This window comes from Olea europaea, unplaced genomic scaffold (assembly GCF_002742605.1).
Source record: "Olea europaea var. sylvestris unplaced genomic scaffold, O_europaea_v1 scaffold842, whole genome shotgun sequence".
In the NCBI taxonomy this organism is placed as follows: domain Eukaryota; kingdom Viridiplantae; phylum Streptophyta; class Magnoliopsida; order Lamiales; family Oleaceae; genus Olea; species Olea europaea.
Window position 1 is genome coordinate 158008 of NW_019266865.1, and position 56334 is coordinate 214341.

Genomic DNA, 56334 nt, shown 5'->3' on the forward strand with positions numbered 1-56334 from the left:
GATGTTGCCACAACGGGCGGACTCATAGTAGTATCTGTAAAGTTCAAGAGCAACAAATCAGAAACCAATAGCACGAGCAAAGGTAAGACATCAAAAACTGAATTACCTTCTGCTTCGATGATTGGGGGGTCGACACCTTGGGAAGAAGGTGGCTCATCCACGGTTTGTGATGAAGACTCTGGGACTGAAGATGTATCTTTAAGCATGGTCCCATCACCAACCAATTTGGATGAAGTAGCCTCAGCAGAGGATGATGGAGCAGGAGTTGTCGATGCCAAAGCCTTTGAAGGGGAGGCTGAACTTTTCTGAAAAGTCCAAAAGATCATCAGTACACAGAACAGTATCAAATGTGGAAAAGCATACTTGTAAATAGACCGATTTAATTACCTTCCTCCTGACGATAAGAGGGGCATCATCATCATCATCATCAACATCATCCTCCAGAATGGGAGATGCTGAGGCTGGCCGTTTGCGGCTTGAAGCACTCTTGGCCGTAGTAGGCCTGGCGGGGAGAGAAGAAGATGGACGAGCAGGTTGTTTGGTACGACGAGAAGGAGAGGGGCTTCGAATAGACAAAGGAGTGACCAAAACAGGAGGAGGAGAAGAAATACTCGGTTGGTCTAATGAATGAAAGGCACGATTGGCCTCAGTCGCAAATAATCTGGGCTTCATTGATGGCCAAAGTTGTTCAAAAAGAGGGTGAGTAGTATGACAAGAATTAAAAGGGGCTAATGAAAAGTGGCTTGATAAATGGAGGTTGCGAACGTTTATAACCTCTGCTTCCGCCTTATTAATGGTATGAAAACTGTCAATTAAGCTCTTCGAATAGCAAAGAGGAACAGGCCAAGTTTGGCCAAAACCAAGCTGACGGGCAAAAAATTGGGGAGCATAAATTTCTACCCCCGCTTTGGCATTGGTCCCAGTTAAGATATCATGGAAAAGCTCCCTCCCAGTTAAAAACTGGATCCAAATGAGCAGAGAGGTGCTCGCGCTATCTATAGTGGAAGGGGGATGTACATAGTTTGGAGTCAAAAAAGGAGGAAAAGGAAAGAAGGAAGAAATTGAATCTAAAGAATAAAAGAATGAAAAAATGTCCCTTCTGGACATATTTACAGAAGTTAAAGGCTCCATAGCTAGCCCGTAACAGCTAGCAGAAGGACGAGAAATGGATAGAGCACCAAGCGATGGAAAATAGGATCTCAATCACAGTTGAGTGAACCAAAGAGGTCCACTGCCAGTGGGAGATGCACCATTATTCAATTGAGCCTGAAGAAAAGCCATACCTCTATAAAGGGCAGCCAAAAACAAAGAACATAAATTCAGAGGCCTGCCACGCGCCAATTCGTGCGCTATAGGTAAATAACTCAGAGAAGGCTTTATACTTGGCACACACAAAACATATTTACAAAGCCAAACTAAAAGAAAGGCCACTCGCTCAGCATGGGTAGGCTCAGCGCTCGAATGATTATGGAGGGTCTGCAGGCTTGAATAAGAATCGGTGTAGTTTTTACCAAACTGTGGGGCGCCACCAGAAACTAAGATACCTGGAAAATGGTATCGCCTAAAGGTGGTAAATTCACCAGGGCCCCAACATCCCTTAACGTAATAGACATGGGGCCAAGAGGAAAAATAAAGGCGTTGTACTCAGAGGATCAAAAACTCAAAGCAATCGGAAAGAGCGCAGAATCAAAAGTAGGGGGCGAATAGAGACTTCTAACAAATTAGAAATCCTAGCGCTATCAAAAAGTGCCTTAGTAGGACCATGATCCACAAGGCGAGCATGCCACCTACGAAAAGCTACATCAGATTTAGGCCAAGTGCGAATACCTCTTTCGCGAAGTGGCCCCAGCGACAGAGAGTTTAGAAAAGGAGGGCCATGAGTGCAAGGAAACAGCTGACCCACCGCCGCCTGTTCAACTGCCTCCGCATTGTTGAAGAAAGGACCCAAGTAAAACTCATTACGTCCAACGTCGACGGGCGCGAGAAAACTTGGAATTATGTATGGGCGACTCAGAAGTTTCTAAAAGTCATCAAAACTAAAGGAATCGCTAGCTTGAGATTGTGAAGCAGCCATTGGAGAATGAACGAAGCTTTTCAGGGTTACGTAACAAGGAAGTAAAAGATGAACAGTGAATCGTGAAAGAGATGCAGAAAATATGAGGCGTGGTTTGGTAGCAGTAAAATGGCGTGTTTGGGGTTTATAAAGGTTTGCAAAACGACGCACTTCTTCAAGTTATAGAAGGAAACAATGATTGAAATTCTTGGGAACTTCGAACGTCGCTGGAAACATGAAGTGAATATGGCAAAATTCAATAATTATTATTAATTCTGCCATATTGGGGGGTAATTGTTGACACATAAAAATTCAGCCCAAATCGAACAGCCCAAGGAGTAAAGCCCAATTGAAGGATCCCCAAATCGGATAGCCTAAAGAACGAAGTCCAATCGAACGAATCAAGGTGAAGGCCCAAATAAGGGGCCCAAGAATGCGGTAACGTCATCGCCCAAGTTTGCGAGTCGCCCAGAATCTGAACGAATGGAGTGTCATACGGTCGCCCAGAGCTGTTATTCCACTCTCGCCCAAACCTTCAAGTCGCCCAAGGTATCAACAAATATAACGCATCGTGGTTATCAAGGAATGCAGTTATCAAGGCAGTTGTTAAAGTAGCCTTATCACGTTCCACGACTCAAGGAATTCAATCGAAAGCGGTTGAACGATGAAAGATAATGGCAGCAGTTAAGAGGCAGTTTCATGACAAAATGGCCACTCCAAAGAAAGTGGGTAGTTATAGGACGATCAAGCAGTTTTCAGGGTAGTTAATCACAAAGAGATCGTCTATGAGGTATAAAAGGGAGAAAGGACGCAGAAGCAAAGGACCGAATCTAAAACTCTCGAACAGAGAATATGTAATTTTCATTTCCTTAGCTTTTAGACTTAAACATTTTTCTTTCTGTAATTCGTGTGCTTGCGCCCCTTGGAGGCACGTTGTTTTTCGTTTCCAATTGTAAAGTTCATCGCCAATAAAAGAACACCCCTTTTTGGGATTTTGTCTCAAGAGGTTTCGTCCCTTACACAATCGTCTGATCCTTTTTAATTGTTAGCGACTTAATCCACGCGAAACACTATCCAAACAACAAATACTAAGAAAGCTGCTTATTTTCGTAGTAGCCTGACGGGGAAAAAATCCTTGTAAATATAGACAAACTATTTGCTATTGCCTACGTGTGCTGTTTTGTTCCTCAATTGTTGTGGCCCAACTATTTGGGCCCAATAATACCCTTCTGTATTCTACCCTCTGACGGGCCTTTGCAAAGTTTCACTACAGATCTTCAGAAAACTTACATAAGCAGTTTTTAGTGAAAATTATACTTACCCATACCTTTTTACCCTTTCAATTCAAAAACTAAGTTTTAACAGTTTTTAACTTTTTTTTTTTATTAAAAATCAGGTGACGAGCACTGGTAAGCATAGAGGTTCACCGCATGCAACCGTCTCACTTAATAGTGAAGACGGTGAATCTCTTGACGGTAAGACAATTGTCGCTAGAGATGATAAAAAGATTCATTCAACTCAATATTCGTGGGATCTTGTCTCAAATAGGACGGGAATTACCCACCTGATCGAGTAAAAGGGGATCGTTGACCCGAAGCGGGTATAGGACAAGCACAAGATGGTTCTCGCCTCGCTATTAGTTCTGTCAGAGTTAATTTCAAATTTATATATATATATATATATATATATATATATATATTTGTTTATTTATTTATTATCATTTTTAAAGAGAACATGAGTTGTTCTTAACAAAATGAAAAAATGTAATAATATTCATTAACTAAAAATAAAAACAAAATAAATAGATAAACCAAAGAAAAGGGCAAGGACCTGCCCCGTCCCATCTTGCTTTAATTGGATACAAGAGCTAGACATAGCAACAAAAATATCCGATGGAGAATGGGAGACGGGAATGGTCGACCAACCCCATATCCATCCATTGCTATCATCTTTGACTGTCGCGAAAACGTCGCACTCAATGACTTCGTTGTGTGAGTGGAGCCTTACTGTACTAGCAGGGGTCGGTCGGACAATCTGTGTGCACATCGTCGGGGGCGATGTTAAGCAAATGTAGTTTTGTGATTGGTGTTGATTGCAAGAGTGAAACGTGGCGGAAATGATTTTAAGTTTTTGTGCTTGTTTCTTTCTCCTCAGATCTGCTTAGTTGAAGTTTTAGAGTGGTTGTTGATGGTTTGCAAATGATGATGGCGTGGCAATGATGGTGGTGGAGGTGCTGGCGATAGTATGGAGGTGGTGATGATTTTGGTGGTGGTCACAAGTAGTGGTAGTAACAATAAGGTGGCTTGACATTCAATTGGTGTTGATGGTGGAGTAGGGTAAGGCTGGGCTGGGATATAAAGTGCGTTTGTGACCAATTATTTGGGTAATTGAAACCAATAAATAATATGTAACATATAAAATAGAAAATTTGTGATCAATAAATTATACGTAACCTAAAAAATGTGAGATATTGACAAAATTTATAATTGTAATTCACAATTTGTTAATTTGAAACTATATTAGTTTGATAATTTATGATCGCGAAATAACTTGTGACCGATAAATAAATTTTGACATATTTGTGATTTATGACCAAAAAATGGTGTGTAACGAATTAATTTAATAATTTGTTATTGATAAATAAGGAATTTCTGAAATTTGTAATTTGTGACAGTGACATATTTTTAATTTTTTATTTGTTAAGCATGGACAAAGATAAGCTGGGTAGCTCGATTTAGTTGTTGTCGTTGTGAAATTTGCGAACAATTTTGAATAAGGAGGGGACAGAAGAGTTTGAAACGAACAATGGAAGGAACAAAAAAATGAGAGGCGAGTGAATTTGACGGAATTTTGGACAATTTTCTTCCATTCGTCCGGATATACAGCAATTATGATAGTTTGGGAATCCATCTACCAAAAATGAAAGAATGGGGACTCAAGTGCAAGAAAATAGAAGTAGAAGAGTCCAGATGGCTGAGTCTTCGCATTTCTATAGGTGTATATTCCCACCAATAGAACATCCCAGAACGCTTACCATACATCATATAAAATTCCCCCTTATCTTTTCCCCTTCTCTTTACTTCAAAATCGCCCTGTATTCCACAAAATGTTTAGCTCTTTTTTCCAATAAAATTCTCTATCTAAATTCATCGTTACAATAGTATTGCAATGGCGGATGTTCAAATGTCAAATGCGGAGACCTTCGGTTTCCACGCGGAGATCAACCAGCTTCTGAGTTTGATCATCAATACTGTTGACACATAAAAATTCAGCTCAAATCGAACGACCCAAGGAATGAAGCCCAATTGGAGGATCCCCAAATCAGATAGGCCAAAGAACGAAGCCCAATCAAACAATTCAAGATGAAGGCCCAAGAACGCGGTAACACCATCGCCCAAGTTTGCAAGTCGCCCAGAATCTGAGCGAATGGAGTGCCATGCACTCGTCCAGAGCTGTTACTCTATTCTCGCCCAAACCTTCGAGTCGCCCAAGGTCTTAGCAAACATAAAGTGTTGTGGTTATCAAGAAGTGCAGTTATCAAAGCAGTTATTAAAGCAGCCCTATCACGTTCCACGATTCAAGGAACTTAATTGAAGACAGTTGAAGGACAAAGAGTAATGGCAGCAGTTAGAAAAGGTAGTTCCATAACAAGTTGGCCATTACGAGGAAAATGGGCAGTTATGAACGATCCAGCAGTTTTTAGGCGGTTGATCACAAAGAGATCATCCAGGGAGTATAAAAGGAAGGAAGGACATAGAGCAAAGGACCGAATCAAAAAATCTCGAACAGAGAACATGTAACTTTAAATTTCTTAGCTTAGATTTAAACACTTCTTTTAGTAACTCGTGTGCTTGCGCCCCTTGGAGGCATTCTGTTTTTAATTTCCGATTGTAAAGTCACCGCCAATAAAGAACACCCCTTTTTGGGACTTTGTCTCAAGAGATTTGTCCCTTACACAATCATTTGATCCCTTTTTAATTGTTAGCGACGAACCCGCGCGAAATAATTTGGCACGCCCAGTGGGACAGTGGTGTTTGGTGTTGAAAATACAAAAGGTGAAACAATATGCTACAGAGATTCGATAAGGAAGCAGTAAGTCAGGGAGGAATCCAGTCTGTGATCGAGCGATATGAGGAGCAGCATGCCTCTCCACGAACATATGGACAGAATCAGAGTAGTAACAGTCGTTACGAACCAATGACAGAGTTGAGTCCTCGAACCATGCGTGCACTACTTGGAGAACTCACACAAGATGTCGTTGAACAAGTAAATCTTCGAAGTATTCATAATATGGAAAGATTTACCCAAAATGGGAATGCACATTATGACAATATGGCCAAACAACTAAACACTTTGAACGAAACAATGAATAAGTTAGTAGGCCAAATATGTCAACCGGTTATACCTCTTGCAAATCACTTTCAAATTAGGACAATTGTGGGAAATAATCCCTCAGTCCTAAATCCGAATCAAGGGGTAGAGCCACTTTCTGGTCCCTCTACCTCAAACCAAGGGGGTGGTGCAGTGCCAAATCAGAACAATGGTAGTGGTACGCCTAACTTGGGGGGTAATCCAAATGTAAGAGATAATGTCCTAAACAATGGACAGAATACCCCACGTGTTAATGAGGGAGTAGATGTTCAGGCTAATGGTAATGGCCCTAATCATGGTAACTTTGTTGCTAATCAAGGACCAAACATCAGGCCTCATACAAATCAACCGGTTAACCAACCTGTAGGAATTCCATATGACCCCAACGTCATGTTGATGAATCAGATTATGAAAATTGTACAGGATCAGATGGCTTTTGGGGTGCGTCCTGTCATTAGGCCGACTTACACAAAGCCATATTCTGATTGGGTAGACCAAGCATATCCATGGCCTAGAGGGTATAAAGTGCCAGAATTCTCACTGTTTACCGGTTTAGGAGAGGTGTCTACTCTAGAACACATAGGGCGATTCACATTGCAAAGTGGTGATGTACCTGATTACCATAAAATGAGGATTTTCCCTAGTTCATTAACAGGAGTAGCTTTCTCTTGGTTCATCAACTTGCCAGCGAACTCTATTCAAACATGGCAACAATTGGAACAGCTATTTCACGCTCAGTTTTATAAAACTGAGTCTGAAGTCACTTTGGCTGATTTGGCGAATCTACGTCAAATGCCAAACGAATGGGCAGAAAGTTTTCTACAAAGGTTCAAGCCAGCAAGAAGCAAGTGTTTTGTACCTCTGCCCGAAAAAGAATTTGTCAAAATCGCTCAGGGCTGTTTGAGCTTTGATTTAAAAAAGAAATTCCAAAACAAGGAATTTTCTGACCTTTTCCAGTTGAGTGCGAATGTGATTAGGTATGAGCGACTGATAAGAGAAGAAGAGCAGATGAAAAATTCTAGTAAAGGGACTTATTACAAAGACCCAAATTTTGACGTTCATACCATTAGCGACAAGTCATACGACCAAGCCGAAATGTGTTTGGCTGAATTGGTCAAAGGAGACACGTATACTTGTCCTATAATGGCTAAGCCTAGACCGTCAGGCAAAGATGAGCCCATGAAAGATGGAAACATAAAGGTTAGAACGTTCTCGTTCGATGTAACCAAAGCTGACCTTATATTAGATAAATTATATAGGGATAAGCAGATAAAGCTGAGCGATAAGCATAAATTGCCAAACCTTGAACAATTTAAGGGTAAAAAATATTGTAAGTGGCATAATACATGGTCACATTTGACTAACAATTGCTTGATTTTTCGCCATGTATTGCAGGATGCCATTGAATCAGGACGAATTACGTTCGACGATAAGAAGAAGATGGCAGTGGATGAAAATCCTTTTCCACAGCCATTTGGAGTGAACATGGTGACGTCTGGTTTCAAAAACAAGTTGTAAAAATTCAAGTTGGTCGTAGATGATGGAGAAGAGGATCTTAGACCACATCCCAGTGTTTTTGAACGAATCAAGGGGAAAGAACCAAAAAAGGACGAAGACATCCTGTGTGCAAGATGTAAAAGAGAAGTGAATGGAAATACGGAGAAACCAGGGATAGGGCAACATCTCCATCACCCTACTTTCTTCCCAAACACTCAGCCTGGTAGAGGGCGAGGTACATCATTCTATAGAGGACCGCTTTTTGAGAGGCAGTTCAGGCCAGCAGATAATGGGAGAACATTCAGGCCGCAACCTCGCCGGCCAAATGTATGACATTCGTTCCAGTATAATGCAGGAAGAGCAGTACCCTTCGATGAGATGACTAGAACCCAACAAAGGCGTTTCCAACAAAACTATGGACGAATGATGAGGCAACAACAGGGAGTGCCACATCCTAAAGCGCCTAAACTGCTCAAAATAGCCAATCAAAATGTTCTCAAGTATAGTGAAGAAACTGGTACAGATGAATCAATGAAAGAGCTGCTAGAAACTTCTTTTGGGATATCAAAGTTTGAGCGGGACAAAAGGGATGGAGAGGATCCAGATCAACCCCTTACTATTCAGTTCGGTACGTTACCTCCTGTCGTGACCAATAATTACTTACTGGCCAATGAATTCAAGAATAAAGAAAAAGAAGAAGAAGAAAGGGAGGACGACGAAGGAGAGGCTTGCGTGCTGGAATGTGAAGAAGGCCAGACTTCTAGAGAGGCTTACATCGATGAAGAAGATGACAGGATGACAGATATTGAAGAAGAAATCGACCTAGAAGCAAAAGGAAGAAGGAGAGGAGTATCGCGCAATACTCTATTGAAGCAACTACATCGGGAGGGAGTTCGCGAAGTAGACTTGTTGGGAGAACCATCTGGGCGTCCTTTCGATTTCTAAGTACTGTACGGGACACCCAAAAGGAAGAAAATAGTGCCTCGCTCTGAAAAGTATGGATCACCCCCAAGAATAATGCCCCCTCCCACAGGTTGGATAACTGATGAGGAAGCATTAGAAAACAGTAAGAAGGAAATTCAGGAGACAGAGGTTCAACGCAATATGCTGTACGTCGACTTATCACAGGGGGATAATTCGACAGAAAACAAGCAGGAAGTAGAAATAGAGGCTGTCGAAAAGGTTATTTTTAAACGGCCAGCCATGAAATTAACTAAACACTTGAGGCCATTGTACGTTAAAGCTCTAGTTAACGGCATCCCTGTGGCAAAAGTGCTTGTCGACACTGGAGCAGCTATAAACACCATTCCATCTAGAATGATGAGGAAGTTCGCAAAGACAGAGGGTGACATGATTCCTACAGAAGTCATTCTTACGAGTTTCAATGGAGGAGCAACTTCAGCTAAGGGAGTTATGCCATTGGACATAACTATATGGACGACTACTAGGACAACAGTCTTCTTTGTAATAGACGGTCCTACTAGTTACAATGTGTTACTAGGAAGAGATTGAATACACGAAAGTCGTTGTATACCCTCATCGCTCCATCAATGCCTGATCTTTTGGAATAACAAAGGCGCAGTAGAGGTGGTATAGGCCGATCATAGGCCTTTTGTCACAGAAGCAAACTCGGTGGAAAAGTTCATGTACGAAGGAAACTATGGACCTGTCAGGGTAGTACAAGATGGGGAAGAAACTCAAGTTGTCGCGCAAAGCGAAGAACCATTTTCAGTGGACGCACTCATTGAAATGTTCAGACAGATGAGGCCAAATATAGTGGCCCTAGAAGAGTCAGTAATTGGCAAAAGAATAATCAAGGAGTCTTGAATGGATTCTAAGTTATAAAAGCAAATGGTCGATATTCAGGCCTTCAAAGCCAGACTAATGGCTTTCAATAAGGAATGCAATGACAAGGCGAAAGAATAGACAGCCCTGAAAGCACTGAAGGACAAATTAGCAGTATTCGAGTTAGAATAAAGCATTGGCCGAGAAGTCAACAAGGTGGACTGTTTAGAAGAAGAAGTACTTACAAGGGAATTGGACGACGAAGTGATGCGGATCATCAAACTTGGATACGCTCAAGCACAAAACCCTCTGATCAAAGTAAATATTGGCAATGAAGGAGAAGACCGTCCAACATTCATCAGCCAGATGCTCGATCAAGAGGTTAGTGATAAATTAATCGCTTTGTTAAAGGAGTATAAAGATTGTTTTGCTTGGGAATATGAACAAATGCCTGGTTTAGATAGAGACTTGGTGGAACATAGGTTACCAACTAAGCCTAATTTTAAACCTCATAGGCAGACTCCTAGATGTTTTACTCCAAATGTACTCCCTGAGATTAAGAAAGAGATAAAGCGATTATTGAAAGCAGGTTTTATTAGAACAGCCAGATATGTCGAATGGTTGTCCAATATCGTGCCAGTACTAAAAAAGAATGGTAAACTAAGGGTGTGTATAGACTTTAGGAATTTAAACATAGCTACACCCAAAGATAAGTATCCAATGCCCACGATGGATTCTTTAGTAGACTCGACTGCCGGACATGTCATGTATTCTTTCATGGATGGGTATTCAGGATACAATCAAATTTATATAGCTAAAGAAGCCATACACAAAACTGCCTTTAGATGCCCTGGGTCTCTAGGATGTTTTGAATGGGTGGTTATGCCTTTCGACCTAAAAAATGTAGGGGCAGCTTATCAAAGGACAATGAATTTAATCTTTCATGATATGATAGGCAAGTTTGTTAAAGTGTATGTAGATGACACAGTAGTCAAGTCCATTAAAGAAGAGGACCATTTCGAACAGTTAAGATGTTCGTTTGAGCGGAAGCAATATAAGCTAAAGTTGAATCCCTTGAAATGTGCATTTGGTGTTAATACAGGAAATTTTCTCAGTTTCTTAGTACACAAGAGAGGGCTTGAACTTGATAAAAATAAAGCGGAGGCCATTTTAGAAGTCAAACCACCTAGCAACAAAAAAGAATTGCAAAGGTTTCTAGGCCAAGTAAACTTTTTAAGACGCTTTATTTCTAACTATGCAGGGTGAACTAAAGTCTTTTCGCTGCTCTTAAAGCTGAAAAATCAAGACAAATTCGTCTGGAAAGAAGAACATCAAAAGGCTTTTGAAAGCCTGAAGACATATTTATCAAACCCACCAGTGTTGGTGTCACCAATCCAAGGACGGCCAATGAAAGTGTACGTATCGGCTGAAAAAGAATCAATAGCTGGAATGGTCGCACAGGAAAACCAATTTGGTGAAGAAAGGGCAATTTACTACTTAAGTAGACGGTTAACGAAATGTGAATGTAATTACTCTGCTATCGAAAAATTATATCTTGCATTGTATTTCACATGTACAAAATTAAGGGCTTATTTACGGCCCGTAACCGTTTATTTAATTTCTAAAATAAACTTAGTTAAGTATATGTTCTCGCGCCCTATTTTACACCAAAGGGTAGGCCTTTGGACGTTACCTTTATCAGAATTCGAGATACAATATATACCTCAAAAGGCAGTCAAAAATCAAGCTTTGGCTAACTTTCTAGCCGATCATCCATGCCTTGACATGCCTGAAGAAATTGAATTAGAGATCAATTCATTCGAGCTAAAACCTTGGGTGTTGTATTTCGATGGGTCAAAAACCTCTAAAGGTGCAGGAGTAGAGTAGTATTGATTAATCCTTTAGGGATTTGCTACAAGTTCGCATTCACTTTAGACAGAATGTGCACCAACAATCAGGCCGAATATGAAGCCTTAATCGTAGGCCTAGAACTAATGGTAGATATGGGAGTAAAAAATGTGATCGTTAGGGGCGATTCTCAATTGGTAATTCACCAATTGATTGGTGATTTTAAATGCCAAAGTGATTCCATTATAAGTCAATTTGAGATCGCCCAAGAATTGTTAGAAGAATTCGACCAAGTAGAACTTCAATGTGTTAATAGGATATATAACGACGTGGCAAATGAGTTGGCACAAATGGCCTCAGGGTACTCAAAGGTAATTTGAAGTCTACTTGTAAGTATGGAACCATATTGCCCGTGACTCAAAGAAGGGCAAGAAGGATTGAACTTCACTGTATACAAGATGGAGATGCAATGGATTGGAGAACAGAGATTAAAAGGTTCTTTAAATAACCTAATGAAAGGATTAGTAGGAAAATGAATCTATGTTTGCTGAACTATACACTAATAAATGGAGAGTTGTTTAAGAAACGCTCTGATGGTGTATTGCTAAAGTGTGTAAGTTTGCAAGAAGCCAGGACGATCATGGCTGAGGTGTACGAAGGAATATGTGGATCTCATCAAGCTGGCCAAAGGATGAGATGGTTAATTAGTAGGAGTGGATATTTTTGGCCAAAGATGGGAGAATTATGCGTTCAGTATGCAAAGAGTTATTTAGCATGCCAAAAGCATGGTCTAATACAAAGGGCGCCAGCACGAGAGATGACACCTATTATTAAACATTGGCCGTTCAAGGGTTGGGCGATAGACCTGATAGGAAAGATTTATCCCCCATCGTCCAAGCAACATACTTCTGTTATAGTTGCAACCGACTATTTCACCAAGTGGGTAGAGGCGGTACCTTTGAAAGAGATCACCCAAAAGAATGTCATAGAGTTTATCCGTGATCACATCATTTATAGGTTTGGAATTCCACAAACGTTGATGGTAGATCACGGAACATCTTTGAATAGGGATCAAGTGAACAAATTTTTGAGCGAGTTTGGGGTTAAATTAGTAAACTCCACACCATATTACGCTCAATCCAACGGACAAGCAGAATCTTCTAATAAGATTCTAAAAAATATCATCAGAAAGATGATAGATGAAAATGCCAGAAATTGGCACGAATGTCTGAACAAGGCCTTATGGGCTTATAGAACATCACCTCGGTCAAGTACTAAAGTTACTCCTTTCCAACTTACTTATGGACAGGAGGCCATTTTGCCTATGGAAATCAACGTGCAATTGATTAGAGTGTGCTTGCAACATAAGTTAAATGATGATGAGTATACCGAATCACTAGTTCAAAATTTATTGGGGTTGGACGAAATAAAGTTGGACGTCTTAGATAGATTACAAGTTAAAAAACAAAGAATGTCTAAGTTTTATAATAAAAAAGTCATAGCCAAGTCGTTTAGCCTGGGTGAACTAGTTTGGGAGACGATACTCCCTTTGGATGGCAAGGATTCAAAGTACGGGAAGTGGTCGCCTAATTGGGAAGGACCATACAAAATAAACAGTGTGTTGCCCAATGGAGCGTATCATTTGGAAGATTTAGATATCACCAAGCACGTAAGATTCATTAACGGCAAATATTTGAAAAAATATGTTCCTTCTTTATGGGAATGTGAACAGATAAAAGCATAATCACAATATGTTGAACGATTAAGGATAACAAGGTCAGAGCGAAATACGTTCAAATAAAGTCCTTTATTATCAAACGTTCATTACAAAGTTGCAAAAATACAAATAATGGATGCTCTACAAACTACAATTAAAAGTAAGCTAATCTCCCGGTCGATCGCCGAGTAAGAGGGTGGACTGGCCTCGCACCGCCTTCCTAAATGCATCGCCGCAATGGCGGGATCGCCGAGTAATGGGGTGGATTGGCCTCGCACCGTCTTCCTAAATGCATCGCTGCAATGGCGGGTAAAGAGGCTGAGAAGCACCCTCAGCAAGCAAGGTGGCCCGCAAGCATTCCAAAAATTACCTTCTATCATCGAACTCCTTGTAAAGAACAAAGAGACGATGGGAAGAACTTTGATGGGAAAAACTTTGCTGCTGGCCAAAAAATATTTCCTATACCTCCCATACCAAAGGTAACATCAAGGTAAATAGTAAAATGGGCGGACCAAATAATCCATTTTTATAGAAGACGAAGGTTTTGGATTGATTGTCAGAATGCCAAACAATGGCAGCAAATTGGTTTCGAAGAAGAAAATGAAGATAAAGATGAAGATGGAAGATGCGAAGCATACGTACATTTATAGGGGGTGGAGATGAAGAGACAGAATATGAGCAGCCACATTCTGCCTAATAAATGGAATTAAGTAGCGCAAAGTCTTGGGAAAAGAGGTGGAAATATCAAGAGAAAATGTGCAAGATTTTTAGCACAAAGCAGTTAAATGCTTGAAGAATTGGCGATTAAAAGACAAACGTCAAATAAATGCACAAGGAGTTAACATATATGTTCATTAATGATGAACAAGGTTACAAAGGGAAAGTCGAATGCGAAATTACAAAAAGAAAAGTTAAGGCGTCATATGTCTTAATTACAATCCACCCCATACTGAACGAATTCCTTCCCTAAGTTTTTCCGAATCCTCGTTCTGCCGAGAGGAAGTGATGTTCAATTCGGCCACGACATCATCATCAACTTCCAACTTCTTGTACTGCTCGACCAAAGACTTAGTTCGCTCAATTCCCTGGGAGGCGTTGCGCTTTTTAGTAGCCATTCTCGCCTTGCAGTCATCCATTTTGGCTTGAAGTTCCTTCATCTGAACAGCCAAACTAACCATCAAAGAGTCTTTAATCATGACTTCGGAAGATATTTCTTTCAAATCGTCCTCAGCTTTGTTGATCTCCAGACGCAAAGACTCTTTTTCAGATACGGCGCGAAGATATTGAGTACTTTTGACCTTTAGTTCAGCATTCTTGACCAGCAAGGAGAGGACCTCGGAATGGATAACTTTCAACGTCGCTTTAAAATCGGCAGAAAGATTGAGCGACGGAAGTGTCAGTGCTTGCTCCAACTTTGCATTCAAATGCTCAAACTTATCCTTGTGTCTGGTAGCACTAGCCTTACCAACGTCCATATCCATGAAGAACACGTACTCAAATATCGACTGCTTGAAGAACTTCAAATCTTCCTCTGAAGAAGTAGCAGGACGACCAGATGGAACAGGGCGAGATGTCTTGACTTGCCCCCAGGAAGCGAACAAGTCTTGGATGGAACGCACAATCTTGTCAGCATCCTGCAAAGAAAATTGCCAATATTAAAGATTCTCACTACAACGAACAAGATGAAAATAGAAGCGAAGCAAAGATTACCTCATCAATAATCGTGGAAGATGGTATATCCTCGGCCAAGTCTGCCACCTGTGACTCCACCATTCGTGAGGACTTCCCCTTGTCTGAGTGAGAAGATGTTGCCACAACGGGTAGACTCATAGGAGCATCTGCAAAACTCAAAAGCAACAAATCAGAAACCAATAGCACAAGTAAAGGTAAAGCATCAAAAAACTGAATTACCTTCTGTTTCGATGTTTGGGGGGTTAATGCCCTGGGAAGAAGGTGGCTCATCCATTGGTTGTGATGAGGATTTTGGGACTGAAGATGTCTCTTTAAGCGTAGTCCCTTCATCAACTGGTTTGGATGAAGCAGCCTTAGCGGAAGATGATGGAGCAGGAGCTGTCGATACCAAAGCCTTTAAAGGAGAGGCTGAACTTTTCTGAGAAGTCTAAATAGATCATCAGCACACAGAAAAGTTTCAAGTATGGAAAAGCATGCTTGTGAGTAAACCAATTTAATTACCTTCCTCCTGATGATAAGAGGGGTATCATCATCATCATCAACATCATCCTCCAGAATGGGAGATACTGAGGCTGACCGTTTGTGGCTTGGGGCACTTTTGGCTGTAGTAGGCTTGGCAGGGAGAGAAGAAGATGGACGAGCAGATTGTTTAGCACGACGAGGAGGAGAAGGACTCCGGATGGACAAAGGAGTGGCTAAAATAGGAGGAGGGGAAGAAATGCTCGGCTGGTCCAGTGAATGAAAAGCACGATTGGCATCAGTCGCAAACAATCTGTGCTTCACTGACGGCCAGAGTTGTTCAAAAAGGGGATGGATGACATGGCTAGAATTGAAAGGGGCTAATGAAAAATGGCTCGTCAAAAGAAGATTGTGAGCATTTATAACCTCTGCCTCCGCCTTATTGATAATATGGAAGCGGTCAATCAAATTCCTTGAATAGTAAGGAGGAACAGGCCAGGTTTGGCCGAAACCAAGTTGGCGAGCAAAAAATTGGGGAGCATATATTTCTACCCCTGCCTTGGCATTGGTCCCAGTCAAAATATCATGAAATAACTCCCTCCCGGTCAAAAACTGGATCCAAATGAGCAGAGAGATGCTCGCGCTATCTATAGTAGAGGGAGGATGCACATAGTCTAGAGTCAAAAAGGGAGGAAAAGGAAAGAATGAAGGGATTGAATCCAAAGAATAAAAGAATGAAAAAATGTCCATTCTAGACATATTTACAGGAGCCAGGGGCTCAATGGCTAGCCCATAGCAGCTAGCAGAGGAGCGAGAAATTGATGGAGCACCAAGCAATGGAAAATAGGATCTCAACCACATTTGAGTGAACCAAAGAGGTCCACTGCCAGTGGGAGATGCACCATTCTTCAATTGAGTTTGAAGAGAAGCCATGCCTCTATAGAGGGCAGCCAAAAAGAAAGAACATAAATTCAGAGGCCTGCCATGCGCTAATTCGTGCGCTATGGGTAAATAGCTCAGGGAAGGCTTTATGCTTGGCACACACAAAACATATTTACAAAGCCAAACTAGAAGAAAGGCCACTCGCTCAGTATGGAAAGGCTCAGCGCTCGAATGGTTATGAAGGGTTTGCAGACTTGAATAAGACTCGGTGTAGTTTCTACCAAACTTTGCGGCGCCACCAGAAACCAAGATACCAGGAAAGATGGTATCACTCAAAGGTGGCAGATTCACTAGGGCCCCAACATTCCTTAACGTAATAGACATAGGGCTAAGAGGGAAAATAAAGGTATTATACTCAGAAGACCAAAAACTCAAAGCGACCGAAAAAGTGTTGAATCAAAAGTAGGGGGTTGAATAGAGATTTCTAACAAATCAGAAATCCTAACATTATCAAAAAGTGCCTTAGTAGGACCATGGTCCACAAGGCGAGCATGCCACCTACGAAAAACTACATCAGATTTAGGCCAAGTGCGAATACCTCTTTCGCGAAGTGGCCCCAGCGGTAGAGAGTTTAGAAATGGAGGGCCTTGAGTACAAGGAAACAGCTGGCCCACAGCCGCTTGTTCGACTGCCTCTGCATTGTTGAAGAAAGGACTTAGGTAGAACTCATTGAGTTCGACATTGGCAGGCGCGAGAAAGTTCAGAGTTATGTATGGACGACTCAGAAGTTTCTGAAAGTCATCAAAACTAAAGGAGTTGCCAGATTGAGATTGTGAAGTAGCCATTAGGGATGAAACGGAGTTTTTTTCAGAGTTACGTAGCAGGGAAGCAAAAAGATGACCAGTAAATCGTGGGAGAGAAACGCGAAAAAGTGAGGCGTGATTTAATGGTGCAGTGAAATGGCGTGTTTGGGGGTTATAAGGGTTTGCAAAACGTCGCACCTTTTCAAGCTATGGAAGAAAATAATGATTGAAATTCTTGAAAATTTCGAATGCTGCTGGAAACACAAAGTGAATATGACAAAATTTAATAATTGGTATTAATTTTGCCATATTGAGGGGTAATTGTTGACACATAAAAATTCAGCCCAAATTGAACGGCTCAAGGAATGAAGCCCAATTGGAGGATCCCCAAATCAGATAGCCCAAAGAACGAAGCCCAATCAAACAATTCAAGATGAAGGCCCAAATAGGGAGGCCCAAGAATGCGGTAACACCATCGTCCAAGTTTACAAGTCGCCCAGAATCTGAGCGAATGGAGTGCCATGCAGTCGCCCAGAGCTGTTACTCTATTCTCGCCCAAACCTTCGAGTCGCCCAAGGTCTTAGCAAACATAAAGTGTTGTGGTTATCAAGAAGTGCAGTTATCAAAGCAATTATTAAAACAGCCCTATCACGTTCCACGATTCAAGGAACTTAATTGAAGACGGTTGAACGACAAAGAGTAATGACAGCAGTTAGAAAAGGTTGTTCCATAACAAGTTGGCCATTACGAGAAAAATGGGCAGTTATAGAACGATCCAGCAGTTTTTAGGCGGTTGATCACAAAGAGATCATCCAGGGAGTATAAAAGGAAGGAAGGACATAGAGCAAATGACCGAATCAAAAAATCTCGAACAGAGAACATGTAACTTTAAATTTCTTAGCTTAGATTTAAACACTTCTTTCAGTAACTCGTGTGCTTGCGCCCCTTGGAGGCATTCTGTTTTTAATTTCCGATTGTAAAGCCACCGCCAATAAAAACACCCCTTTTTGGGACTTTGTCTCAAGAGGTTTGTTCCTTACACAATCGTCTGATCCCTTTTTAATTGTTAGCGACGAACCCGCGCGAAACAAATACATTTTACAGTAACAAAGAGATCTTCCTTCGAGAGCTAATTAGCAATGCCTCTGATGCTTTGGATAAGATCCGGTTTGAGAGCTAGACGGAAAAAAGTAAGCTTGATGTGCAGCCGGAGTTGTTTATTCGACTTGTGCCAGATAAGGCGAATAAGACTCTGTCAATCATTGACAGCGGGATTGGCATGACCATTGAGAATGATAGAATTTAGATTCTGATAAATTCTTTATCCGGAGAATTTTTTGTGTTTGAGTTTTATAAATGCACATTCAACCATTCAAGTATGTTATTGCATGCTTATAACACATGCATTTTTAAAATTTCGACATTTTCCCTTTGTTATTAATTTCTGTATAAATTAGTCAGTCAATATTCTAATTTTAGTCGTTTGTGTTGATTATGTGTATGTCAATAACATATACTCTCGGAATCTGACAAGTAACAATTGAAGATTGCAAAACTAGGAAAATAAAAGGCTTGATTAAATTGATCGATACGATCAGATTCAATAGATCTTAGTTACAAGTGCATTGTTAATATATTTAAATTTATGATGGATATTCATATTCACTCTTAAGTTTTGAAGATAATTTAAAGTTTGTGAGGCTGAAGTGGCTTTAATTGTTGGAATTGTGTAGATTTGGTGAACAATTTTGGCACAATTGCGAGGTCTGGCACAAAGGAATTTATGGAGGTATTGTAGGCTGGTGCTGATGTAAGTATGACTGGACAGTTTGGTGTCGGTTTCTACTCTGCTTATCTTGTTGCAGAGAAGGTGATTGTTACCACCAAGCACAACGATGATGAGCAATAATCTGGGAATTGCAAGCTGGAGGCTGGTTCACTGTTACAAGGGATGTCAACGGAGAGCAACTTGGCAGGGGAGCCAAGATCACCCTTTTCTTGAAGGAAGATCGGGTAAATAATTGTGGGTATAAAAAAAATTGAGATTGTATATTTGGCTAATGTTGATTTCATTGTGCATTCTAAATTGTGTGAAGTTGGAATACCTGGAGGAGAGGAGAATCAAGGATCTTGTGAAAAAAACACTCCGAGTTCATTAGCTTTCCCAATTATATCTGGACTGAGAAGACAACCGAGAAAGAAATTAGTGATGATGAGGATGATGAGCCAAAAAAAGAAGAGGGTGATATTGAGGAGGTTGATGAGGACAAAGAGAAGGAGAAGGGAAAAAAGAAGAAGATCAAGGAAGTTTCTCACGAGTGGCATCAAATCAACAAGCAAAAACTCGTCTGGTTGCGTAAGCCAGAGGAGATCACCAATCTGTCAAGCACTTTTTGTTGAGGGTCAGCTTGAATTCAAGGCTGTCCTCTTCGTTCCAAAGAGGGCTCCATTCGATCTTTTTGACACCCACAAGAAGATGAACAACATCAAGCTCTATGTTAGGAGGGTCTTCATCACGGATAACTACGAGGAGCTCATCCCTGAATACCTTGGATTTGTCAAGGGTGCAGTTGACTCTGATGATTTGCCCCTAAACATTTCCCGTGAGATGTTGCAGCAAAACAAGATTCTTAAGGTGATTAGGAAGAACATTGTGAAGAAGTGCATTGAGATGTTGAATGAGATTGCAGAGAATAAGGAAGACTATAACAAATTCTATGAAGTTTTCTCCAAGAATTTGAAGCTGGGTATCCATGAGGACAGCCAAAATGGGGCTAAATTGGCTGACTTGCTCTGGTACCATTCAACCAAGAGTGGCGATGAATTGACTAGCCTAAAGGATTATGTGACCAGGATGAAGGAGGGGCAAAAGGACATCTACTACATTACTGGCGAGAGCAAGAAAGTTGTAGAGAACTCACCCTTCTAGGAGTGACTCAAGAAGAAGGGGTATGAAGTACTCTGCATGGTCGATGCCATTGATGAATATGCTGTTGGCCAGCTTAAAGAATATGATGGCAAGAAGCTGGTTTCTGCCACCAAGGAAGGATTTAAACTTGATGATGAAACCAAGGAAGAGAAGAAGGAAAAAGAGGGAAAAAAAGAAAAAAGAAAAAAAAAGAAGCCGTTTGAGAGCCTTTGCAAGGTTAACAAGGACATTCTTGGAGACAAAGTTGAGAAGGTAGTTATTTCCGATAGGATTGTAAACTCACCATGCTGTTTGGTTACTGGAGAGTATGGTTGGACTGCAAACATGGAGAGAGGATCATGAAGGCGCAAGCACTGAGGGACGGTAGCATGGGCTCTTACATGTCTAGCAAGAAGACAATGGAGATTAACCCTGAGAATGGAATCATGGAGGATTTGAGGAAGAGAGCGGAGGCTGATAAGAATGACAAGTCAGTGAAGGATCTTGTGTTGCTACTCTTTGAGAGTGCCCTCTTGACTTCTGGGTTCAGTCTGGACGATCCTAACACGTTCGCATCAAGAATTCACAAAATGTTGAAGCTGGGATTGGGCATTGACGAGGATGCTGACATGCCCGCACTTGAGGAAGATGGCAATGGAGAGAGCAAGATAGAAGAAGTGGATTAAAAGGTGAAATTATATTGCTATCCCCCATGTTTTAGCCATATTATTGATCTGCAAGGAGTCGATAAGGGAACAATCCCTTTTTAAGTGTCTGGTATACCTTTAATTTTTGTGCTAGTGTTTGTCTGAAAGGTTGCTAGGCTGTTGTGTTTGAATCTCGTATAAAATTGATAATGTAAGTTCGTGGTTTTTATGAGTAATTTCCGTCTTGGTTATGATGTATATCCTCCTTTGATTGTCTTTTAGGATTTGCAATTCTACTAATTATATCAAATTGCACACTTTCGGCTTGTGATGGACTTTCATTATTTTGACATTCCTTAATTCAAGTAACCAATGTAGTACCGAATAAAAGTAACAATTAAGCTAAAAAGGGTATGGAATTAAAATAAAAATTCTTGTTCTAAATAACTCAAAAACAATCCTGCCATCAGGACTCATCCATTGAAATCTTAAACAGCATAAACAAAACTATATATATTGGCACAATATGAAAATTTTGAGCAATTCTAAGAATCCAATCGGCCATGTCAATTCCTATGCACATGTAAATTTGCAATACGATAGAACTTGAAGAATTGACATCCAAGGGTAGCATGCACAAAAGCCACCAGCTCCACGTCCAAAGCAAGGTCTACCACCAGCACCCTACAAATTCAGAATTCAAACCGGTAAGCCAGGTTATGCGCGAGAATAGCTTCTCCAATTATTTTTGTATTACCCAGTATAACTTGAACTGGCTTGTTTTACACATATCTGTGCTTTAGGAAAAATAAAAACACAAGGAGCAGAGCCAGTCAACCAATTAAGAGAAGTAGAAATAGAAATTCTGCTTTGTCTTCTATTCTTCCTACTCTTCTCTTGACCTTTCCCCTTCTCCACTTATTTCCCAAAGAAAAAAAAAAATTATTAATATTCCAGCTAATGTGCAATAACTAACACGTCAATGGCCGAATATTTGAAGATCTTAATTTAACAAGGAAAATTCATCTCTTGTAAGTCATGCACAAGAGATGAAAAATAAGAAAACCAACCTGACGAGTAACTGACCATAGAAAATAATAATCCGTCAGCGCAGTATTCAACACATGGTAATTCGGTCAAATATTCAAGATTAGATTTGAAATGAAGGACCCTTCGTGCACCGGCAACGTAATGCAAAATCACTTTTCGAACTAGGCACCTAGAGAACCATTTGGAAATCAGAACGAGAAAGAGAACTGAAGTGAAAACCGACAATAGATACAATTTCCGTATCTGAAATATGTTGCTTGCATATTAATGAGGATTTGTCCCGTCCGAAGGCAAATATGTGAATGATTAATTCCAGAATCATGGATGGTGATGATACCAACATTGTATACCCGAGGACGTTTTCCTCGAGGACTCCATACATGCTCCTCCTCGCCTTTTTTGCCAAATATCCTCGAGGTACTTTGGTCCTCGGTGTGTTTTGGTCCTCGAGGAAGCTTCTCGAGGACTTGCTCATACGAATATGAACTCACCCTCTATGGTCCTCGAGGATATGTCATCGGGGTCATCATTCATTAACAGGTCTTCGAGATGTATGGACACCTAAACACCCAAGAACTCTATATCAACTCTTATACCACTAGTCAAACAGTTCTATTACGAATAGGACATTTCTTACAAACAGGACTCCATTGGATAAATACATCCAGCTGGCACAATCCTACTAGGAGTACACTACCTACCTCTATAAATACAGAACCTTGGGCCATTAATCGGGTTCGTTATTCTCAGTTTATAGCCTCACGCACATAATTTCCTTTCTGACTTAAGCATCGGAGGGACAACAAGAACATACCTCGTTGCCTTTGTTTCAGGTACCGAAAGATTATGATCGTGCTTTATCAAAATTATCAAGCTCAGGAAATCAACAGGTACTATTTTTGGTAGCATCATTGGTGCCATTTGTGGAAAACGCTACCAAAAGCCATGGTTAACACACGATTAGGTCTTTCTCCAGCAAGCTCATCTGTTTCCAATCCTAATCATCCTAAAGACCAACCGGCTCCTCAAGAAGAGTCGTTAGAAATATCTGCGCCCCATCCAGCAGTTGTCACGGCTAGAGCTGTTGAAGAGCTTCATCAACATGTGGCCACGTTAACTCAGCTACTAAATCAAAGAAATTCGCATCCGTCACCAGTACCAGCAGGACATGATGGGTTTATGAATGATGCTCGAGCTAGAGCACCCAATCCCGCAACTGGCGATGAAGTAGGAACCTCGGGTGTACGTAACGTGGCCTCGGGCTCGAGGTCGGTGACTATGGATTCTGGTGAGATTACCCGGATCATTTAAGAAGGAATTACAGCTGGCCTACTTTAGAATGCTCGGGGGCCAACGGGATTTACCCTGAACACTCCATTTACACCGGAGATATTGTCATATCCCCTGCCTGATAGATTCAAGTATCCTCGTATTAAAGAATATGATGGGACGACTGACCCGATCAATCATCTCAATGTGTATACCAATGTGATGAATTTACAGGTTGCACGGGATTAGGTGATGTGCTAGGCCTTTCCACAAATACTGACTAATGCCGCTAGGGATTGATTCTCAACATTAGAGCCCAATTCTATAGCCACATTCTCAAACTTGGCCGATAAGTTCTCTGCCTATTTTGCAAGTAGCAAGCGCATTAGGAAGACCGCGGCCTCTCTCATGCAACTGCGCCAAGGATCGAATGAAACCCTACGAGGTTTTATGACAAGATTTAACAAGGAAAGACTTCAAATACTCGACCTTCACATTACAGCAGCAGTTTCTACCCTCACCTATGCCATAAGTGTGAGGCCTTCAAAATGTATTTATCAAAGACCCCACCACAGACAGTGATCGAGCTCCTTAACTGAGCTGAAAAGTACATCAATATGGAGGAAACATTGAATCAAATGAGAGCTAGTCATCCTTATGAAAAGGTTGAAAATAAGAGGCAACATGATCCGGTCCCCCAGCATGAGCTTCCTCGGGATAAGCGTAGGAATGAGGCGTCGCCAGCACCTCTCACTCGGTTGAACACCTCTAAGACAAACATCTTGATGGAGATTAAGGATACGAAAGAGTTGAAGTGGCCTTCAAGGATAAAGTCGTCCCCTGACACAAGAGATAGGAGCAAGTATTGCGAATTTCACCGGGATCATGAGCATACCACAGAGGACTGTCATGCTTTATAGCGAGAAATTGAAGCCCTTATCAAAAGAGAATTTTTAAAGAATTACGTCGGTCAAGCTAAACGCCCAAGGACTGATCGTGACAGGCGGTATGACCCAGGGATGGAAAGCAGTGTTCAACCCATCGCTGGGACAATTAATATAATCATTGGAGGCATAGCATCTGGGGGAGACACTAATAATGGGCGGAAGCAATATGCTCGACAGCATGCTCATACTCCGAATGGATTCCACGATAAACACGAGGACATAACTTTTGGAGCAAAGGATATGGAAGGGGTATCATGTCCTCATGACGACGCCTTGGTCATCTCGGCTGTCGTGGCCAACTTTAAGGTAATGATAATTTTGATAGACAACGGAAGTGCAGCAAACATACTCTCTCAAGGAGCTTTCGCAAAGATGGGGATATCCCCCAGTCAACTCAAGGCAGTAACAACTCCACTTCAAGGTTATGGAGGTGGTATCATTGTCCCAAAAGGCATTGTTGACCTTCCACTTACTCTGGGTTCTAACAAAGCACAGGTGATGGAGATAACGCCCTTCCAAGTGGTTAGCACTCCCATGGCTTACTACATTATCCTGGGAAGGCCCCTACTAAACAAGATTCAAGTCATTGTATCCACTTTTCACCTCGCCATGAAGTTTCCAACGAGTCATAGCATTGGAGTAGTTCGAGGAGATCAGACAGCTGCAAGACAGTGCTATGTTACTAGCATCCGAGGAATAAGTACCGACGTTATGCAACTATCAGACTTCTTGAAGAATTGGAGATGGTCGAGCTCGAGCACGAGAAAATAGTGACTATTGGTTAGGATCTCAGCGCCAGTCTCAGGGAAGAAATCATCAGTTGTCTGTCCCGCAACATTGATGTTTTTGCGTGGAAGGTTGAGGATATGCCAGGGATAGACCTTGAGGTCGTAGTCCATAGACTCAACGAAAGTCCAGGGGCCAGACCAGTTAAGCAAAAGAAGAGGTAGTTTACGCCAGAAAGGTGAGAGGTTATTTACGAAGAGGTTGGCAAACTTGTAAGAGCAGGATTCATAAGGGAGGTCCAATACCCTGATTGGCTCGCTAATATTGTTCTTTTGAAGAAAGCTAATGGTAAATGGAGAGTCTGCATTGATTTCACAGATCTCAACAAGGCATGTCCTAAGGACAGTTACCTGCTCCCCAAGATAGATAATTTTGTGGATAGCACATTCGGGAATAAGTTGTATAGCTTCCTAGACGCATTCTCAGGGTATCACCAGATTCTTATAGCTAAAGAGGACCAGGAGAAGACTTTTTTCATGGCTGATTCTGCCATATATTGTTATAGGGTCATGCCGTTTGAGTTGAAGAATGCTGGGGCAACATATCAGAGATTGATCAACAAAATCTTTGCTAATTTGATAGGGAAGAATATTGAGGCTTACGTTGACGACATGGTGGTAAAGAGCAAGAAGATAGAAAGACATGTATCTGATCTCGAGGAAGTGTTCGCCACCCTACGAAAATATAAGATGAAGCTCAACCCAGAGAAGTGTGTATTCGGCGTAGCTTTGGGAAAGTTTCTGGGTTTCATGATCACTCATCGGGGGATTGAGGCCAACCCCGATAAGATTCAGGCTTTGGCAGCAATGGAATCACCAAGGATCAAGAAAGAAGTTCAAAAGTTGACAGGCAGGGTAGCCACCTTAAACAGGTTCATGTCCCGAGCAGCAGACAGGTGCTTTCCCTTCTTCAAAGACCTCAGGGGTAATCATTGCTTTGAATGAAATGAAGAGTGCGAGAAGGCTTTTCAGGAGCTGAAGCAGACATTTCTCTTCCTATCCTCACCAAACCTGAGCCCGGGGATACTTTGTATTTGTACTTAGCCATATCTCAGAATGCAGTGAGTGGTGTCTTAGTGAAAGAGGTTAACAGGGCCCAACAACCATTTATTACGTAAGCAAAGTCCTACTTGACGCAGAAATAAGATACATGTTGGCAGAACAGCTTGCCCTTGCATTGATATTGGCAGTACGAAAGCTTCGACAATATTTTCAGTCACATCCTATTTTAGTGCTCACCAATCAGCCTCTAAAACATGTTCTTTAGAAACTAGATATCTCAGGAAGATTACTGAAGTGGGCAATTGAACTAGGAGAATTTGACATAGAGTTCAAGCCCTGTCCATCTATCAAAGCTCAGGCCTTAGCTGACTTCATTGCAAAACTCACCCAAGGCCTCGGGGGCTAGATTGTAGTTCGAACTCTTCCACAGGCGTGTGGCAAATTTTTGTAGATGGTGCATCAAACTCCTCGGGCTTGGGTGCAGGGGTCATAATCATAAGACCGGACACGCTCATAGACATTCAGTGTGCACTCAGGTTCGAATTTGAGGCGACTAATAATGAAGCAGAGTATGAGGCCGTCATCATAGCCATGGAACTTGCCATCAATTTGGAGCTTGAAAACATCAAAATTTACAGTGATTCCCAATTGGTGGTTGGACAAATTTAAGGGACGTTCGATAGGAAGGACGAGAAGATGAGCTTATACTGCTTGAAAGTGCATGATCTCCAGAGAAAGTTCAAGAGTTGTGAAATTGTGAAAATTACTCGGGCTGAGAATTGTAAAGCCGATGCTTTGTTAGGATTGGTGTTCATGGGGATAGATGGGCTTGATAGGACAGTCCACGTTAGAATTGTAACTGAGCCAAGCATCAATCAGACTGTAGGCATCATGGATATTGATAATGAGCCATCGTGGATGGATCTAATAGTGGACTTCATAAAACATGGCAATCTTCCAAAAGATCCTCGAGCAGCAAGAAGCATCCGGTCCAAAGCTCCAAGGTATTGAATGATTGAAAGGATTTTATTTCGCCGAAGCCTTACACTTCCATACCTCAGATGCCTTAAGCCTTCTGAATCATTCCAGGCCCTAGAAGAAGTTCATGAAGGAATATGTGGGAACCATCAAGGAGCTCGGGCATTAGCCTTCAAGCTCATAAGGTATGGATATTATTGGCCTACCATGAAGAAAGACGCCCAGGAATATGCCAAGAAGTGTGACAAGTGCCAGAGATTCGGCAATATCATCCACTCTCCCACAGAGGACCTCACTAGCATTAGTTGCACGACTCCGTTTGAGTAGTGGGAAATTGACATCTTTGGTCCCTTTCCAATAACTAGGGGGCAATTGAAGTTTGTGGCTGTGGCTGTAGAGTATTTCACTAAGTGGGTAGAGGCTGAGCCTTTAGCAACAATTTCAGAGCCTAAGTTGAGAACTTTCATTTGGAGGTCCATCATATGCAGGTTCGGGATACCCAAAGTCCTCATAACTGATAATGGTAGGCAGTTTGACAATGCACAATTTAAAAACTTTTGTTCCAACCTAGGGATTGATAACCGTTTGACATTGGTTTCCCATCCTCAAAGTAATAGCCTTGCTGAAGTGACCAATCGGATTATATTGTAGGACCTCCGCACAAGGATCGGAGATGCAAGAGGCTCATGGTCTGGTGAGTTACCTTTCATACTTTGGACATATAGAACGTTCCATAAAACTGCTACGGGGGAAACCCCCTTCATGTTGGCTTTCGGTATTGAGGCCACCATCCTTGTTGAAGTCAGGTTGCCCAGCCAAAGAAGACTTGAGCCTGAAGATGCAGGACGCACCACTGAACACCTTGACCTCTTGGAAGAGGTTCGTGATTAGGCAGCTTTAAGAATGGCCTCTTACCAAGATAAAATAGCAAAGTATTTCAATAAAAAAGTGAGGGCACGGAGATTCAGAGCCGGAGACCTTGTGTTAAGAAGGGCCGAAGCAGTAGGTCATGCCCCGGGCAAGCTAGGACTAGTTTGGGAAGGGCCCTTCGAAGTCATACGACAGCTTCAAGGAGGTGCATACAGTTTAAGGGATACATTAGGAAGACCACTTCCATGACCATGGAATGCCGAGAATTTAAAAATATATTACAAGTAACTTGCTCTTCCAGTTTTCAGTAGTCAGGCCTACGTGCCAAGTCTTATTTTTTGGTAGTTAGGCCTGCGTGCCAAGGTTCACATTTTTAGTTGTCAGGCCTGCGTGCCAAGTCTATTTTTAAAGTATAATGAGAATTAAACTACTTATCAAAATGTGATCTCGCTACTAAAAGTCTTGCCCCAAGAAAGCACCTCAAAAGCCTTGCCCCGCGCAAGCAACTCAAAAGCCTTGCCCCGCACGAGCACTCAAAGACTTACCCCACACGAGCACTCAAAGCCTTGCCCCGAGCAAGCACTCAAAGCATTGTCTCGAGCAAGCACTCAAAGCCTTGTCTAGAGCAAGCACCACAAAACCTTGCCCTACGCAACCACTCATGGTAAAAACTCGACCATACCCCATACTCAATTTTAGCTCGAGGATTACTGTAGAGTTAAAGATTTCTGCCTCAAAACTTGATGCTTGAGGCAGAACTCCAGTCCTCAAGTATATCAAAACTCATCGAGGACATCGCATGTGTAATTACTTCTTTTTTACAGATAGTGTGCTCGAGATGTATGAAGTCCTTGAGTATAACCCCCGAGGACGTCGCATGCATAATTACTTCTTCTTACAGATTGTGTGCTTGAGATGTGTGAAGTCCTCGAGTATATCCCCCAAGGACGTAGCATGCGTAACTATTTCTTTTTACAGATAGTGTGCTCGAGATGTGTGAAGTCCTCGAGTATATCCCCCGAGGACATCACGTGTAATTACTTCTTTTTACAGATAGTGTGCTCGAGATGTGTGAAGTCCTCGAGTATATCCCCTGAGGATGTCGCATGCGTAATTACTTCTTTTTACAGATAGCATGCTCAAGATGTGTGAAGTCCTCAAGTATATCCCTCGAGGACGTCGCATGCGTAATTACTTCTGTTTAGTGTGCTCGAGATGTGTAAAAGTCCTCGAGTATATAAAATCCCCGAGGTGCGCAATTACATCTTTTTAGTCCTCCAGTATATCAAAATCCCCGAGGACGTCGCATTCTCAATTACATCATATGCGCAATTATCTTTTAGTGCACGAGATTGGGATGACTAACTGACAGTTCATAACTAAAAGGCAATGTTCATTCAATAACAGTAAAACATTGTACAATCGTCGGACATAATACTTGTTCAAAAATTACAAAACAAGAGATTGGGGGTGGGGCACTATCCAATATGACCAAGGGGAGGGTCGAGGTTGTGGATGTCAATCTACACGTCGTCCTCAAGACCTTCCTCGTCGTCATCCCCGCCTGCTCCTCTGTCCTCCGAACTTGAGAGCTCCATAGTATCAGTGATAGAAGGCACGATCTTCAGATCATCCGGGGTAACGTCGGGTAATTTCAGACGGAGGAAGGCCCGGGCCTCCTTGAGAGCATGGAAGTATGCCCTCGACGGGTATTTGCCCTTAATTTTGTCACAGTTCTCGGAGGTTTTAAACTCCTCCCAGGCCTTCTCCCTAACTTACACAAGTTTGCTCTCAAAATTCTTTGTCTTTTGGGTAAGTTCGAGCCTCGTGTCCTCGACCTCGTCCTTCGCAGCACCGAGGTCATCCCAGGCCTTAGCAGCTTCCTTCTTTGCGTCATCGCGTTCTTTCAGCAAAGCCTCGACCTCTACCTCAAGGTTAAGGATCCTCCTATCCTTTGAAGCCATTGAGGTCTCCACCTTAGCCGCCCTCTTGGCCTCCTCGATTCCTTGGAGGGAGAGTCCTTGAGCTACAGTCAACTTCTGAAAAAGAAAAATTTTAGGTTATTAATCTCGAAGAGGGAACTAAAAGTTGAAGTCAAATGTTCGAGGATTACCTTCATAGTAAGAAGCTCAAGGACCTTCATCCCGTCCTCGAGCTTTACCTCCTCCTTGTATTTGTTAACAAGACTGGGAACAAGGTGGCAATGTTCGAATTCCTCGGTAAGGGAATTCACCAAAGGAACAATGTCCTACTCGAGATCGACTACCTCAGAAGGAGGTCGAGGAGTGACGACTCAAGGAGTAAGAGATCTTTGATTCAGTTGCATCCGGCTTGAGCCTTAAGGTTGTGCTCGAGATGTTTCGCCAGGCCTCCTTACACTTTGCTTAATTGGGGTTCCTCGAGGTCTTTTCTTGCTCTTCTTCTTCGCCGGAAGGTGCCCCTGTGGATGGGCATCAGCTCTTGTGTTGACAAAATTACGGAGGGCTCGAGGATCAAACGACATACCTGCAAGATTACAACACTTTAGAACAAACACAAGATCAAGCCATTTTGCAAAAAATAAGGGAACATCCCTGCCCTCGACGCCTCTAATATCTGCCAGGTCTATAACCTCTTCCCTAATCTCCTTCATCGTCGAGAAAAGGGGGTTGAACGCCACCAGCATCCTCCTATGCTCTTCCAACGCATCTGGATACACCTGGCCCTCACAAAACTTCTCGGGGTCAGGGATCTCCCAATCGGGCCAGAAAGGAAGATCGTTTCGTGTGCTATTACATAAAACCACCCCTCCCTCCACCTTTTTAGAGAACTCGCCATCCTCGGGACCTTAAAACCTCCTATCGTCGAGAGATAACCAAAACAAGTCTACCGAGGATGCTTCTTAAGCTCAAACACCAATTTAAAAAGGTCAACGTTGGGCTCGATAGCTAAGTACCTACAAGCTATAAAAAAAATACAAGAGCATTCTCAGGCATTGGGCACTAACTGCCCCGGGCACATGGAGTGCTCGACTAATAAAGCAATAAAAAAGGGGTGAAGGGGCCACCTATAGCCAGCCTTAAGGTCTCCCTAAATATGACAAACTCTCCTCGTTGAGCTCGAATAATCCTATCCTTAGGGCCGGGGAATCTAACTTCACAAATAGGCATAATACCATATTCCCTAGCCGCGGCAATAGCTGAGTGTTCTTTCAGCCTAAAGGGTTCATCGGGATACTCGAAAATCATATTAACCTGAGCCTCAGGCGTAGCCTCTAGGGAAATAGCCGTCGGTATTATCGACGTTCCTACATCCTCGCTACTACTCAAACTACTGGATAAGTCACAACCCTCACTACTCGACATTACTCAATGAACTTAAGACCTAGCTTTTGGAATAACTTAGAGTCTCGAGCCTTACCTAGAGTTACCCGACGACTTGAGAAGTTCCAAGGTATTTTGATCGAGCACAACCTCGCAGAATTTAGATTTACAGTGGGTAAAAGTAAAAAAAGAAGGTAAGAACAGCAGTATTTATAGGTGAAAATGAAGGGAGGCCAAAGGTCGCCATCTATGGCCGTCGACGAGGACACGTGTCACACATCCAAGCCCAATATCTGCAACGGTCATAACAATGCCGACCTTCATCGTCAGCCAATATTTCTCGATGATGTTACTTGAAGTGAGGTGTTCGTAACTCAGGCGCACCCCATCCCAGAGCTCGGTCTCTAGGAAGAGTGCACGGGGGCCAGTGATGGTACCAACATTGTATACCCGAGGACGTTTTCCTTGAGGATTTTGCCAAATGTCCTCAAGGTACTTTGGTCCTCGAGGAAGCTTCTCGAGGACTTGCTCATACGAATATGAACTCACCCTCTATGGTCCTCGAGGATATGTCCTCGGGGTCATCATTCATTAACAGGTCTTCGAGACGTATGGACACCTAAACACCCATGAACTCTATATCAACTCTTATACCACTAGTCAAACATTTCCATTATGAGTAGGACATTCCTTACCAACCGGACTCCATTGGATAAATACGTCCAGCTGGCACAATCGTATTAGGAGTACACTACCTATCTCTATAAATATAGAACCTTGGGCCATTAATCAGGTACGTTCTCATTATTCTCAGTTTATAGCCTCACGCACATAACTCCCTTTCTGACTTAAGCATTAGAGGGACGGCGAGAACATACCTTGTTGCCTTTGTTTCAGGTATCGAAAGACTACGATCATACTTAATCAAAATCATCAAACTCGAAAAATCAACAGTTACGATTTTTGGTAGCATCAGATGGATTGAACATCTTTACATTTCATTGATCTTACAAAAAATATGTAGTCTTGTAATTACCAACATGGCTGGAAGTTAGTTTGCTAGATTAGTCTTCTTAAGAATATGATCCAACGAGTTCTTTGGAACTATTTCTCCAAGCTTGTGTGTATAGCACATTAGCACATACACAAGATCTCGACTTTTCTTTGAACCATATTTCTGGTCCTATACCAAAATGCCTAGACAATCTCACTGCTATGATCCAAGTTACAATAATATCTTTTCCCTATGAGCGCAAATATATTATGGAATGGAAAAGAAGCAGAGTACAGGAGAACTCTTAGTCTTGAGAGAGAATTAATCTTTCTAGCAATAACTTAGAATGTAAAATTCCCACTGAAATTACAAGTCTAGTAATTCTAGTTGGGTTGAAATCATTCCTTCAAACATTGAACTATTAAGTCTTTAAATTTCTCGATTTATCAAGCAACCACCTTATTGGCGAGATTCCTGTCGATCTTTCTCGATTAGATGGGCCTGGAGCGTTAGATTTGTCGTCTAACAACTTGTCACATAGAATTCCATGGAGCAGTGACCATTTACAAAATTTCAAAACTTCAGCATACGTGGGAAATTTTGGATTTTGCGGTTCTCCACTTACAAAAACATGCTTAGGGCCTCAGGCAATGAAAGCTCTCAAGATTGATAGGAGGACGACCAACTTAACAATGAAGGATAGTACATTAGTATCTCACTTGATTTCATTTTTGAATTTTCGGGAATATGTAGAATTTTACTGCTCAATAGGTCATGTAAGATTTTGTAATTATTAGCAACAGTTAAACAAAAAATACAGACAGTAATGGGATGGAGGTTAACAACATTCTTGAATTACTACTATTATTTAATTGCCAGTTGAACTAGACATATTTATACAATTTGAACTTGAAAATGTTACAACAATTTAAAACATATTATTATGTATATGAGACGAAAGCATTATAAGGTCTTTTATAAATATCCCAAGCTTCCTAGTGATTTTCAAGACAAATATTGTCATTACTCATTCCATGTTGCTAAGAAATATTTCTTGCACGAAACCGATGTAATTTCAAGGGTGATTATTAGCAGGTATTTCAGCAGTTAATGTGAGGAGGATTTTTTTTCACAACGTAGTTGCTCATGCAACTGATATTAGTTATGCCGCAATTTATAAAGCAGGGTATTGCATCTAGGCTTGGGCATTTTAACCAGAACCAAATCTCCCAAACCAAAATCGAAGGTTCTGGTCCGTTCCCAAAAAAATAGATTAGGTACCAGAACTGAGAAGTGAGAACCGAGTAGATTCGGTTCGGTTCTTGGTTCCTGAACCAAAATCGTGGGTACTCGAATGGAATTGATTTTCATAAAAAAAATTATTTATAATTTATTGGCTGGAAAAAAACATATAAAACCTAAAAATCCTAATTTTGGTAGTAATTAGTCTAAAACCTATAACTCTAACCCTAAAAATTAAGATTGGTTCTTACTTTCTTACATCTCACCTTACATCAGATTGTTGCATCTTAGAGGTTATTATATATTAATATTTACAATTTGAGCTTTTTATAAATCAAAAATTTCAAACAGATTGTAATATAAGTAGATGAATCAAAGCGTTCATTCTTTTGTAATTCAAGCTTTTTACTTTCTTGTATTATGTTATTTTTTTAATTTTTTCATAACGCATGACAATTTAATTTGTTATATTCATTGCTTGCGCTGTGTTTTACTTTTTTGTTATCTTGAGTTCGTGGTTCTCTTTTTAAATATTTATTTTTTATTCAAACAAAGCGAGTTCAATATATGGACCGTAATTTTTTGATACTATATTAGCTATGTATTTAATTAGTATTTTTTTTATATCAATTTGTTTTAGAAGTAAAAGAATTCAAGCATTGTCCATAATTAAATTATATGCCTAGTATGTATCTCTTAAAGATCGAATAAGATTTATTAAGAAAAGTAATTTTTTCTCAAATTATAATTTCATTTTTGATTTTTTTTTATTTTCTCCTATTTTCATGACTTTTAGTATACAATATTCTGTTTTTGAAGATTTTTTAACTAGATTTTCTCCATTGCATATATATTTTCGAGTAGCAGCATATTAGATATATGTACCAAAAGTGTCTATGTGAAATATTTATTAAATAAATGTATATAAAAATGTTATGGGTAGAACCGAAATCGAATTGGAACTGATGGTTCGGGTTCGGGTTTGGTTCCAGTATTTACAAAGACCCGAATGGTTTCATCTTCAAAATACCCGAAGCGTATAAGGTTGTTCTGGTATATGCTTCGGGTATTGAAATACCTGGACCGACCCACCAGATGCCCTTGCATCTTTCATTAAACACTTGATGCAACAGGATAATACTTAACTCCCGCAACTCGCCAGGCATTGTGCATTTGGCGCGCACTTCTTAAGCTGAGGATAATGAGTCATTCCGTCCATGCTCAAGGCCCCGTCCCCATCCCCACCCAGCCCACTAACTTATCCATGATATTCACTATTCTGATATACCATTAACCACTGCTACTACCTATTAGTATTTATATATACTAACCATTGCATTTTCGTTTAGAAACATCTCATCCCTCATATGGCTGACATGGTTACTATGGATGTTGCACGTATAAATGTCCAAAGAAAACATTGCGTGCCAAAATGACAATAATGTTAGAAGCTAAGTTGCTCAGAAATGGAAATTAAAAAAGAAAAATGTTGAATAATCCTGTTGAGAAATAAAATGGATTGAGATAATATATATGACAAGATATAAAGTATATGATTGCAAACAAGCAATAAGATAAAAGACAAAGAATTAATTGAAAGAGAAATATAATATTTTATTCAATTGACTAATATGGAGAAAATAAATGTCATACCTATGCTTACACGATTATTCTATATTTCAATAGTACAAAACATGAAAAAAGAGTTGAGTATTTATAGTGTTGCATTCCAAGCTGTAATAAACCATAAAGATGGAAACAAAATTAAAAAAAAAATGATGTGGAATAAAGGAAATAATATTTTCTCAATAAAAGCGCGTGAAATAAATGAAACAATATTTTTCCAAAAAATTAAACCTAATTTGGGTAAAAAAAATCCAACGATCTTCACAATGACACAAATCTCAATGCAATGATCGAAACTTTAAAATTTCTCTACCTAGAAAAACAAATTCAACTGCAATAAAAATTTGAACGTTTCGACAGGAATCAATACAAATATACTCCTCCTCTTCCACTATACCCAACACAGATACATGAACCCAAACATTGGGTTCCCTAAAATTCATAAAGAATTAAAAATTACCAAATAGTGTCAAAGCACACCTTGTAACATAATCAATTCACAATGCTTTTATAAACAGTCACTAACTAGTTTTAATACATTCAAAAACGCTAAAAACATGTGCAACTGAATCAGAATCCACGTACCTAATTTCAATGGGTCTATTCTTAGCAGTACAATTGATGAAACCACAAGTAATGGTGGCAAAGTGAAATTACCCATATCCTTCTTGACACAATTTTGGCTGAGTATCTGTTGTGTATGTATTTCCTTCCAATTTATAGAATATTTACATAGGTTATAAAAGGTAAGAAAATAAAGAACGTAATTTCCTAATTCTATACAAGGAAACATGAATCATAATCACGCTTCTCTAATACCCCCCCCCCTCAAATTGATGCCGGAGAGTCCACAAGCATCAATTTGCTGATGAGAAAATTATGGCAAAGATGAGTCATAGACTTGGTAAAGATATCTGCAATCTGTAGATTGGTGGAAACATGAGGACGAGAAATGATCTTGGAGTCATAGGCGTCTCAGATGTAATGATAGTCTACTTCAATATGTTTGGTCCGTTCATGATACACAGGATTTGTCACAATCTGAATAGTGCTAGTTTTGTCACTATAGAGAGGTGTAGGCTGTGCTTGGAAACAGCAAGTTCAGTAACAAGACCACGTAGCCACACAACTTCAGAACATGTAGCGGACATAGCTCGGTATTCAGCTTCAGTGGAGGACTTAGAAACACAATTTTGTTTCTTACATTTCCAATAAATAAGAGCACTTCCAAGAAAGATACACCACCCAGTAGTAGAACGACGAGAATCAGGATAACCAGCCCAGTCAGCATCACTGTAAGCTTTGAGTTCAAAAGGCATCCCTCGAGGGAAGAACAAACCACGATGAGAAGTCCCAATAAGATAGTGAATAATACGGCGAATAGCTACAAAATGAAGGTGGCAAGGGGTGTCCATAAACTTGCTGACAGTATGAACCGCGAAGGAAATATTTGGACGTGTGATAGTGAGGTAGATAAGACTACCTACCAACTTTCGATATAAAGTGGGGTTTGGAAGAACATCCCCTTCATCCTTTCGATATTTAACATTAATCTCCAACGGAGTATCAACAGAAGATGAATCACATAAATCACCCAATCGAATCAAATCCTGAATATATTTATGTTGATTCAAGAAAATACCGTGTTGTGTAGTATGAACCTCTAAACCAACAAAGTAAGTAAGATGGCCAAGATCTTCCATATGAAAAACCGAGTGAAGATGCTGTTGAAGCCTCTAAATAAAGAAGGAATTAGATCCAGAGATAACAATATTGTCCACATATACTAACAAGAAAACAATGCCAGTGGTTCCTTTATGAAGAAACAGAGATGCATCATATTGACTCTGAGTAAAGGAAAAATCCAATAGAGTGCAACAAAATTTGTCAAACCATGCTCGAGGGGCCTGCTTAAGGCCATACAAAGAACGTTTTAGCTTATAAACGGAATCTGCTGAGAGAAGAGGCATACCGGATGAAAGTTTTATGTAAATGTCTTCCTTAAGATCTCCATGTAAAAATACATTTTTTTACGTCCATTTGATGTAGAGACTAAGACTGGGAAGCAACAAGTGATAACATGAGGCGAACTGTGGTAATCTTAGACACAGGTGCCAATGTCTCATCATAGTCAATTCTATACTCCTGACAATTTCCCAAAGTAACCAACCGAGCCTTATAGCGCTCAAGTGAACCATCGGATCGAAGTTTGATTGAATATACCCATTTACTTCCAATGGGTTTTACATTGGGAGGACGTGATACAACATCCCAAGTTTCGTTAGCCTCAAGAGCCTCAAGTTCTGCATTCATCATCAGTTTCCAACACTCATGTTCCATGGCCTGTCTATAGGAGAAAGGGATAGAAATTGAGTTAAGGGTAGTATACATAGAGCTATGAGAGGGAAAACCATACCTATCGGGGGGTCGAGAAATATGAAAAGTACGACGTAGAGTGATAGAAGGCGAAAGATCATCTGTGAAGGATTCGATGTTGTGGGTGGAGACCAGGAGGCCTTGAAGAGATAGTCACTTGAGTGAGGGGCTTTGTTAAAATATGCCTGCGAGTGTAAACGAGACCTGGCTCATATCGAGAAATATCTATAGGAAAGTCAGGTAAAACAGAGAACACATGGGGGGCAATGATTTCTAAAGTGATGAAAGATTAATTTTCAAAGAAAACAACATTACGAGAAATCCTAATACGGTGTATCGTAGGACCATAACAGACAAACCCTTTTTGAGTGCCACTATAACCCAAAAAACGCACTTGATAGATTGAGGTGTGAGTTTTGCTCTTTCATTAGAAGGTAAATGAACAAAACAAAAACCAAAAGGACGGAGATGAGAATATGTCGGATGACGACCAAAGAGCTTATAAAACGGAGAAACATTGTCAAGGGTGGGAGAAGGTAATCGATTTATGAGGTGAATAGCAGTAAACAATACTTCACACCAAAATCAAGAAGGAACATATGACTCAATCAGAAGAGCTCTAACCATATCAAGGAGGTGACGATTCTTGCGTTCTGCCATCCCGTTTTGTTGAGGGGTGGAAGGACAAGATCGTTGAGACATAATACCGTTTGTCTGTAAAAAGGATTGAATAGCATTAGACATATACTCACCGCCCGAATCAGACTACAAGATCTTAATCGAGGAGGAAATTTGATTGTCAATGAGAGCAAGAAAAGCTTGGAAGACAGTGAAGACCTCACTTTTTGTATGGATAAAAAAAAACCCAGGTAAAACGACTGTAGTCATCGATAAAGGTAACAAAGTACTTATAATGAGCATGAGATATTACGGGTGCAACACCCCATACATCACTATGAACAATGTTGAAAATTCGTAAAGCATGAGAACCATAAGAAGGAAACAGTAAAACCTTACTTTTAGCAAGCTTACATGAATCACAATTAATAGAAATAGGAGAAATCGAAGCACAATTCTTATTACCAAGCAAACCAGAGTTCAAAAAATGATGCATTACATTAGAATTAGAATTTCCCAATTTCTTATGCCAATCTAAAAGATTAAAAGTAGCGGAATGAAAAACTATAGGAAAAGACGAAACAAGCTTCGGTGAAATAGGAAAAAGATGTCCCTTCTTAGGCCTCTTCATGATCGTCCTCCCGGACACCTGATCTTACACAAGACAAGCAGAAGAAGAAAAAGAAACGGTGCAATTGTTATCAACAAATTGACCAACAGATATAAGATTAGTAGATAAACTAGGAGAGACTACATCATTAGGTAAATCTGGTGATGTATTACCCATGGCCAAAATAGGAAGAGTGTTTCCATCGGCAGTGTTAATACGAAGAGATCTAGTATATGGTAATTCGAGAATCATGTGTCATATGATTAGAAGCACTCGAGTCTAATAACCAAGATGAAGAAGTATTTAAGAAATTACCTGAGACACCTAATGCTGATAGAGCGAAAATAACCATTTGTTGGATCATTTCAAGGGAGACAGAGTTTTGTGAAATACTGGGAGAGGCTGGAACTAGAGTAGGGGGAGTTGGCGTAGCAGACCTAGAGGCTACTGTGGCAGCAGCAACAAAACCCATTTCAGTCTTGCGAGGAGGACAAATAGGACACTCCTTAATAACACATCCATCCTTTTTGCAGTAATTGCATAATTTTCTTGGGCACTGAAGAGCCATGTGACCAAACCCCTTACAGTTGTAGTACTGCACACCAGACATATTCCTAGATCTATGTTTTCCTTGAGCCACATATGCAACGAGAACTGGTGCTACATGATTTTGCTGTTGCTCCAAAGATGCACGAGTTAAAAGACGCTACTCCTCTCTAAGGAGTTCACCCAAACAACTATCAAGTGTCGGAATAGTCTCGCGATTCATAAGACTGGACCTAATGGATTCAAATTCAAATCGTAATTTCATGAGAAATTGATCTCTCTTGGTGATCTCGTGTACAGCTTGGACAACTTCAAATTGTCAGGTGAAACTGAAGCATAGATGATATCTGTGTACTCAGCTCAGAGATTAGATAAAGCAGAATAATATTCTTCAATGGAACGAGAATTCTGATAAAAATTCGCCAATTCAAATTCCAACTGAAGTCGTCGAGCATTATTATTCTGAGTATAGATTCTTCAAGAATTCCCACATAGCACGAGATGACTTGTAAGGTCTGAGATTAAGGACAATCTACTCATCAACTGATCCGATAATCCAGGCCATAATCCGAGAATCCTTAGTTTTCCAAGCAATTTATTTTTCTTTGGCCTTTTCTTGATTAGGAGGATGGATGCTTCCATCAATATGTTCTCACAGATCCCCTTTTCCTTCAACCAACAACTGAAAGTGAAATGCCCATGAAGACTAGTTTTTTCCGGTAAAGCGAATGCAGACAAAATCAGTTTTGTCAATTGACATGATGAAATTGTATACAAATCAGTCCAAAAAATAAATGAAATCCGTAAACTAAAGCCCAAACAAATTCAAGTTCAATTACAATGAGCTCAATATGAATTAACTTGGCCCAAAAAAAATAATTCAAATAACAATAAGCCCAACTAGAATAAACTTGGCCCAACCAACTTTAAACCCAAAATCCACTACAGTCCACACCTAAGTCAATAACACCGGCAGATACTCACAGTCGACGCGAGGCGAATGGGAGAAATTGGAATTCGTCCAACCAAATTGAGATTCCTCTGACCAGAAGGGAGGGACGACGATGCTGGAGGTCCAGGCAACTACCGTTGTCAGAACGTGTTGCAGCGACAAGAACCAAATCACGAAGACACTTGAACTGTGAAACTCGACACCAGATGCAACCAATCGAAGACGATGTTATTATCAAAAACTCAAACGGCGCTGGCAAACGTGAGATTCGGCCATCGACAATGCTGACTATATAACCCCAGAACACAAGACCATGGGATGACACCATAAGCACAAGACTACGACATAGGTTTAAGAATTTTAGGGCTCTGATACCATGACACAATTTTGGTTGAATATATTTTGTGTATGTATTTCCTTCCAATTTATAGAATACTTACATAGGTTATAAAAGGTAAGAAAATAAAGAATGTCATTTCCTAATTCTATACAAGGAAACATGAATCATAATCACGCTTCTCTAAGACTCCTCACTCGACTAGTAGTATTATTCAATATGGACCTTGAACCACATCCCAAAGGTACTTTACCAAACTGAATCTCCACCATGGTACTAAAACTGTGCTCACTTTTCTTCACAAATTCTGCCCGATTTTTGCAAAATGTATAACTAGGACTTCTTCCGCCTCTCTATTACAACACGAACACCCTTTCGAACCCTCAAAACTCCACCTCACCCAAAGGATGTGTATAATTTTGAATCAAGAGTACTCAACGAAATGAGATTCTTCTTCAAACCTAGAATATGTCAAACGTGATCAAGTGTTCTACATGTTCTATCCACTAGTTTCAATCTGACTCTACCAATACCATCTACCTGACAAGGTTCGTTTGTACTCATGATAATGACACATTGCGTCACCATTTTATACGTTTCAAACAAATCTCAATTGGCACATATATGGAACACATAAGCTGTATTCAAGTTCCACTCCTTGTCAGGTTTGAATTCCAAGTCAGAAATCGTCAAAACATCTTCATCACTCAAATTGTTCTCGACTATGTTAGTGTCATCTGAAGTATTTGATTGTTTCCCATGATTTGCAGTCAAATTACCTTTATTTTGCAATTTGTCGCAATTTCTCTTAATATGTCATTTCTTCTTGTAACAATAACAAATGTAATTACTTAAATTTGACCTCGACTTCCCCTTCTATGATCACCATGAACAACAAGACCTTTCCATCTCTGGCCGCATATCTAATTAGATACTTCATCTTTTCTTTTGAAAATAGGGCACGTATGCATTTTTTCAAATCAATAACGATCTCCTTGAACACATTCAAATCATCTTTCTAAAATTCGTTTTCTGCCATGCAATGAGAATACAACATCTGCTTCAGATACAATTTACTTGTTAGACTTTTAGTCATGCATATCTCTAACTTTAACCACAATGCACCTGCCATTTTCCTTTTCAAAACGTCTTGAAAAATATTGTTAAACAGATGAAGATGGATATGTGAAAGTGCCTTCTGATCCTTCTGTTGTTTTCCCTTTGTCGTCCAAGTTGAGGGTATTTTGTCAAATCCCAACAACGCATCATCTAAATTATTTACGCAATTATAGCTCACATTTTCACTTACCATAACAAGAATATTGTATTGTATCCAAGTGTGGATTTCATACTTCATGATTGTCACTAATAACAAAAATCTCAAACAAATCGCAACCAATAGCTCTGATACCATTTGTTGAGAAATAAAACGGATCGAGATAATAAATATGACACGAATGAAATATATGATTGCAAACAAGAAACAAGATAAAAGACAAACAATAATTTGACAGAGTTATGGAGTATTATATTGAATTAACTAATATGGAGAAAATAAATACAATAATTTTGCCTACACAATTATTCTATATTTCAATAATATAAAACTTTTAAAAAAAGTCTAGTATTTATAGGAGTATATGCCAAACCCTAGAAATACCAAAAAAATGAAAACAAGATCAACAATTCAAGACGGATTTTACTACAAGTACATTAGAGTTTGGCATTACCAATTCATTTGACAATTATTCAAGATACTAATTCGGGAGCAAGACTTTTTCTTTCCTAGCAATAAATATTTGTAGAAAAATTCTCTTGTAGGAAAATGACACTTTAGAAAAAGAAAGTCTTGTAAGAAAAAAGACAAGTAAGAAAAGAAAAGTTTTAAGAAAAACTACCAATTTAAACATGTTTTGAAAGTCTTTACAATAAATTCTTTGCACAAGAAAAAGTCTTGTAATCTTTAAAAGAAATCTTGTAGCAAAAACTCTTTATCAAAGAAAGAAAAGTCTTTCAAAAATTTTAAAACGTTTGAAAAGTTTGAAAATTGTAAGAAAAAGACTTGTAGCAAAAAGTCTTTCAAAAATTTGCACACGTTTTGGAAACCAATTTTTTCTAGTAGCAATAAAAAGTCTACTAGCAATTAATTTTCAAAGACCAAGTCTTTTTAAAAGATTTTTAATACGTTTGAAAAGTTTGAAAAAATTCTACACCAATTTATATTATCTTTGCTACTAAAGTTCAATTGCTAAAAATGTCTAACTAGCTCTACTGGAATTTTTTTTATTATTTTCTCTTATAATCTTTGCTCGTTGTTGTCTTTCTTTACAATCTTTAAGATCTTCTATCAATAAACTCTGACACTGAGAGATAGAGAGCTTAGTGATTTGCTTCTTGATCTGTAAAGAGAAGTCACCTCTATTTCTATCTAGAGCGGATAAAATATGACTTCCTACAACGACTAATTTTCTTATTTCTCTATTTTCTAAACAAGTATTAATATATTCTTTAAAACTGACAATGAACAAGTAAGGCAGTGTAATTTAAAGGTATGAAATATTAGAACTCTAAGATGATATGTTTGTAATGGAGTTTATGTACTTTACCGTTAAGCAAATTAATTTCTTCAGACCTTTTTTTTAACTCTCTCTCTTAACATTTTTCTTGAGCTTTTAAAGAAGAATTAAGACTATAGCCAAAAAGATTTTTCATCATATTTAAAAAGACTTTAACAAACTCCAATAATTAGGATACAAGTTAGCCAACTTATTTCAGAGGATTACTTTATCTTTTGGCCATAGAATCTAGAATAAAGAAGTTAAGTGCGTTAAAAATATATTTTTGAAATAGAATAAAATATTATTTGTGAATAAATTAATTGCTTACTTGGTGTTTTCCCCTTTAGGCCTTGCCCAAAAAATAATTAAAGTAAACAAAAATTATAAACAAGAGAAGATATGAAAAGAACTTACTTTAATTACGAAGCCTTTAAATTTATAAGGATATCTTTGAATTTACAAAGATGGTGGAGAGATTTTTTAGTACAAGTGTGATAGTGTGCTTTGTGCTTTCTTCGGTGTGTATTTTTTCGTGAGAGGTGTGGATATTTATAGACGCTGATATATTACGTCTATCCTGTTGGTGTTGTATGTGTGCTATCAATAATTGAAAAATACTGTGCAAACTTTATAGGTGTGCAATCTAAAATCAAGGAAAAAATAAATAATGTACAATTCTCCATGTGGGTAACTAAAGAATGAATTATTTGAAAAGATACTTCTGACAACTTTTGTCTTCACGCCTGACTTTTCTTGAAATATGAGAATCAACTTTGCAGATGTTTGAAATATATTTAAAAGCTTTATCTTTACGCCTCTTCTTTTTGACTTTTTTGTCTTACTAATTATTTTTCCGTCTTTCTATCTCGTCTTTTTCAATTATTAATCTTATATGTCTATTATTTCTGCTATGGTTTCTTCTAGTTCTGGATCCATCTCATTATCATTGCCATCAGATATGTATGCTTCCTTTTTTGTATCTAATTGGATTTCTGTAAATTCTCCATTAGTTTGTTGAAACGCTATCAGATATAAATTCTTTTGTTCAACATTTGGTACTAGAACTTTTTCTGCTTTAGTTCTCATGACAAGGTGCTCTTGGCAGAAATAACTCTGTTGTTCGATAGTGTTGCTAATCTGAAATCATTATTTTGAACTTCCATCATGGCTGCTGTTTCTAATATTCTTCTTTCATAATCAATCTGTCTAATTTTTATTTTAATATTCATCCTCGAAGAGGGTCTAAATCTTTTGGTGTCTTCATAAATTAAAATACGATAATAAGATGGAATTACAATGACATTATTTACACGAGGGGGTATGAAAATAAATTGAATCATTAAGGGATGGTATTTTAACTGATCAAGAATTTGTTTAGTTTCGATGGAAAAAAATCGCAAAGATCTGTTTAATATGTATTTAGTATCTATCATTCCAAACTGTAAAGTTGGATAAAAAATGTCTTCTTCTTCGAAGACTGTATAATCAAAGGAAATTGTTGGATAATTGTTTCTAAGAAAGGCTGAATTTTGGGCTGCATCATATTTGGGACCATGTCTAAGAAAGTATCTATTTTCATTATGATAGTAACTTAAAATTTGAGCAAAAACTATAATTTTTTGTACAATGAAATTCTTTATAGAACTTCAAACAATACTGGCGCAATCACTAATTTTCTATTCTAATTCGTATAAAGTCTTTTATTGTCCTGCAGTCGTAGAATCTGTTAGTTCAATAAGTTTTTCTATCTTATCAAAATAATTTTTATTTGTAGAGGTGATGTCTTTAGAAATGGATTTTTCAAGTGCATCTCTAGAACTAATTCTGTCTAAACTATTATGCAATTGAAGAATTACATTTTGATATTTACTAATAGTTTGTTGGGATGAAGAAATTTGATCTTCAAATAGTTATGGTCTTTCTTTCAACGAATGCTTTCTAAAATTTAAATTTTTAACAATTTTGGTCATAGTTTCACAACTATCACAAAGTTGTATTGATGAAGATGATGATGAAGCTTGAGAGGGGGTCTGCATGGTCTGCCTAACTCTTTCGGATATGTGAAAATTAACTCCTATCATTTCTCTACAAAAATTTAAAGTTTCTTCAAGTGTATAAAATCATTTGAAAAGAGGGTCAAGAAATCTTTCTACTTGTTGTAGTACTTCTAGTTAATAATTATATATACCAGGTTTTCTATTTTTAATTATTTCAAAGAAGCTAAAATTTTTGCTTTCTACTTGAGTATGAATATATCTAAAATGGTTTGCTAGGGCATTAATGCTGTTTAATTTTTGTTTAGAGTCATGTGCCATCCAAAAATTATCCAGTAGACAGTGCTCCCTTTTTGGTAGTCTTTCTAAATGATTTCCTCTGAATCGAAGATTAGATCCTTAATGGGCCACTCTCAGAGTGACATTTTCAAAGTTCATCATCCTTTGATCCATCTGCACCATGAACATAATGAGTTAGAAAATTAATAACCAGCGTACTGAAATTATCTGCTAAAATATTATTTTTTATGTCAATATGTTCTATATTAATTTTATAACTGTTTAATATCTCATATAATTTCAACTATCTTTTATGTCTTATCTTATTGAAATTTATCTTTTTAATAAATTTTACTATAACTTCACAATCTGTCCTAATTGTAAATTTAGTGTTTAAAAATTACTTAAAGGTTTCTATACTATGTATGATGGCCATTATTTCATAATCTAAACTAGTTAAATAGTTTTCTTTTATCTGGTATTTTTCATTAGCATATCTATAAATTTTTTCTTCTTTTTTATCATTATATTTATTTGGTTTGGAATATAAAATTTCTCCCCATCCTAATTCACATCCATCTGTTTCGATTATTTTATATTTACTATCTAATGTTAATTCTAATGGTGGTAATTTTTTAACTTCTGCTTTTATCTTTTTAATTAATTCTATATCTGATTGACTAAAATTTTTTGTCCTTTACTAGACAATAGTCCTACTTTCCTTCCTAAATCTTTAATAAAATATATAGCATAATTTAATATTCCTAAAAAAGCTTGTAATTTTTGGTTTTTTCAATTTTGTCTGGAAATTGTAAAATTGTCTGTACTATATATGGCTGTAACCGAATCTTTCCTTCTCCTAAAATTATTCCTAAAAATTCAATTTTTTGTTTATTTATTTCCCTCTTCATTTTACTTATAATTAAATCATTTTCTATAAATTTATTCAATGCTATCTCTAGATGTTTCATATATTCTTTATAATTTTTACAATGTACTAGAATATCATCTATATATACACAAGCAAATGGAAGAGAATTAAATATACTATCCATCTTTCTTTGAAAAATAGAAGGTGCATTTTTAATCCAAAAGGCATAACTAGCCATTCAAAGTGTCCTAATGGAGTAGTGAAAGTTGTCCAAGGAATATAATCTTTTGCCATTTTTATTTGTCAAAATCCAGATTTACAATCAAATTTAAAAAATATATTGTTATTTTGTATTTTATTTATTAGCATATCTTTATCTAGTATCTTATATCTATCTTCTACAGTATTATCATTTAATCTTTTATAGTTTATAACCATTCTTGTTTTTCCTTTTTTTATTTCACTATGATTTCTAACCATAAAAGCTGTTGAACTGTGTTGACTATTAGACGGTCTTATTATTTTTAAATTTAATAATTCTTTAATTTGTATGTTAAAATCTTCTATATCATGATTCGTATGTTTTATTTCTATTGTTCTAATTTTTATATTTTCATTTATTATTTCTAATTTTGCTTCTATTTTATTTTTATTCCAATGTTTTATAGGATCTTCTCCTATTATTTGTATCTGTTTAGCTAATTTTAAAATTTTTTCTATACTATCTATCTTAGAAGAGGATTTGTTGGTAAAAAATGGGTTCGCTAAAAAGCCCAGAATAAAGTGAAACTTCTAATCAAAGTTCCCAAGTAAATAGGTCAAAAAGTTTTATAAAATTCTTGTAAAGTTTTCTCCATATTTTATTAAGCGTAGCTTTTGCAAAAGTGAACTAAAGCCCTATTTAGGGTTGGGCAAATCTTCCGAACCTAACCGATCGAACCGAATCGAATTCGGCGGTTCTTATCAAATTAAATACCCGAACGGATATCTGAATTGAGAATCGATGGGTACGGTTCGATTCTCAGTTCTAGACCAAGAACTGAAGAATCGAATAAGAACCGGATCTTTCTAATTTTTTTTATATTGAATAAATTAAATTATTTTAATTTTAATTTTTTCTAAACAAATTAACAATTTCTAAATTCAATTTTTGGCCTAATAATTTGTTTCATTTCTAATTTTTTAATTTTTGGCCCAATTACCCATTTTATTATCTCATTTCTTAGCCCAACAAGATCTAACTCACTAAATAATCCTAAACACATATACTAAAGTGCATAATGCTGTCTCGACTCTCGCAGCCTCGTTGACATTCCAAAACCTATACAATCGTCGACCGACGTTGTGACCTCCGATCGAAACTGTGACCTTCGCCAACCGAAATTTTGATCGTAGCGATCATTTGAACAAGGTAGTCTACTAGTCTCTGACATTTCAAAACCATTGAACGTGTCATTAGTTGTATTTATATAATGTTGTTATAAATATTAAAAAATTTAATTATAGTACAGAATCGAACGGAACGGAACCGAACCCGAACGGTTCCATAATTATATTTGGACCCGACGGTTCCATTTACTAAATACCTAAAAATTTTGGTTTGGTTCAGTTCTCTTTAGAATCGAATCCATCCGCGCCCACTCCTAGCCCCATCTGTCATTATTAAAAAATAAAAAGAATTATAAAAACTTTTTTTGAATTATGGAAATAATATATTTTCAAAGTTTCGGAGCATGATAGCATTTTAAGAGTATAGGTAACGTACCATTCGGTTCCAAAATTATAATAATAATAATAATAATAATAATAATAATAATAATAATAATAATAAATTCAGCGTGTTAGAAAACCGTACATTTTCTTGACTCATTGACGATTTGAACTTTCCAAACAATTAAGTGGGAGACGAAGACTGACTTTGAAATAATTGACTAGAAAATGTGTTCCCATCATTACACCGACAAAACCCTCATTTTCCACGGAAAATTGTTTAGTTGGTCCCAACCTATTGCCGTGGTGATTTAGACTTCACTTTTTTAAAAAGGAGCAAATTAGTTTTCAGCATTTTTGCACACCCAGTCTCCAATGTCCAAATAGCTTATTCCTTTTCATATACTGGAATATCATAAATATTTAAATGATTTCTGTCATTCATTGGAGACGAATGCAACTATAATAAAATGTTTAGGATCAACTTACTATTAGAACAATATATGAGGAGTTAACACTGCAATTCCCCTAATTACCGCAAGTCTGTAGACTAGCTTAGTCTTTGCACCTTATAAAAGGGCAAGCTTGGTAAAAACAAAAAAGCAACCAAACATAAGAATTTATGAATTATGGCAGTGTATTCACAAGTTCAAATCTTGATATTATCAATCTTAATTGCGTCTTTTTTCTTTAGGTCCTCAAATGCCAGTGGAATTGCAATCTACTGGGGACAAAATGGCAATGAAGGAACCTTAGCAGACACCTGCGCCACTGGAAACTATGAGTTTGTGAATATTGCTTTCTTGATTACCTTTGGCAATGGTCAGACCCCAGTGCTGAATTTAGCTGGGCACTGTGAACCCAACTTGGGCACTTGCACTAGTTTAAGCGACGAAATCCGAGCTTGCCAAGGTCAAGGAATCAAAGTACTCCTCTCCCTTGGAGGTGAAGCAGGGAGTTACACACTTTCGTCTCCAGATGATGCACGAGATGTCGCAAATTATCTTTGGGCCAACTATTTAGGTGGCCAATCTGGGTCGAGGCCACTGGGGGATGCTGTTTTGGATGGCATTGACTTTGACATTGAGTCGGGATCAGGCCAATACTGGGATGAGCTAGCCAGGTATTGAACCTCCTCATTTAAACTAAATTATTAGAAAAAATTATTTAAATTAACGTGTAAATCAAATTCATTTTTCTTATCAAAATCTTGACTTATTCATAGTTTTCAAAAATAAGCTGGGACGAGCCTAGAATGCAAGTTTTTTGCCTGCTCCAACATTTAAAAGTTTTAGTATCGACAAACTTATTTATACAAAATGTTTTCGACAGGGCACTTAAAGGGTTCGACTCACAAAATGTACACTTAGCTGCAGCACCTCAGTGTCGAACCCCGGATGCGAATCTTGACACTGCTATTCAAACTGGCCTTTTCGACTATGTTTGGATACAATTTTACAATAATCCACAATGTCATTACGCTGACAATGCTGACAATCTATTAGCTAGTTGGAACCAATGGATGTCGATTCAAGCCAATCAAATATTCTTGGGATTACCTGCGGCGCCTGATGCTGCACCTAGTGGTGGATATGTGCCACCAGATGTGCTTATCAATCAGGTTCTTCCAATTATCAAATCTTCCTCAAAATATGGAGGGGTCATGCTGTGGAATAAATTTTTCGATGAAAGCTATAGTTCAACCATCAAAAGCAGCGTCTAAGAGAAAGATTAATTGTTTGTTCCTTGATGGGACAGAGATGCATATTTCGTTGACTTTATTTTATATTTTAGTGATGCTACTAAAATATTTTGATTTCGACTACGAAGTGTAATGCTACCTACTATATAAAACAAAAGAAATAAAAAAGGTGAAGCCTTTTCATTGGATTATATATCTTAGCAGCTTAATATTCTGTTCAAATTTTTACATAATACAGCACTTGACTAGTTTCAAAAGTCACAATGCAAAATATCAATGAAAAGCTGAACAGGATTATAAAAAAAACATAATATCGAGGAGATTACAAATCAGGTGACTTGAGTTTAATAAAATTACAAATTAAAGGACTTAAATTAAAGACTCTCAAAAGCGAGTTGATAATTCAAGTGGGTACGAGTTCTACGCAATATCGATCTTCGATCTATAGCAACATTCTCAATTGGTAAACTCACCCTAATAACCATCCATGCGGCCACACCATTCATGTAAAAGAGCTTCCCAGATAAACTTAATTGATTATTACTTGAACTTTGATTTTGACCACAGTTTGATCCATTTATAGGCCATGTTTGGTATCCATTTTTTTAAAATGCATTTTTCTCTCTCTTCTTTCTAACCACATATTCTTTATTAAAATAATATTACACGTAAATAAAAAAAATTTCCTTATTTTTCAACCACACATTTCACATCAATTTACTATTCTAAAATGTATTTTTACATAAAAAGGGCTCTCGAACACCCCCTTGACTGGAAACAGTTTGATTTGATCTATATCATTCTGTTAGACTTCAATGTTCATTTTAAAGATTGGGATGAAATAGAGAAGGATTTATATATGATTGTGTCGTGTAACGCATTTTCTTTGTAAAATCTTTATGACGCCAGTTTGGATCATTATAAGAGACTCAAAATTGGAGAAAATATTGCACATATTGACTGACTATGGTCGAACATGTTTGGTGTTCTTGAATTACTTGTACTGACTATGGTCGATCTATACCAACATTCTCAATCTATTATTCCAAAATGTATTATTAGAAAATAGTGGGCTTAGACAGGATCATAGTCCTATAATATTGTGTGCCTAAAGAAATCTGCAAAAACTTATTACTTTTTCATTACGTTAAATTTGAAATTACAATATTTCTCCACTTTTCCACTTAAATTGACGAAGCAAACATCAGCGAAATCCGACAATTTAACGTGTTGTAATTACAACTTGTTATCCATTGGCACTTATTTGGATTGACACAAACTTTGCTGATACAACTTGACTATGTTTCAAGGTTCGCCTTCAGGATACATCTCGTGGAAATAAGTTTCAAATTAATATATTTCTCCATTTAGGTTTTGAAATTGAAAAGATAGACAAAGCAAGTCGGAGTCACACAAATTTAACTTCGGGAACGTATTACACCCCTAGTTAAATCACTTCGAAAAAACTGTCACACCACTCCCACGTGTCCATCCCCTAGCTAAATCACTTCGAAGAAATAGTCATGCCACTCCCCGAAGTGTCAAGTGTTCATCCGAAGTGGTTCCGAAGTGATGCCCCACTCCTGACGACCTCAGCAAGGTGAAGCGTAGATCCACTGAATTATTCAAAGTGTCCCTCAACTTCGAAGTGTTGAACACCTCGAGCACTTCCTTAACAGATCCCTCCGCTGCCACTGTTAGAAAGATATCTTCGAAAATCAATTGATGTGACGTCTCCATAGGTCCAGTTGATGTGACATATCGACTTTATGTCAACTCAATTCAGAAGGACTAATTACCCGTCCACTCTAGACGCGACTGATTGACGTCTATGAGCGGACGCCTCACACCATCGGATGCATACACGTGTCTCACATCTAACTGGTGCTTTACATCTATAAATACCCAAGGTTTGGCGAGAGACAGAGGTAATGAAACTATTAACTTAGCTCTCCATACTAAGAAATATATATTCTCCTCCCCACTCTCTTGCATAACTTGAGCACTATTCCGATCACTCAACGCTGACTTGATCGTCAGAGTGTATGCAGCCGCCACCACTGCCGCTGGTTCCGATCGTGAGTTATTGTGCACAGAGAGGATTACGTGGATTAGCTATCCGTTTGCCACGTTGAGGGTCCAATTCTCGAGGTCAAAAGAATGTTTGATTGCGAATATAAAATTTGTATAGATAGAAAATTGCCTAGAACTTATTTGTATGTAAATTATTTTTTAAATGTGTTTGATTGATATAATTTTCAACTTATAAAACATTATAGTTGTCCATTTTTTATTGTTGGGTGGATGAGCGAGGGTAGATGGATAAGACAGAGAATGAGAGGGTGAATTACATGAAAAATAAAAATCACCCATCTCTAAAGAAAATATTTTCCTTGTTTTTGAGGAAAATAACTTCAACCACAATCCAGCTGTTGTTTTCTCCTTCAAAACGTCTTGAAAAATATTGTTAGATAGATGAATATAGATTTGTGAAAGTGTCTTCCGACCCTTCTGTTGTTTTTCCTTTCTCATCTAAATTGATGGTATTTTGTCAATTCCCAACAACACATCATCCAAATTTATTTGCGCGATTATAACTTACATTTTCACTTGCCATAACAAGAATCTTTTATTGTGAACCAAAAGTGGATTTCATACTCCATGGTTGCCATCAATAACAAAAATTTGAAACAAATCACAACCAATAACTTTGATACCACTTGTTGAGAAATAAAATGGATCGATGTAATATACATATGACACGACTGAAGTATATGATTGAAAAAATAACAAGATAAAATACAAAGAATAATTTGACAGAGGAATGAAATATTTTATTGAATTAACTAATATGAAGAAAACAAATACAATAATTTTGCCTACACAATTATTTTATAATTCAGTAATACAAAACATTAAAAAAGAGTCTAGTATTTATAGGAGTATATGCCAAACCCTGAAAATACCATAAAGATGAAAATAAGATAAAAAAAAAATCCAAGAGAGATTTTACTATGGGCACATCAGAGTTTGGCATTATATACATTAGGGTATATATCTTGATGAATATATATAGAATAATCCAAAACATAATTCAATAATTTTTTCAAAAAAGTCATTTATCATTGATTCCAACTCTAATATTTTGTTAATCTTATGTTGGTTTAAAGCATGTAATTAAGTTAGTTTTCACCTGAAGCTTGCTACAAAGTCCAGAATAAAGTGAAACTTCTAATCAAATTTTCCGAGTAAATTGGTCGAAAAGTTTCATAAAATTCTCGTAAAGTTTTCTCCATATTTTATAAAGTGTAGCGTTTGCAAAAGCCAACTGAAGCCCTATCTATCACTATTAAAAAATAAAAAGAATTGCAAAAACTTTTTTTGAATTATGGAAATAATATATTTTCAAAGTTTCGGAATGAGATAGCATTTTTAAAGTATAGTTAACGTACCATTTGGTTCCAAAATTACATTAAAAAAAATTAAAAAAATAGATTCACCTTGTTAGAAAACCATACATTTTCTTGACTCATTGACAATTTGAACTTTCCAAGCAAATATGGGAGGCGAAGACTGACTTTGGAATAATTGACTGGAAAATGGGTTCCCATACATTACGCCCTTATTTGAGTCACATTCTTTGAAAAAAATACATTCTTAAACAGTATTTTAACATTATTTCAATCACATAAAATTGTATTCAAACTGGTCTTTTTGAGTATGTTTGGATACAATTTTACAATAATCCACAATGTCATTACACTGATAATGCTGACAATCTATTAGCTAGATCGAAACAATGGATGTCGATTCCAGCCAATCAAATAATCTTGGGATTACCTGCGGCGCCTAATGCTGCACCTAGTGGTGGATATGNTATTCAACGCGCGCGAGAGAGAGAGAGAGAGAGAGAGAGAGAGAGAGAGAGAGAGAGAGTTATGCCGTTTTTTGATTTTCATTATTTTTAAAATATATTTTTTTATCTTCATTTCAACTACATATTTTTTGATAAAATAATATTATACGTAAATTCAAATTTTTTCTTTATTTTTTAACTATACATTCTCTATCAATTTATTATTCTAAAATGCATTATTAGAATATAGTGGGCTCAAACAGGCTCATAGTGTTATAATACTGTGTGCCTAAAGAAATCTGCAAAATTGTATTACTTTTTTATTACGTTAAATTTGAAATTACCATATTTCTCCATTTTTCCACTTAAATTGACGAAGCAAACATTAGCGAAATCCAACAATTTAACGTGTTGTAATTACAACTTGTTATCCATTGGCACTTATTTGGATTGACACAAACTTTGCTGATACAACTTGACTATGTTTCAAGGTTCGCCTTCAGGATACATCTTGTGGAAATAAGCTTCAATTTAATATATTTCTCCATTTAGGTTTTGAAATTGAAAAGATAGACAAAGCAAGTCGGAGTCACACAAATTTAACTTAGGGAACGTTTGATTGCGACCATAAAATTTGTATAGAAAGAAAATTGCTTAGAACTTATTTGTATGTAAATTATTTTTTAAATGTGTTTAATTGATTTAATTTTCAATTTAGAAAATATTATAATTGTCCATTTTTTATTGTTGGGTGGATGAGCGAGGGTCGATAGATAAGACAGAGAAAGAGAGGGTGAATTACATGGAAAATAAAAATCACCCATCTTTAAAGAAAATATTTTCCTTGTTTTTGAGGAAAATAACTTCAACAACCACAATCAAGCTGTCGTTTTCTCCTTCAAAACGTCTTGAAAAATATTGTTAGACAGATGAAGATAGATATGTGGAATGGCTTTTCATACCCTTCTGTTGTTTTTCCTTTCTCGTCTAAATTGATGGTATTTTGTCAAATCCCAACAACGCATCATCCAAATTTATTTGCACAATTATAGCTCACATTTTCACTTGCCATAACAAGAATCTTGTATTGTGAACCAAAAGTGGATTTCATATTTCATGGTTGCCATCAATAATAAAAATCTAAAACAAATCACAATCAATTGCTCTAATACCACTTGTTGAGAAATAAAATGGATCGAGATAATATATATGACACGATTGAAGTATATGATTGAAACAAGCAATAAGATAAAAGACAGAGAATAATTTGATAGAGGAATGAAGTATTTTATTGAATTGACTAATATGAAGAAAACAAATACAATAATTTTGTCCACACAATTATTCTATATTTTAGTAATATAAAACATTAAAAAAGAGTCTAGTATTTATAGGAGTGTATGTCAAATCCTGAAAATACCATAAAGATGAAAATAAGATAAAAAATTCAAGACAAATTTTAATTCAGGTACATCAGAATTTGGCATTATATACAACATGGTGTAAACCTTGATGTATATATATAGAATAATCCAAAACATAATTCAATAAAGTTATTCATCATTGATTCTGTTGCGTGTTGTCATACCTGTCCTACCCACCTGGGCCAGTGGCCTACTCATCCTGATCCACGTGGCATTCCTGCCAAGGTGGCCCACATTGCCGAGGTGGGTTATATCCGAACTGCTTCTAACCGAGGCCCATGGCTCGAGGCGTGGAAGCTTTTGGTTGTAGCTGAGGCCCTCGAATGGACGAAGCCCCGAAGTTGATGCGCGAGCCTCAACCACAAGGAAACATCCTCCATGGTCACTTCTCCCAAGAGATCGCCTGCACAGATCTTATTCGAATGATTGATGGAATGTTTTTCATAAGCATAAAGGTCAAGTCTTGTCACTAGCATGGAGGCCCTGCACAAGCAATAAATGCGCCGTAAGCTAGCAAGTCAAATCCCATGCCTAAGAACAGACATTTGAACTAAGGAGATGAGGCCACGTACCACTTCATCCAAGGGCTCCCATTCCATATGTATCACTATAAATACCCCTATTGTATAATGTAAAAGGCTAATGCAAGAATCAATACTAAAGACTACATTTTACTCAAACTCTCTCTCACGTGCTTGCAATACACAAATCGAATCTATACACTTTGACATATACATCTACAAGCACCGGTTGGTAATTATTGTACAATCGGATTACGAACAACCCGCCGGATTCCGAACGTCACCGTCCCGCGTCGTTGGGCTACTCCCACACCCCTTTGAACCGCTTGTTTTAGACCGTCCACGTGTCTTAGCGTGTTGGACATTCGCCCACGCAAGCGCGGGTGGGACCGGCATCTGTTGGCGCACTTTTTGGGGTCAACAGATTGGCGTCGTCTGTGGGAAACCATACCATAACCACGAGCAATCTTGTGGTAAAAGCTTACTAAAAAAAAAATATTTGGGCAACCCCCCTTGAAAAAGGATTTGTTCTCGAAAAAGAGCAGGAGGAACCCCTACCACTTGGAGAAATCTAGGTTTGATAAAGGAAAAAATGAGTTCTAATGAAGATACTGACCCAAGGAGGGTAAGAGAAAATACGAATGTGCCTCCCCAGCCTGCTGTCCCAGCAGCTCGGCAGAGGCTCCACCACCACCAAAGGAGAGGTGGGATGAGTGCGACAACACGACTATCAAGAGAAATGGCTACCATGGCAACCAACATGAGGGATATAGCCAACCAAAACTTGGCCATGAGGGAGCTCATGGCTCAGATGCAAGGCCAATGAGGTTTCCCCATTCCCCCATATGCCCCCCATGGGCACTATCAGCAAGAGGACGAAGTCCAAAGTCATACGGTTGCCTCGCCAGACTATGGCCGAGGTGAAAGCCCATTCGAGAGGGAAGTGGGAGTTGACATTTCCTCCAATTATGCATCTGGCCGACCCTCCGAGGTCCAAATGAGCCATGATAGCTTTCCACCTCCGTATGAGCAAGACCAAAGAGAGAGGAGAGCAGGAAGTGTTTTTGATAGAATCAGCCCTGCGGAACCAAGGCCTAGTCAACAGTAGGCTCAGCAGCATCGGACGAGGCCACAGCCTCCACCTCCGATGCCCCAACAGCCGGAGAGAAGGCATGAAAATGCCCCCCGCGCTGCCCCGCCTAGAAGTAGGCCACAAAGGAGGGAGGAAGAGGCTAGGAACCGGCCAGGACTCT

The 56334-nt window shown here is 38.5% G+C and overlaps 2 protein-coding genes and 1 pseudogene across 2 annotated transcripts; 2 read left to right on the forward strand and 1 right to left on the reverse strand.

Moving 5' to 3' along the window:
* Nucleotides 1-5221: 5221 nt before the first annotated feature.
* On the forward strand, nucleotides 5222-20701 carry LOC111391828 (annotated as a pseudogene).
* A 14854-nt stretch (nucleotides 20702-35555) lies between these two features.
* On the reverse strand, nucleotides 35556-36697 carry LOC111391836 (uncharacterized mitochondrial protein AtMg00810-like). Its single transcript, XM_023017110.1, has 3 exons — nucleotides 36515-36697; nucleotides 35792-36463; nucleotides 35556-35648 (listed from the first exon to the last, which is right to left on the reverse strand). The coding sequence occupies exons 1-3, from the start codon at nucleotides 36695-36697 to the stop codon at nucleotides 35556-35558; spliced, it is 948 nt and encodes a 315-aa protein (XP_022872878.1).
* Nucleotides 36698-48172: 11475 nt separating this feature from the next.
* LOC111391839 (acidic endochitinase-like) lies at nucleotides 48173-49471 on the forward strand. The gene is made up of 2 exons (XM_023017113.1): nucleotides 48173-48701; nucleotides 48911-49471. Exons 1-2 carry the CDS (start codon nucleotides 48208-48210, stop codon nucleotides 49299-49301), a joined length of 885 nt encoding a protein of 294 aa, XP_022872881.1. The 5' UTR covers nucleotides 48173-48207; the 3' UTR covers nucleotides 49302-49471.
* The last annotated feature ends 6863 nt before the right edge of the window (nucleotides 49472-56334 follow it).

Coding starts and splice junctions, on each gene's coding strand:
- LOC111391836 (XM_023017110.1), bottom strand. CDS start 36,697: ATGCCTCTTCTCTCAGCAGATTCCGTTTATAAGCTAAAACGTTCTTTG. Junction 36,464..36,514: donor CTGGCATTGTTTTCTTGTTA/GTATATGTGGAC, acceptor TTCTTTATTTAG/AGGCTTCAACAGCATCTTCA. Junction 35,649..35,791: donor ACAGCCTACACCTCTCTATA/GTGACAAAACTA, acceptor ACCAATCTACAG/ATTGCAGATATCTTTACCAA.
- LOC111391839 (XM_023017113.1), top strand. CDS start 48,208: ATGGCAGTGTATTCACAAGTTCAAATCTTGATATTATCAATCTTAATT. Junction 48,702..48,910: donor TACTGGGATGAGCTAGCCAG/GTATTGAACCTC, acceptor TGTTTTCGACAG/GGCACTTAAAGGGTTCGACT.